A 60,948-nucleotide genomic window follows, 5' to 3' on the forward strand; every position below is an offset into this window, starting at 1 on the left:
AAAAGAAAACTTGCTGGAAATAGTGAGAGCTCACAGCTTGGCCTTTTGGAAAGGGTGGGTTCAAAATATGCCATAGCCCAGAGCACATGTAGCTCTCAGAGTTGGCATGACCAGAAGCACCGTTCCTTACCAGACAGTTAATCAGCGAGTAAATGGCAAATGGTGCTTGGAATAATGCATTTTTCTCAAGAGCCCCCAGGCTGCTTAGGGTTTACATGTTACTGCAGGAAAGGACAGTGCGAGTTCAACCTGCGCTATCTTAACGTTAACTTCAGTTACACGGTTGCTGTACTGCATATCTGCGGACCAAGTCTATAAGAGCATATTTTAATATATTTGCATTAAAGAGGTTTAAATGTAAGAAAAATACAAAACGTTCAGTGTGAATATCCCAAAGACCTGAATGCTACTTTTCAATTAACTTCTTCAGCATTATTTCACCACCACCACTCTGTGACGTCTGAAATTTAAAAACTGAAAGAAAACACAAACACGCATGAAAAGAATACTGACGATAAACTTTACATACGGTTCCAAATGCTGAGTCAGTGCATTTTACACTTATCTTTAAGTAAGTAGTTCTACAGACAATTGGAGAAGCCAAGCTAGCTCAAGAAACATGTCCAGATTAAATAAGTATGCGATTCTCAACCTTTCAAGGTTGCTGTCAAGCATTACCGACCTTCAGATTTATTTAATTATTATTATTTTTTTTTTTTTTTTTTTTTTTTTTTAAAGAAGACCGGCTAGAACTCGAGTGGGGGGCGCAGTGGGTTGGACGGGGTCCTGCTCTCCGGTGGGTCTGGGGTTCGAGTCCCGCTTGGGGTGCCTTGTGACGGACTGGCGTCCCGTCCTGGGTGTGTCCCCTCCCCCTCTGGCCTTACGCCGTGTTGCCGGGTAGGCTCCGGTTCCCCGTGACCCCGTATGGGACAAGCGGTTCAGAAAATGTGTGTGTGTCTAGAACTCCTTCATGACTTCTAATTCAGTGTCAGTGTTTCTGAACAACACTGAGTAAATCAATGCCTAAAAGTATTAATGCCTGGTGAACAATAAATTTGGGTACCAGCCACAATAAGAAAAGTGTTTCACTGACAAGTCTAAGACTACCAGCCTAACCAAAACTGAATGTTAGGCTACTGGTACATACTTTGTGTACAAGGATTCGAATGAAACAAGAAAGCAGTCAACTAAGCATTACACGTGAACGTGAATTTACATGTATAACTAAGCTCGGTGGCTACAAAATGCAGAACTCCATAACCACATATACTTGATCAAATGGATGTCTCAAACCCCACGCACACCACTCCTAATAACTCAGTGGATAAGAAAATGTGATGCTACTGTGGAAAGGTTGAGGATTACAAAGAAATCCTTGCCAAAACAGTATCTGACAAGCCCAAAAACTCTCATGGCATTATGATTTTGTTGCAGATAAAATAAAAATACCTGTAGGACAAAAAGTAGGAACATTCTAATGGGGCTTAAAGTAAGCCATTTCCTGATATTTCCTTTAAATAAAAAAAAAAAAAAAAAAAAAACACTGATGGGCAACTAAAAGTTTAAAATACTAATGCACAAAAAACCTGACACCCAGTTATTATACTGAAGCATGAGAATTGTCATTGAAAAGAGGACTGACCATGTGCGCACGCCGTTCATCTTCCACAAACTCCAGCATTCACAGTTATTGAGGACAGCTGCACTAGTGAAGAAAGGCATGTTGCCTAACAAAGGAGCCAACAATATAATGAAGAAGAAAGAAAAAAAAACATACTATTTGTTGTTGCAGTAACAGCCGTTTATAGCCAAAACATACCTCACTGGGTACATAAAAGTAACATAAATCTGCTTTAACTTGCCAAGAGAACACCACATTCTGATGGGCTTTACTAAAAGGGAGTTTATCATTTAACCACAGCTTTCTCGTCTATGTATGCGTGGGGGGAGGAAAAAAAAAAAATACTGCAGCAGCTTTGAGTTGCTTGATTTTACACCAAAAATAACAATACAACATATTTCAGTCAAGAACAAACACTGAAGCAGGAAAAGAGGAATACTATATATGTAACGGAGAAGACGGAATCGATCATCAATAAATCAACGCAAGGCTAAAGCTACGCAGAAAGACTAATATCTAGTTTTACAAGCACACTTTCTAAATTTTCTGTCAATGTAGCTCTCGATTCAAGCACAGCGATACAGAAGTAAATTTCACCTCCGTCAGCATCCAAGAACAAAGCTTCATTCACAGAACGTACCTCACTGCTGCGTGCCTTTCCCAGGATGTTCCTGGGCACATTTCGGCTGTGCTTTAAACGCAAAGTCTCTCCGGACACCTTGATACATTTATTCTGGGAACGTGGGAAGATATAAGTTTACTTGACTGGGGTCCATGCAGTGATCCAAGAAACCTTTTAACAAAAAAAACAAAAAAAAAAAAAAAAAAGCGATTTCTCCAACCATTCCTGTGTTAAATTACAGCCCAGACTCCTTTCTTGGCGATGTTATGGTACGCGGACTCTCCGCTCTTACATATTTTGTCACGTACATGACAAAAGTGTTCAAATCTCTCCTACCTGAAAAAGTGACATTTGATTTGTATAACGACTCCAATTCTGGGATATGTGGACACCCTTCCGGAAGGCATTAAAGCGGTGCACGATCATACCTGTGATATATTGTAACCATCTAACCCTGAGCCCTCACTCTATGTACGTGGATGTATTTGTGTTTTTGCAGCATGATGTTTGTCTGTATGCTGTTTTGACTCTGTGCATAAAACTAAAAAATAAAAAAAAACTAATGTAAATGTTACGAAAGATCATACCACTTTGTGCTCTTGCTACCCCAACACAAACCCAAGTTATTTTTCCTCAATACTAGTAAATATGTATGAATACATTTTCAAAATACAACACGTTTTGATAGCAAACTTAAGACAGACAACTTCATCACACAGCCATGAGTTACCACTTGTGCTATGATAAAACAATTAAGTTATTAATCAATCTTTAAAAGCATGTGAGACCAGCTCAGAAGCACACGCAACCTGATCTAAGGTACACGTTCACGCCACCTGCCGCTGCTCATATTACGAGCGCCATAAGAAACATTTTATTTTGCATTTCTCAAAATACACAAAGTATTAAAGTTAAAGGAACGAGCAAGGTGTGGTGGAAGCCATCGCAGAACAGGGAAGCCTCTGCAACAGGGGAACTGGGGCGCTGATTGTTACAGAGCGCGGGGGTGCAAGCACATCCCTACTGGCGTAACAGATTAGATCTGACACCAGGGTAACACCGCAAATGTACCACAACTGCAGTGCGCTGTCGGTGATAAAGGACTATTCAAATGTGAGTAAGCAGCGGGTGCCATCAGAAGCACTTTGAACTGGAGATGAATTCATTTACATGTAACAAAGCACATCAACAGCGTAGAAACAAAGTGGCAGTTCGATGTGAGCTTCATGCATATATATCATTTATCATTAATCCTCTTCACTCCATATATACAAATACATTATATATGTATGGGAAGCACGGTGGCACAGCGAGTAGCGCTGCTGTCTCACAGCACCAGGGTGGCATGAGAGGACATGGGTTGGATCCCTGCTCAGTCTGTGTGGAGTTTGCATGTTCTCCCTGCATCTGCGTGGGTTTCCTCCGGGTGCTCTGGTTTCCTCCCACAATCCAAAGACATGCTGTTCAGGTTCACCCATAGTGTGTGAGTGACAGAGGGAGTGTGTGTGTTCTACTGATGTCTGGATGAGTGACCCATGTAAGTAGTGTATCTAGCAGTGTAAGTCACTGCGGTGAATTAGGTGTGTGGGCTGGTAACACTATAGTATAGAGTTCACTGGAAGGTGCTTTGGAAAAAAAGAGTCTGCAAAATAAATAAATGTAATATATATACACACACACAAGCACTGAAAAAAGGGCCAAGAAGTGCTCTTCCATCATGAATATGACATGTTTCCTACCTGCGTCAGTCAGTGGCGTGGTGAAAAGGGACTTTGGTGACTAATGCTAATCCACCACCTGTTCCCTCGAACGGACGGGGGGCGAGTGAGTGACACGTCTACATGCACATAAACACCAGTACACGACATCTGGCCGCGCTTGTTCCGTTACCACTCACACGCACCATCGCCGGCGAGTGTGTGTGTGTGTGGGGCCTGTAGTGCCAAGAAGAGAAGAGCCCGCGCGCGAACCGGACACACAGACAACCTGCTGCTGCTCGCTCGCTGCGTGCGTGTCGCCGCCTCATCCGAACGCAGCCGCCGAAGAGAGGGAGAACCGAGACAGCGCCCGACCGCCCAGGGCTCTGTGTGTGTAACGTCTGAGGCACGTAACTGTTTAACTGCGTGCAGCCAACACACCGTGCTAAATGCGTGAGACTCACACTGGCGGCGCGAGATGCGTGTGTCGCGTGCACAGTGTGTTACAGCCATAACTGGCGCCCGGTGACGAGCCTCCATGAGTCCATCCTGCACTCCCAGTTTCTCCGTCCGTGCGTGGCCTGGCTTCTTCGTCGGCGGCCTCGCCGAAGCAACTTGCTCAAAAAAGAGACAGTCAGCGCGTGCGGACGCCGCAACGGCGGAACAGAGAGTGCACGAGCTGAGCGTGGCGCGCGCAGTACCGCCGTTTTTTTTTTTTTTACCCGAGTACGCCGGGGAAAGGAAAGGTGCGCCAGCCAGGAGGTCTCTTACCAGCGCAGGAGAGCTACGGCGAGGCACAGCGACACGACGCGCAGTCTCTTCTTCATTATCTTCCCGCGGGGACCAACATCCTCGCTCTCTTCTTGGGGTTTTCCCTCTGTGTTCTCTGCGACTGCCGGATTGAAGCCGTGTGTGTGTTTTCGCTCGCACGGTGTCTCGGCTCCTTGCGGAACTTTGGGTATTTAATGTCTGTATGGGCGAGCGCGCTGTTTAATAGCTGCCCTGCTGCCGCGGCTCTCCCCCTCAGCACTCCTCTATCCCTCTCCGCCCGCTCCTCATCGCCGTGTTGTTGCGCGAGCCGTATGGTGCGTGCCGCCGCCGCTGCGGCTCTCCTCCGCACCAATAGGAAGCCCGCGTTCATCGTGACGCGTCAGCACATGGGTCCGCCCACCGAGCGCGCGCCCCCGAGATGAGTTGGAACTTCTGACAGGCGACGCGTCACGTTAAGGTACAGATGCCGTGCGGACTGGCGAGCTGTTGCGCAAGAGCGCTTCCACGTTAGACTTCGCCAAAGTTCACAGGAACGGGCAGTCATGTGCTGGTAGTTGCCGTCTTTCCGAGTGACGGCACATTTTTCATGGCTGGGTGCAAACAAAATTGTCTGGAACAAACGGCTCTTTTCATGATCATTACATCCACCCGAGTACATTTTCCTCAAATTCTTCTTGTCATCATTGCAGTTATTCTTAGGTTTTTTTTTTTAGTGTATTATTACTGTTTATTCATTTAGCTTCTCCAAGGCGACTTACAATTTTACGTGTCCCTTATCTAAGCTAAATTATCGAAGCTGCTTACAATTATTTGTCCGTTTTATACAGCTGGCCGGGGTATGACTTGTGCAAGGGTGGTGATTTGAACCTGAGTCCTTCCCAAGGCAACAACTGCGCCGCCAGCTGCACAGTTTAATCTAAATACAAAATTTGGGTTCTTAAAGAAAATGACTTGCTGCTAGCCGGAAAAGCGCAACTTCAGCGGCAGGTGTCAGAGAAACGCAGCGTCCTCGCTGCCTTTTGCGCGGCTCCTGCGCGCTTCGCTTATGCGCCGGATGCCCTGTTCCGTCCGCTGCGTGAGACCTCCGCGACAGCAGGGGGCAGCAGAGCGCACTCGCGGCGCCGTTCTACACTTCGACTCTTTACCGTGTTCGCTCGCAAGTTTTGAGCAGCCCACGGCAGCGGTGCGTGTGCTCCCCTGACAGACTTTTCTTTCGGACGGTTTTAACGCCTTCACCTCTACTCTTCCCTCGTACCCGCGTTAGTTTAGCTGCCATGCCGACTTTTCTGGCGTATGTGAGCACGTGTATTATAATATTATGTGCGCTTCTATCGGCGCGGCGCAGTGACAGCAGCAGGGCTGCGGTGGCCGCCGCTTCTTTCTCCCAGTCTCTGGACAGCGACTTCACCTTCACGCTGCCCGCCGGTCGCAAGGAGTGTTTCTACCAAACCATGAGGAAAGACGCCTCTCTGGAGATCGAGTACCAGGCAGGTGACGCTCCACATGATCATGATGGTCATGCCGCGGGGCCGGTGGCGATTCTCTTTCTCTCTCTCTCTCTCTCTCTCTCTCTCTCTCTCTCTCTCTCCCTCTCCGAGCAGCAGCAAGTAGTTCCTTCAGACTCAGCAGGATCAGGATGCGCGTCGTTGGTGGTGCGGCGCTTCTCAAGTTCTCTTCCCAGAGATACATACAGCCGTGTGATCCCCAGTTTGAAAGTAAAAAGTAACTTTTACTGCGCTTTAGTCACGCTGAGTGAGTGTGGGGCTGCCCACCCAGGTAGCCGAGGGGGGGGCAAAGTTTCGCAGGGCTGAACTTAAGCGACGACGCCGGGGCACGAGCTTCACTGCGGGTCCGTGACACACGGCCGCGCACTTATTAATCTTAATAATAAATAATACGTGCAAATGGTCACTTAGTTTTATCCAAAACCACTTATTGGGTCCCTTACCTATGCTGTTTCTCCGAAGCCGGGGGAGGGGGGGTGAAATATGCCTTGTTCGTGTGTACTGCTGCAAGAGTGGATGGTGGGATTTGAACCAACAACCTTCAGGATAGGGTTCCTTTACATTTATTCATTTAGCTAAATGAATACATTTTCTCCAAAGCGACTTACAGTGTTAGGGTTACAGTTATTATAGTTACAAGCTTACAATTATTTATCTATTTATACAGCTGGATAATTTTTACAGGAGCAATTTAGGGTCAGTACCTTGGTCAAGGGTACTACAGCTGGCTGGGGGGGGGATCGAACTTGCAACCTTTGGATCCAAAGGTGGTAACTCTAACCATTGGGCTAGCAGCTGTCCTGACACTATGACGCTGTCTATGAGACTAAATTTACATTAAATTGTAGCCCTGGCTCCTGTTCCTGCTCTTGATGGTTTGTAAAGATCTACCATAGCGAGAGGCCAAATTCAGCTCGCTGCTTCTCATGAGAAGGGCAGCTCTTGTCAAGTCCACTTTCACTGCCCCAGATCTTGCACCGACTATCCCGGTTTAAGACTACCCAGCGATTAGTTTTTTTAATTAAAATTTTTATTTTTTAAGTATGAACTGAAGTTAAATGTTTCGATAAAGCAGATCAAAGATGAGGAAGTTGGGGTTAGAGCTGTGCGACACCTGAAATTCTATGTGTATGTGGACTGAGGGGAATGCCATTAACTAAGGTATTGACCAGCGGGACATAATAAAGAATAATACTCTAACTGTGTTTTAAAATTTTTAAAGATGGCACATTTGTCTTTCCTGCCGACATTGTGTAGCCTGGCTGTTTCCATGGCTCAAACGGCAGAAAAATAGTTTCCCGGCACAGACTTTACTTGTTCAGAGTTCACACGCACACTGTCTGAACCGCTTGTCCCATATGGGGTCGCGGGGAGCCGGAGCCTAACCCAGCAACACAGGGCGCAAGGCCAGAGGAGGAGGGGACACACCCAGGACGGGACACCAGTCCGTCGCACGGCACCCCAAGCGGGACTCGAACCCCAGACCCACCAGAGAGCAGGACCCGGTCCAACCCACCGCGCCCCCCCTTGTTCGGAGTTGAAAGCTGCTTTTTGTAGCCATGAAGACATACTCTTTATGTTAATGTATAGTTTCAGTCTGTCATCTTTTTATGGTCTGCTTGCTTAGGAACCTTCTTATGATTAGATTAGAATTTAGACGGCAAGGTAATATTTATTAGTACATGTCTGGAAATCACAGATCTTGGCTTTGCTCTGGATTCAGGGTATAGCGCAAGCTTGGAAAAACCAGATAGTTACTTGTTTGCTTCTTGTATAGCATTGCTTGTCCTGGCCAAAAGATTTTAATATTCCATCAGTCATGTAAACTCTGGGAATTACCAGGATATGTGGTACCCTTGCATTTTGTCAGCTAGTTTCACTTAATGTTCACGTTCATTCTGCTCTGAAGATTTTATTGAACTATGTAACAGTAGTAGGTGATGATAAAGAAACTGTCATTTGGAGCTGACCTTCTTGTTGGTTATAAGGAGTAATTGGTAGTCCTTTAGTGGTTTTCCTGACCTCTAACCTCTTTTCTTTATGCTGTGGCTGTTTAGGTGCTTGATGGAGCAGGGCTAGATGTGGATTTCTCCCTGTATTCACCCAGTGGAAACATGCTGATCGCTGACTACAGGAAGTCAGATGGTGTGCACACGTAGGTGATGCCTTCCCACAGATGGGTGCAGAACGCTAGCCCCACACACACCTCTCACAGTTAGTTTTGGTGTTGTGCTTTTTGTGCATTATACTTTGTAATATTAAGAGAACAATTTAGCATAATTTAAAGATGTTTTTCCAAATTGCTTTATCCCAGTGTTGTTGAGATCTTTCTTTACTACGTTTGTAATCAAAAATACGTAATCTGTTACTGCAGAGTGGAGACAGAGGATGGGGACTACATGTTCTGTTTCGACAATACCTTCAGTGCTGTTTCTGAGAAGATCATCTTCTTTGAGCTCATTCTGGACAACATGGAAGATCTAGAAGGTGGTGACCCAGACTGGAAGGAGTACGTCCATGGGACAGATATGCTGGACATGAAGCTGGAGGACATCATGGTAAAGCAGCTCACTGAGCCCTTTGCTTTGTCCACACACCTATCAGAAAGGACATCCCAACATGCTTTCGGTGAACTTTGATTTCAGAATGTGGAAAAATGATTATTTAGACTCATGAGTACATTATCGGCACACTGACCCATTGACCTTAGAGAGTTTTTGGTTAAGACCATGTTGTCCTGACACAGAAGAGCATGCTGCAGTGGCATGTTACCCCCGCTGGTGTCACAGTGACCAGATTGCCTCTCCAGATATAGTCTACAAAAATTTAACTATGAACAGTACTTATAGCCATAAATATTTGAAGAATTTATCATACACTTGTATTTTAACATTTACATTTATTTCATTAGCTGGCACTTTTCTCCAAAGCCACTTAGAAAGCTAAGCTACTTAACACTATTTGCTCACTTATTCAACTGGGTAAATTTTCCTGGAACAGTTAGTACCTTGCTCAAGGGTACTAAATCAGAGGTGGCTTCTAACCTGTGACCTCTTAAGTTGAAAGGCAGTAGTTCTAATCACTAAACCACCTGCTACCCCCAAAAATGGGACCAGAAGACTTTTTGTAATTCAAATCCAGCAATATAAAAGCTTAATAATTAATTCCTCAACCTGTTTGGTTAGAAATATCAGATAAAGCTAAAAATTAAAAACTTGCTTGAAAACGTGTGTTTTATTTTCTTTAATAGCTTGTACACTCTAGGGTCTCTCTTTGTCTCTATCCTGGAAGTTTTGAAATACAGAACGCCATGGAAGGAACTCTGGTTTTTTTTTATTATTTTCTTTTATAAACGTGAAACAACATCACTTAAGTAATTTTAAAGGAGACAAATCTCCACAGTCTCCCATTTAGTGTTTCGTCTTCTATTTTATACACGCGAAATGGTGCCGTATTTCTCCCTCATATCATAGGCAGCACAGGAGAATGAAAACAGTGGGGTAGAGAAGCCGTGTAACATGAAGTACAGGCATATTTCATTTGTTCACAATTTATCCAAGGGGCACAGCAGGTAACGGCGGTGCCTCGCAGCGAATGGATTGTGTGTTTAAGCATATGTCCAAATCCAGCTCAGAGTGTGCGGAGTTTGCGTAGGTTTCCTCCCACAGTCCAAAGACACAGGAGAAGGTAATGAGAAAGTGCTTCTGTACCCTCCTTTGCCGTGAAAACCGCGAGTGGTTGCCGCGAGTTGGACTCGATTTGATTGTGACTTCACCTACCCCCCTACATTTTATCCAGTTTGATTTAATTTTTCAGTAAACAGACTTTGCTGTTAGAGGAAGCATATTACTGAAAGTATTAGGCATTTTGCCATGAGTTCAGTTGAGGAATCCTGAAGCATCACACCTTTGTCCTTCTCCTGTTGCGGTTCGAGTGTCTCATTCCTGTTCCGGTTTCTGTTCCCCCCCCCCCCCCCCCCCAGGACACCATCAACAGCGTGAAGGCAAGGCTGGGAAAGAGCCTGCAGATCCAGACTGTGCTTCGAGCATTTGAGGCTCGAGACCGGAACTTGCAGGAGAGCAACTATGAGCGCGTCAACCTGTGGTCGTGCACGAATCTCATTGTCATGGTGGTGGTGTCGGGGGTGCAGGTGTACCTGCTACGCAGCCTCTTTGATGACAAGAGGAAAAGCCGCACATAGCACGCCCACAGAGGGACAGAGCCCCACGTTACATCCAGCTGGTGCTGGAGCCCCCTCCTCTGCTGGAGCACTGCCTGGCATAGGCAAAGCCCTCAGACACCAAGGCATACGTGCATACATATATACACACATACACACTCACTCACGCAGTGATTCGCTCGCATACACTGATTTTCGCAAACCATCCGCCCACTCTTTTTCCTCTCCATCCTATCATTAGATTTTTTTTTTTTTTTTTTGCTTTTTTGGGTTATGGGGACAGTGGGATGTCCTTACACTCCCCTGTAATGTATCTTTTCTGTGTTACGCTACTGATCTGATGGACAAATTGCTCATTACAGCACAATTTATTATTGAGAAGAATCTAATGTTGGATTACAGTGTGTGCCCCCCCCCCCCCCCCCCCATACAGTTTCAGAATAGAGAAATTTTAATCGCATCTCCATGCTGCTGACTCATTTAATGGAGATTTCGAATTTGAGCAACAAGGTTGGTGTTTCTAAATCATCGAACAACTAATGCGAAACTAAAATATTTATTTGTCATAAATATGACTTTCTGTTGTGTTTCTCTTTTTAAATAACTGAATGCAGCCCTAACTAGATGAAGAAGGGAACTTTACAAATTAGGTGGCAATTCAGTTTAGGCACTGAAATCTTCAGACACTCTGTCCAGATTTTAATAATCCCCAGCCCGTAATATAAACCCCATGTGCTTCCATTGTAACTTGCCTCCAGTCTCTTGCAGTATTCCCATTTCTTGCTGTCATGCTTTTTTTTTTTTTTTTTTTTTTTTTTGTAAAGTGCTGTAATGTCTGACCTCCTTTTAGCAGCAGGTAGCACTAATGAACACTTGACAAAACCATCAGGTCTCTTACTGGATGCTACTTGATTATAAATGGATACTCGCATAACTTGAGGTCTCAGTGTGTCCTGTTCAGTTGTTATTATGTCCGATTCATGGCTTTCAGGTGATGGTTGTTCTAGGATTAAACTGCCAGGTCAGGTTTCACTCTGTCTAGAGAACCTCCAAGCTGGGGTTGACATTCACTTTCCTTCTCATTGTTTGACTTCCTGTTTTGGAGGTAGGGTGAACAACATGGGGGCATGTGCTCATTTTGTTTTTAGACTAGTTAAGAGCGCTGCAGTAATTGTCTTGTTACATCGTATGAAAACAAAAGGACGTTATAAAAAGTGTTCCATTTTCCGTTAAAATTTTATTGCTCAGTGTCAATTCAGTTTTACATCTTGGATTTTTTGTGTGCACTGATAATTTGCATTTGCAGTCCATTGGCCTTGTCTGGCGTCAGCAGAATAGCACAGAGGTATTTTATGCAGTCACACCATGTACAGTAAACAGATTAGAACAGTGCATGGACATGATGTAAACCTTGGATGGATGTGAAATCCCAAGAACGTAGGAATCTTTCGTATCTCCAAAATCTCCGCTTTTAAACATGTTTAGCACAAGACTGTTTTCATTGTGTAACGAAATGAGTTTAACTCATAATTCCTGGCATATGAAAATTCATAGGCTTTAAAAAATGCAACAGCTACACTTTCTTTGGTGCCGGTGTTACTCTGGCATATAAAACAGGTATTCCTGGAGCTACTGAAATGAGCACAAAAGAACACTAATGAACTTGATGTTTTCTTAGTACATATTTAGACAGACATGAATAATGAGGTTGTGCTGCAGCAGTCCCAATGTCACAAGGTATCAATATATTTAGTCTTTAATAATGGAAAATAGCAATATGTCACATGCCTGTGTACAGCTTAACTAACAATCCAAGACAATGGTCTTTTTATGCAAATGATTAACACCAGCCAGTCATTTTTATTTCTGCTTTGGGAGGCGAACGGTAAGAGAGCTGCAGCCTGTGATCGAAATGTTCGGCTGATGTTATGCAGCCTTTTACTCCGCGGAAGGAGTGAATTATTGTGACAATTACTGTAATGAGATGTCATGAGGAAGATGCAGCTCTGAATGCATCCGCCGTGGTCTTCCATCGTGTCACCTGCCAATACCTCTTAGTGAAAGTGCCTCCATATTATAACTGTGTTGCCTGGTTTTCTTCCTATGCCAACTGGGTAAAAAAAAAACTCATTCAAATAAAATGTTTTATTCCTAAAACTGAATTAAGTGGATTTTTTTAAAGGTATCGGAACTATTGAGCAATTTTGTGGCTAGAGCGTTGTTTCTACTGGTCTGATTTGGAGAAGAGGCTAGTCGTTGGTACCAGGTCCAAACTGTGCTTTGAGCATTTATTTCGTTGGTTATAATAAGACTTGTAACATTTGAAAGTCAACAGCCAGTAGCTTGGGGGGCATGGTAGTACTGCCTTTTGAGTGTAGGTTCAGTTCTGTTTGTCTGTGTGGAGCTTACATGCTTCTCCCCATGTCTGCATGGTTTTTCTTCCACGCTGTAAAGACGTGTTTCAGGTTGATTGACTAAAAATGTGTCCGTAGTGTGCGAATGTGTGAGTGCCTACCCTGCGATGGAGTGGCGTCCCATCAGGGCCGGGCGCTATCTAGTCTTGTACCCTGCACTTGTGAAATAGGCTCCAGACGAGTCTTGCCGGTACAAACAGCAGGGTTAGGACTGGAGCTGCGGACACACAGCGCAGCCCCGTACAGTGATCCCTGTTGCCCTTATCGCAGAGTTATCGCAGTTCCACGTAATAGGGGTGGCGCAGCGAGTAGTGCTGCTGTCTCACAGCACCTGGGTGGCGTGAGAGGACATGGGTTTGATCCCTGCTCAGTCTGCATGGAGTTTGCATGTTCTTCCCGTGTCTGCGTGGGTTTCCTCCGGGTGCTCTGGTTTCCTCCCACAGTCCAAAGACATGCTGTTCAGGTTCCCCCATAGTGTGTGAGTGACAGAGAGAGAGAGAGTGTGCTCTACTGATTTATGGATGAGTGACCCAGTGTAAGTAGTGTATCTAGCAGTGTAAGTCACCACGGTGAATAAGGTGTGCGGGCTGATAATGCTACATAGAGTTCGTTGGAAGTCACTCTGGAGAAAAGGGTCTGCTAAATAACTAACTAATAGTCCTGCTTCGGCTTGTATGCCAATTCTTTGTGTTCATGGGGATCGAGTTTGGATTTTGTCTTTTTTTTTTCTTTTGCATTAATGGTTGAATTAATGCATAAATTGTTCATATATGTTTTGTCTGAGAGGTTAGGCCCTTAATGGGCTCAAATGAGTCCTGGGATATTTCACACTGAGACCCCCTCACTGTTTTCTTAGTTTTTTAATATATATATAAATATATATATATATATATATATATATAATGTGTGTGTGTGTGTGTGTGTGTGTGTGTGTGTGTGTATATGTAATTTTTGCCATTGTTAGAATGCCCTTCGGAATAATTTCATTTAGCTTCAGCTACTCTGGGTACTGGTTTGTACATTATACTATAATGCACCCTCGGCTGAGGTGAGTCCCGGGCCAAATAGCCCTGCTGCGAATATCAGAAAGGAATAAAGACGCATAAATAGAAACGAATAAGCAAATGCAGACATGATTGTGAAAGCGACCGATTAACGGGTTTCCGAAAGGAAAAACGTCACTAGAGGGCGCGCTAACTTTGGGTTAACTCGCAGAGATTGCAATCACGTCACTTCCGGGTCCTGAAATGAAGAAGTAGCCGGTCGCTCGCGATCCCTCCGGTACAGGTTCGTACGGCGCCCGCGGATAGAGGGCGGCACACGGTGTGTGTGTGTGTGTGTGTGAGAGAGAGAGAGAGAGAGAGACAGAAACAGAAACGCGGTCAATTTGAACTAGCTGACATACCTTTACTTCAGTTTAAAAATGATTTTCGTTTCTAGGGGAATGTAATAATGTTGGGGGAAAACGGCTGGCTTCGTCTCGTGGTGCTGGGTTTGTGTTGCGGTGTTCTTGAATGAACGGCCCGGGTTAGTTGCTAAATCAAATGGCGTTGAAGCGCTGCTGTGTGACGGAGATTTTGGTCCCCCGGCAGGATTCGGTGTGTCCTGCGAGTCCACGTCTGCGCGCCTTCTCCTGTGTGTACTGTAGCTCGTGACCGCGCGGCGCGCGCGCTCCCCCCCGTCCTTTACTTTACCGCCTTTTTTGTTCGCTGTCTTTCGCAACGCCTTTGGTCCTCGAGGTATAACGAACGGGTGACAAGTCACAAGTGTTGCTGTTAACGCCTCTGTGGGGCGTCCGGTAAACGGAGACTGTTTAACGCAGCCGGCGGGGCGCGGAATGTTCCTCATCATGGACACACAGTTGTAGAATGTAGTAATGTGCGCCATCATGTCATTGAAAATGAGTGAAAAATTGTCTATTGTTCCCGAACCTTCCTTCCCCGGTGGTGTCGTACAGCGATGTCCCCGGATACCAGTGTTATTCGCTCCATCTCTACACGAGTTCGGAGTTTCTGTAGCGCGATTTACAGTGATTAGCCTGTTAATACAGTGGGTGGCGCGAGAGGACGTGGGTTCGAACCCCGCTCAGTCTGTGTGGAGTTTGCGTTTCTCCCCGTGTCTGCGTGGGTTTCCTCCGGGTGCTCTGGTTTCCTCCCACAGTCCAAAGACATGCTGTTCAGGTTCCCCCATAGTGTGTGAGTGTCACAGAGTGTGTTCCACTGGCGTCTGGATGAGTGACCCAGTGTAAGTAGTGTATCTAGCAGTGTATGTTACCCTGGTGAATAAGGTGTGTGGGCTGATAACACTATACAGGGTTTGTTGGAAGTCACTCTGGAGAAAAGGGTCTGCTAAATGTAACAGGAATGTAAATGTAATACAGCTGGGCAATTTTCACTGGAGTTATTGGGGTAATTGCCCTGCTTAAGGGTACTGCAGCAGGAGGTGGGAGTTGAACCCGTGACCTCAAGTGCAGAGGTGGCAACTCTAACCACAGCACCACTCGCTGGCCCTATACGCATCTCAAGTCGGTATTTCAGCATGTTGTTGCCTTTTTCTGTAGGAAAAGGCAAACGTTTTTCAAGTTGCCATACGTATGGAGGGTAAAGTAGGAAATGACAACGCAACAAAAAAGTTCTTAGTTATGTCCTTTTTTTTTTTTTTTTTTTTGCCTTGATTATGATGAAAGGCTACAGCTTACAGAAATACCACCAGTTCTTCTGGAGTGTGTTTTAGCCACAGAATCTTGCCTCCAGTATTTTTATGACATTTTTCAAGAATTTGAGAATTTTTGCTCACACATATCAGGAACACAATTGAGAGATTTTAAAGACCATTTATTAACAAAAAAATTACGTGGATGTCCTGCATGTTCTGTACATATGTCAACAAAGATTACAAATCACCAATGTGCAGTTATTTTTTTTTCTATGCTTTTCATCGATGACAGGATGGGTCATTCCATATTAACCCCCCCCCCCCGCACATAGTTATCAATCATGTTACAGTCCCATTTCCTGTATATTTCATGCTTGGAACCCAGTGCCCAAATTTGCAAATTTCAAGAATGTGGAATATTTTTCTAAAAACTGACATACAGTACAAACTTATGCCAAATAATGCTTAATGTAACAAAACTGAATAGAAAACGCAAGAAAACTGACAATGCGACATGGCGGGAGAGTGGAGCGCCGCACTGGCTGAAATCAGACAAGGACAAAGGGCGCAGGCATGGGGGCGCAGGGAGACTGAGAACCTTGCCTACGGCGTCCGTCGGGGTGCGCTTTGTCACGTCGCTCAGTATCTCAACACGGGCACATTTGACTTGCACAACAGTTGTCACTTTCTGGCTCTTTCTCTCCTTACTTATGAGCCCTGCCCCCGTTTCAGTTTTTGTCTATGGCTTCTGTCCCTCAGGCGATGGGCGCTGACGGCGGCTCGGAGGCTGCGCCCGCCACGCCCTGGAGGAAGGTGCTGTATGAGCGTCAGCCCTTCCCGGACAACTACGTGGACAGCCGCTTCCTGGAGGAGCTGCGGCGCAATGTGGGCGTGCGGCGGTACCGCTACTGCGCCGTGGCGCGTGAGGCCGGCCTCGTGGCCCAGCAGGTATCCTGCGTGGCCGCGGTCCTCACGCTGTGGTCCTACATGGCCCAAGGGCGGCTGTCCCCGTTCATGCTGCTCGGGGCCTCCCTGCTGTGCGCGCTGCTCGGGTACGTCCTGTACGAGGCGCTCGGGGGGCCGAGGGGCAGCGAGCGCACGCGCTGGGCGGACCTACAGAGCGCGGCCATCTTCCTCGCCTTCACCTTCGGTTTCTCGCCGATCCTCAAGACGCTCACGGAGTCGGTGAGCACGGACACGGTGTACGCCATGTCAGCCGTGATGCTTCTCGCCCACCTGGTGTCCTTCCCTTACGCTCAGCCCAGCCCTCCAGGCAGCCTGTCCCTCAACGCAGCCCTTTTTGGTTCGGTGTGCCTGGCTTCACGGCTGCCGGGGGCCCTTCACGCCTTCGCCATGTTGACGTGCGCCTTGTTGGTCTTCGCGCTTTGGCCTTGTCTGCTGCATCGCCTGCGGAACAGGGCTCCGTGGACTTTCCCCTGGGCGGCAGTGCTGTTGTCCCTGGCTGCCGTCACCGGCCTGGCCACTTTGTCGCTCGGTGGGGCCCTGCTCTTGGTCCTGGCGCTGCTGGCCCTTACGCTGCTGTGCCCTCTGCTCCTGCTGCGCCTGCAGAGGCACAAGGACAACATCCACGGTCCCTGGGACGAGGCAGAGATCCACGAGGACCTGTCCCGCTTCTTGCACTGACGGGAGTGATGAAAATTGTCTTGTTCTCAAGGGCAATGAGGGAGAAGTGCAGGACCTGGGCCTGAACGCAGTACCAAGATCCAGTTCCACACTTTGCGTACTTGTTACTTTGGTTATTCCTCTTTCATCTCCTATACGTGTGGTAACTTGCTGTCGCAGTCGGTTTGTTCGTTGGTTGGCCAGTTGTCTTTAAAGTCTTGCTTTTTTAACTGTTCTCTAAATTGAAACTGCTGACCCCAGTAGGTAGCCAGTGCACATCCCACTCCTTCTGTTTGCTGTGGTACCCTTTGTGATAATACTTATCCCTGAACTGATACCGTAACAATTCCCTGCTCTATGAATGAGTAAAAATCCTTCACTTTGATTTACACGTTTGGGGAAAACATTTTTGGAAAAACACTGTAGAGCCACTTTTGCATTGCAAGTTTCTGTCATTATGCCGTTCCATCCTTGTTTACGATGTAAGGGGCCAACAGCATGTAGTACAGTGTCTACCTACAGATCACACTGGGTGGGAAGCCTGTTGTCGGTAGCAGTAAAGTCTACGTAATGCCGATAGCTTTAAGTTACATGGCCCGTTCTTACAAGTAGGATTACTGATATTTGCACATTTGAATTAGGCTGTATGTAACATGTTTATCAGGAAACCAATTAGTACAATTCATTAAAAAATATATATTAGGGCAAGCCAGCGATTTTTCAGCAGCACAATATCTTTAATCCACGACTTGTACCCTTTTCTCTAGGATAGGAAGGCACGCAAGGATCCAGTAGGTGTCAGTCTTACTTTGCTTGCCTCCTCAATCTGGTGCAGTGTATGGCTGCTTGTGGGAAATCTTCAGGTTTTCATTGTTTATCCATGATAAATTGTGACACTTCTCCATCTACCTTATACATAAACTGTCACAGGCATATTTTGAATAGAAAACCACTTAAAGTCTTACACTAAACTTACATTTGTTTACGCATTTAAAATATTGGCCGGAAATAGCCTGATATAGGGAACTTAAAACATGCAAGGGTTCCAAACGTTCAAAAGCTAATGCTAAGTACAAAATCTCATCTTCAATAAATCACTCTATTTTGTTGTATTAAAAAGGTTTCATAGTGAAATGTAGTGGAGTATCAAAAAAAAAAACATTCTATTGCTATATGATGTGTTAGAGCTATACAAAATTCTTTTTTTACAGTAATTTACAACCTGAAAAATAAAATGGAACTATCTTTTTTGGCCTTGCAAACAACTGTAACTGAGGGGTGTTATATACACTAAGATATATTACCATGTAGACAGACAACTACATATGTACATATACTATGGTAAATCAAAAATTATCTGCAATAATGTTTATAAAAAAAATTAACTTTTTGTGATTTACCCTCATATAAACATATATGTACAAAACAGTAATGAGGGGACACTCAACCCAACAGTCTTATTTAACATGGGCCTCACAAGCACAAAACGCTACATTGCTTGCAATGTACAAGGGTAAAAAATAAGGGAGAACAGAATAACAAATGAATAGTGAAATGTTTGATGGAGATGGTTGTTTGGGTATGTTCATCCAAAACAAATAGGTATTGTGCACTGCATGGTAGAGTCTGTGTTTACAACCAGGGTGGGGGGAGGGGGTGAGGCCAGTGCTGGAATCCTGCGGTTGACTGATAGGGAGGGCCTTGTGTTCAGGGGAGGAGTTCAGTGCGGTGGTCTCGTGGGGACAGCTGGCGGGTGTCTCCTGGACAGGAACACAGACACAATAGTCTATTAATACCACTGGATCCATCATCAAGGAGAACACACACAGTATGTGCCCAGAAAAAGGATTTTCTACAACAGCCAGGCCAGGCTATACTGACGACGACAGTATTAGGAACAAGTCTCACATTGAGTAAACATCTACAGATGAAATGATGCTGTAATGAGCTGTTTACATATGAAATACAAATGTTTACTGCTCAATTATTTTGTAAAATTGATAAATATTAAACATGCCTCTCCTGATTACATATTATATTAGAGTGCCCTATAATGAAGTGTGAAAAATGTGAATTCACCGATGAAATATGTATATTAAACTCAATGCTATGCAACACAAATGCATTTTACTTTTTACTAAAAACATTCCCTTGTTTTGAGAAATGTTAGTGGAATTAGGACATGTGAACTTTTTTGTGTGCTAATCCAGGAAAGATCATTAGATGAAGTCTTTTTTAAAAATAATGTTACTGGAAAAGGAAAAGTACTTCAGTGTAATAGGAGAGAGTGGCTTCCCTGTTTCCCTGGGATGCGTTGGGACGAGTTGTGGTTTCCAGAGAGCGCAAAGAACCCAGAAAAAAACACACACCAGATTTAGGAGGCTGGAAATACCAGAGGTTTATTAAAGAGGGCGAAAGAGAGAATGGAGGACAATTGCAGAGGCAGAAGCAGAAGGGGCAAAGACGACCAGAGAACTGCAGCACGCAGTAAGGTGCAACCTGTGGGCTGCTCTTTCTGTGACGACTGGAAAAAGGCAGAGTGAGAACAGCAGATGCCGTGAAAGACTGGCAGGATGGACACCAACATGCTAACAGTCAGGACCCTCAAACGCATAACACGGGGGGTGGGATGGGATGGGATGGGATGGGAGGATGGGGGAAGAGAAGAGGTGAGGAGGCCTAGCAACTTGCAAAGAAATGGCGCGTAAAGGGGCCGCTGGGATTTGGAGGAAACTTTGGGAATGGGACGGAAGGGAACCTCAGCAATGCTCTTACTCCTTCACAGAAAAAAAGGATGGCTCCTGCGCTACCCATGAACTCTTGGATATTAGTGCATCCACAAGCTTTTGTTGTTCTGCAAAAGGAGCCTTTAGTGTTACACTCATAATACAGTCACAGCTGGGTTTAGTGGTACAACTGAAATATATTCCTCAGTCAGCGGGAGACAGATACACTGAAGAAACGTCTCTGTACGCACCTCTGAATACACCCTTGCTTTTTACCACACATCTCACAGACACACATACAGAAAATGCTTTATTTCAGTGGAACTACAGTAACGTACGTATAAATCATAAAAATAGTGACAACAAGAAACAATGCCCACATGTACTCGAAGGAACACACAAAGTACACAGATCACACATACAAAGATAGTCTTGCTATCTCTAAAAGAAACTAGGAGAAACTAACATCAAGCCCTGGGCCCTAAAGCGTAAGTTATGTCAATGTTATGAGTATACTATGTAATTTATTTACCGTACAAAGACCATGACAGTTTCTTCCCAAGCATGCAGTTCTGGGACAATTTGTATCACTGTGGTTTGGGAATATTGTGGGGATACTGGGCTCACAGCCTAGTCTAGGACAGGAATAGCTTACAGGAGCAGTAGATTATTGTGTTAATAAGTGTATGACAGACAGATATATGACTACTGTATAGATGAGCAGATTACTGACAACTGCCAAGGTTTGTAACAATGGATGGGATCTGATCCAGAGCTTGGGATTTGCTTGACCCAGTGAACGTGAATTAGCACAGGCAACAGAGCACAGGTAGAGAGACAACACGAGCACTGTACAAAGTTACTATACTAGGTGGTACAAAGGTCCCGGGCTGGAGTGCGGAGACACTGCTCTACTGTGTATGGACTGGGAGCGGGACATGCAGGAGTTTAGTGGTGGGGCAGTCAAGTTGGTCTTTGTGGGGGTGCTCAGTCCAGGAGGGACGGGTCTCCTGGGCGAATCATGGTGGGTCTTGTGGGAGAAGGAGGAGGCCGTCGGCTGCGGACAGAAAAAGAGAGAGGAGAGGAGAAGCCGGGGAAAGGAGGCAGGCGTAGTGATGGGACAGTTACGGGTCGCAGGGACAGGGATGGACATACAGGAGGAAGGCGGAGATATAAGAAAGACATGACGTGCAGTAGAAGAGGAGGCCAAATTCAGGGGCAGGGGCAGCAAGGAAGGATGGAGGGAATTTGAGAAGGGGAAGGAAAAAAGGGGAAGACAACCAAAGTAGACGTTTGGGAGCACATTTGAAATGAGGCAGACACAAAATGAGCGTGGGGCCAAAAGCAGGAGAGGCCAGTGGGGGAAAAAAAAGGAAAGTGGGAGAGTGGAGGTCATTGAGGGGACATAATGAGAGTGGTAAAACAAGGCGAGGCATGGAGAGAAGCAAGGGTTAGGAAAGAGAAGGAATGGGAAAGGTTACAAGCTGTTAGTGAAAGTACCAGAAACATCAAGTGGGTTCTTTCAAATCCTCTTAAACGGTGCTGTAAAGGGTGTGAGTTTATGTACCTACTGCATGCAGCTACTCGTGTCATGAACATTGGTTCACATGGTGGAAAGAAACAAACCATCTTTACTTCAGAATCACGCTTCTGCATCTATGTGTCTCTTTCTCCTAATGTAATGCACACATTGTATTTTCTACGAGATGTACGTCGCTTTGGAGAAAAGCATCTGCCTAATGAATACATGTAAATGTAACCAACGTTACACGCCGATTTGTATGAAATCCGTAAGCTAAATGCTCAAAGCTGGCCAGCAGAAGCTGGAAGTACATACAGATGATCTTATTGCACATGACTGTGTGAGTCCTCCACACTGACTGAGCTGTGAAGAAGAGTAAGCGGATGCTGAGCAGGCGACTGGAACCTCATGATGCAGGTGAATACAGTAAAAATAAACCCACGAGGCTGAAGCATCCCAACCCTATCACTGTTGTATGAGAGCGCCACTCAGTGGTGAGTGCGAAGCCGCCTTCAACGTGAACCGTGAGCATTTCACGAGATTGTGCTCAAACAGTATGCATCTAAGCAACGTGCCACATTTCTTTCCAAAGCTATTTGGTCGACACACTCTTCCGTTATTCATTCTGTACATTTTGACTTTGGTTCCTTGAGGTTTCATTTAAACAGCCACTGGCTCCACTGCCCCCAACAGCAACTAGTAATTCAAGTCCCAACGTCCAGTCGAGTCCCCTCTCGGTCACATCTTTCCTTATCTCATCCCTAGCATCTGGATGCCTTCAAGCAAGTCTGCGTCCTCTTTTCTTCGAGAAACCACCACCTGGGATCACTGATCCCCATCTTCGCACAGAATCTCCCATGTGATGTTTACAAGCATCTGCGCCACACTGCTCTTCAGAATAACGAACAGAGAAAAATCTCAGGCTTTTCAGTCAACAGTTCTTGCAGTCCGTCCTGCTATGACCAACACACCCAACTCTGTAAGAGAAGACTGCCCTTTGCACACTGAGTTCTCAGGAGAACGACAACGACAATTATTCGTCTTGAGATAGGCTTCCAAGACACGAATGTCTTCATTTTTAAATGTGCTACAACTCTTTCAGGTCTCCTGACAAACTCTCTTAGTCCTATGTACCGAAGTCGTTCTTCAGGTATATCAAGATCTCAAAAAACTCCGCTGGTTGGTGTAGAAGGCTGGGATTTCACTGATGACGTGTTTTTGTGAAGGCGATCAAGCAAATCACTGAATATACTCTACTTTAAAATATACATCATACATTCATCTACACTATAATTCAGGGAGTACTGATGCATGTTGGGTGCCATAATATGCCCTAATGTCAGTGTAAAAAATGTTTTTGTAATAAAGTACACCTTCTTAATTTTGGTGTAGATTCTTTGCAGTGTGGTAAATGCTTTTTCCACATTACAACTATTTTCTTAGCCAGAGTGTGTCAACCTCCTGGCATGACATGGTTTTTTCTGTCCGTTAATCCGATACGGCACATGTAAGAGGCGGAAGTGGTGGAGACTGGCTCTTGCGTCACTTACCTGGGGACACTCGGAGGGGCACGGTTAGGGCGGCTGGGCACTTGAGGTGGGAAGGTATCGGTACTGTTGTTGAGGGGTCCAAGAGGGCCCGGGCGAGAGGGCACAGGAGGAGCAGAGGGGGCGGGGCCGCGTGCAGGTGCTCGGAGTCCTGAAGACATCCTCCTTGGAGCAGTGGGGCTGGGAGGAGGTGACCTAAAGGATGAACAAAGAGTCTTTTACATCCTGCTATGCATGACCTTCTGTCACCTTCTGAAGACCCATCTCTTCACAGGTCACCTTGAAACTATCTACCATTTACTCATGTCACTATGTTCCACAGCAATATTGTCTCGCTAATAGTCTGGTTTTACACTGATCCCAACAACTTTCTGTTAACTGGAGCACGGTATTTCGTCTTTGGTTATCATCACACGAGCCTGTACCCTGGTAAGCATTTATGTGTTGTACACAACATTTAAAGTTGCCTTGGACAGAGGCATTTAGGGAAGCGACTTGACATCTAGAACGCATAATTCCTTTCAGGTATACTGACAGTCCTCTGCATTGTGTCACATCATATTTATTGAAGGTTTTACTTTCTGGGCAGGTTTGATAAAATTGAACTTGTCCATCAAGGATCTAAAAGTATAAAGTTAAAAAAGGAATGGTATCTGGTGTTACCTGCGAGAGCCCCCCGACCCAGACTGGAGCCAGGAATTGTCAACGGGGGGTGGCAGAGGGGTTGAGATGGTGGATGTGGCAATGTCCCCTATGATGGACAGTGCCTCCTTAAGGGCATGGTGTGTGCGCAGGACCTCATCCCGCCTCTGCGCCTGTTCCGGCGACTCATCCATCAGTGCATTCTGGTCCCCTGTTGAATACAGCTGGGCCAGGAGCTCCGCATTGATGAACTCCTTCACCTGTAGCAGGAGACAAAAAGCCGGTAGCTGTTAAGAAAGAGCATATAGAGAACTGGAGAGATCCAGAAGCTTCCTGACGATGGCAGCCACTTCCTTACGTTGTTAATCATGAGGTGCATGATGGTCTTTGGCATGAGGTCCCGGATGCACTTGTTGACAATGGCCATGTAGGAGTCCACCAGGTTGCGAATTGTTTCCACTTGGCGCTCTAGCTGGGGGTCCATGGAGAAGGTGTCAGAGGGGCCCGAATTCTCTCCATCCACCTGCTGGGGGAAACGTGAGAGGGATGGAGGAAGAAAAGAGGGAGAAGCAAAAGAAGTGGCAAAGTCAGGCAATGACAGTGATGAAGATAAATTACATGAAATACATTAGAGAGAAGGCTTGAGGGAAGAGAGGAAGGAGAGCAGGGGATCGTGAGAGAGAAGAGCAGAGTAACACTGCGAATCCTGCCTGTGCATCTGCGGTTTGTGTGTCGCGAGTCTTGAAACACGTGAAGATGAGTCCTGGCGGCATTCTGACATCACGAAGCAGCTGCCATATAAGCAAGTCAGACTAAACCGCCTTCTAGCTGCTCATCTAAGAAAGCAAGCAAGACAGATTTGGAGACGCAAGAGGGTGGGCTGACTAAGGGGGTGATGATTAAAAACAGAGCTGAGAGCCCCTCCCTTCTTAATCTCTCACTTGGTGACACTATAGCACAGGAATGCTAAATCGAGCCCCGGTTCGCGAACCAGTGGAAGAATATGGCACCGTGGCGGGAACGAGGAGAAGGTCCTTTCAAGGAGGGGGTGTCGCGGACACTCACGGAGGCTTTTTCGGGGTACACGCCAGCACGCAGCAGAGAGGCCTTCCAGCTGTCCACTTCGTCCTGAGTGTTACAGGCCAGCTCCAAGAAGCGGTAGTCCTTGTAGACGTTCCTGGAAGACGGGACGAGGGTCGCCAGTCAAGGGACGCCGTCGCTCGCAACGGCACGCACGCGTCACGCGTACAGCCTCCCGTTTGCACAAATCTGAGCCACCGGATCAGCGCAGCTCCAAACGCCGCTGCCGGGACATCAGTCTAACTCATGGACAGGCAGAAATCCGAATCTCGCCGAGACCCATCTGTTAAGCATTCTCCGTAATTACTCTGTTGTTGTTTTTTTTCATCTCCTATTTCTTCTGTTTCAGTTTTATATCATATGTGTGCGTGTGTGTGTGTCATTTTTTTTCTTTCTGAAGAACAAACACACTTGAGTCTCGGGCTGCTGTAAGAAAACCTTCCTAAGGATGTCTGGCACCGATAGAAAAGAGAGCTCCCCTCCCACACGGAGCCACACGTACATAACACACATTTGCACACATCATCTGTTAAAGTTTAGACGCTTTGAGACCCCAAGGCCCTCTATAGCTCATCTGCAACTTCCAACAATTAAATTGCAGAAACTGTGTCAAAGCTGATGGGGGGGTGCGGTGGCACAGCGGGTTTCACTGGGTCCTCTGTGGTGGGTCTGGGGTTCGAGTCCCGCTTGGGGTGCCTTGCGGCGGACTGGCGTCCCGTCCTGGGTGTGTCCCCTCCCCCTCTGGCCTTGCGCCCTGTGTTGCCGGGTAGGCTCTGGTTCCCCGTGACCCCGTGAGGGACAAGCGGTTCTGAAAATGTGTGTGTGTGTGTGTGTGTGTGTCAAAGCTGATGGGGGGGTGCGGTGGCACAGCGGGTTTCACTGGGTCCTCTGTGGTGGGTCTGGGGTTCGAGTCCCGCTTGGGGTGCCTTGCGATGGACTGGCGTCCCGTCCTGGGTGTGTCCCCTCCCCCTCCGGCCTTGCGCCTTGTGTTGCGGGGTTAGCTCGGCTCTTGCATGGGATACAGCTAACTGACACTCTACGAATGTCACACTTCTGAACGGGAACAACACGCTCATCTTTTTTTCTCGGTCCATAACTGCCAAACTCCTGCTTGTTAGCGCGACAGGACCGGATCGCGGTGCGCTGTCACACAGCGTCCCGTTATAAAAGGCAGCTGGATCGCTGGATTCCAGCTCAGTTCAGACGAAGATATCTCTCGGTCGAGTCTCAAAGGTCCGGCAAGCGCAGGTGTGATCGCCGCAGCCCTCGGAGATAGTAGTCACCCCCAAACACACGTGCGCTGTCCTCGAAAACAGCCGTTAAAGCCGACCAGCAATTAAAATCCATATATTCCCCTTTCTTCGTCTCTTCTCTATCTGTGAGGGCCAGGAATTTTTGTTTTGTGGAATTTTTGCGCAAATCCCTGGCTGCTTTTGATTTGGGGAGTTTCCTGAGGTTTTTGATTGCTGTCAGCCTGGGACAGAGCGCTGGAATCGGCTCCGGCCAGCACACCAGCAAAAACAAGGCTGCGCACACAGACGCAGAGAGGGAACGGGGGTGGGGGGGCGCCGTAGGACACGCTCTGACACATTCCTGGCCAGCTCCTTACTCTCCTCTGCCCCCCACTTCCTTTCTGTCTTTGTGGCGAGCGCGGAAATTCTTTCCTAACAAGAGAAGCCTCGTTCCGCAGTCAAAGGCGGGCCTGGATTCGATTAGCTGCTTAATTGGCCTGCCGACGCCATTCTGCGGCTCCCTCTTTTGCAGAAACGCTGGACGGAGTTATAAACAAACTCGGCGCGCTCCTTGCGCTCCCCGAGCAGCCGCTGCGGCTCTCCCGCTGTGCCGCCGTTCCCCGTCCAGCGCACCTCCGAGTCGCCGCACGCACCGTTAGCACACGAAGTTTCTCGACCTGTGAGCGCTGTGAACCTTCGCTTGCCGAAATAATTCGAGCAACTTGTCGTTCTGATGTGCCCCAGCATATATGAAATTGTTTTGTTTCACTTACTCACGCAAACTGAACTTTCTGCAGCGCAGAGCAACCAAGCTGAGTTCACACCAAAGGACCCATTGAAATTTATTCACTTAGCAGACACTTTTCACCAAAGCGACTGACACTGGATATTATGTAGTGTTACTAGTCTGCACACCTTATTCACTATGGTGACTTACACTGCTAGATACACTACTTACAATGGATCACTCATCCATACATCACTGGAACACACTCTGTTTGTGACACTCACACACTATGGGGGAACCTGAACAGCATGTCTTTGGATTATGGGAGGAAACCAGAGCACCCAGAGTACACCCACACAGACACAGGGAGAACATGCAAACTCCACATAGACTGAACAGGGATCGAACCTATGACCCTCTCGCACCACCCAGGTGCTGTGAGACAGCAGCACAACTCGCTGTGCCACCGTGCTGCCCCAACATCTAAGGTCACCTAATAGGTCCTACTATTATGAGGTCTAAGAGGAAGATTTTTACTGCTTTAAGCCTTTTTAAATGCTGCCTGGGAACATGCAACTTCAGCACCCAACAAAGAGAAACACTCTAGTTTCATATTTCCAAAGGAGAAACGAAACAGTCACGTTTCTGTCATTGCATAAACAGCCTAACATTAAAATTGACGGTAGTACAAATAAAGCAGGCTGTTCCTGCTGTTCTTTCCAAAATAAAAACATGAACAAGAACACTTGATTAGAATATTGCTTCAAATTTAAAGGAGAATTTTGACATGCTAAAGAACTATGAACACAGCTAATTTTTTAAAAAATTAAATAATTATTTAAAACGTTTTGAATAACATATGTTGGTGCAGTTCATGTTATATGACTAACAGCATCTCCCCAAAATACTCCTGCCCAAATGCACTGTTAAGTAATTTAATTCAATACTATTATAAGCACTTGTCTTAAATTTTAACTGATTTTAAGGGTTGTAATATGAATGACAAAATAAAGATGAAGCACAGAAAGCCTCGATCATCTACCCGGGTGTCAAAATTAAGACATGCCGGTTAAACAAAAGAACCTGAACGTTGGGACAGATGGTAATGCTGAACGCTGCTGGTTTTATTTCAACCACTGTTTCTACTTTAATGATAAATTGTTCTGCTTTATGTAGGACTAATTGCCCCATTGTGATTATATATCAATAACATGATATTGTATGTAACACAATAAAATAAGAAATAATATTACACCACTTTGGATTTACACATTACAGTGTGAATAGAAACTCTAAATCAGTATTATCAAAAATAAAATGAGGAGGAGTAATAAAATACCTTTCAAATTAAATATTTTAGGAGAGTCTGTTAGGTGCAGAAGAACAAGAAATAGCTCTGAAGGGAGTGAATATAAAACGCAGGGAAGTTGCAGCCAGTCACACATCTCACAGCGGACAGTCTCTGTAAGATCGGTACACCGAAACTGGAACACGCTCTCTCAAGTTCAACCATTTCATGAAGAGTTGGACCGCGACACCACAACAGCAACACTAGCATGTCTGCAGTTATAGACATTAAGCAATGGCTCCTCAGTTTACAAACACAACTGGGAAAAGGAGTCTCTCACGGATTTCACGGATTGTAACTTCGACGGCACTTTTATCACAAAGTCGCAATCAATAAAAGCTAAATATAAATATGCTGGTCCATTTAATCGCAGGCTAGAGGGTATAAATCCTGGGGTAAGGCTATAATTAATAAACATACCCTGTAACACTTCTATCCATTTATCATCAAACTGCTTGGTCAATGCAGGGTTGGGGGCCAAGTAGCCTATCCCAGAAGCATTGGGCACCCTGGACAGGATGCCATGCCATTGCACAGTAACACTTATTTTTTTTATTTTATTTTATTTTATTTTTTAAATTTTTTTAAAAGGGGATGGCGCGGTGGCGCAGCAGGTTTGGCCGGGTCCTGCTCTCTGGTGGGTCTGGGGTTCGAGTCCTGCTTGGGGTGCCTTGCAATGGACTGGCGTCCTGTCCTGGGTGTGTCCCCTCCTCCTCCAGCCCTACGCCCTGTGTTGCTGGGTTAGGCTCCGGCTTGCCCCGACCACGCTTGGGACAAGCGGTTTCAGATAGTTTGTGTGTGTGTGTGTGTGTGTGTGTGTGTGTGTGTGTGTGTATTCTTAACTAATTTCACACTTCCTTAAATTTAAAACTGACTTACTGAAAATAAAAAATAAATCTCCTACCTAATGCCACTGGCTAGTCCATTTACCACATCAGCATGTTTCGTGTTCCTCAGCTTCTGGTCACTTTCAGTTTTCTTCATTATCAACACTAATGATAAAATTTCAGAATTACAGGTATTCGTTAATTTATTTACAGGCTGTGTTCTGTAAAAATATTTGACTTAAGCTATAATAAATAAAAATACTTTTAGGATTGTTCATAATAAGATGTCACAAATATTGTACTAGAACACAATTAAAATGAAATTTAAATTAGAGAAAATAAAAACACCTCTTCTCACAAAGTCTTGTTCAGTGCTGACTGTTGACCAATTAATATCATCATAATTGTTTTAAGCATGTACCATCCCGTTACTGATCACCAATGCTCACCAATGCCGGACCGGAGATGTAAACAGCATGTCAGCGATTGAATGAAAGCAGTCCCATTTCCGTGTTTTGTTTAGGTGCGTTTTAAAACCAGTTGGATGTGGAAATGCAAGTTGCTTTCGCTCCACGACAAACAGAAATGTCAGAAAACAGAAATACAGCTAAAAATAAATAAACTGAAAATGTCAGGATCTTTGAAAATTTGTGACTGAAATGTTCATTACACAAGCAGCCAGTGTGTATGGCCATGAATTAACACACAAGGATTGTATATAAAAGGCAATAAAATCCTATAATCACGAATAGTCCCACTGCTTTAAGTAGATATGTAGCCTAGATTGTTTTGGATCATATATCAAGTATAAATGGGTTCCATACAGATAACTGGCAGATATGTCACAAGAGAGGGGGGAGTCTAAGAAACCATTTAAATTCTTAATGAAGGTCCTGAAATTCTGGAACTGTAATACACTGCGTCTTTTCAACCATAGTTCAAACAGAAGATGACCATCGAAGGAATAAACGACGCAATAAATTCCGTTCGTAATGTATTCCCACTCCCATACCCATTCCATCAAATGCAGTGATTTTCTGACCTCTGCTCTGTGTTAAAGATGGCAAAAATGTGCTTGCTGGACATGAAGCTCTTTTCCACATCACGAACTTTCAGGTTGTCCAGTGGCAGCATATACTTCTTTTCCTTTTCCTAAGGGGACAGAGGAAAGATGCAAATTCCATAAAACAGAGCCTTCCGATAAGGTACTATGGAATTATGACTATGAAGCTGCATCTGAAAAATCCCCTGTACCGCATCTACTGAAAGCTAAATATCCTTTTTAGTGAGCACTGATAAAGACCATTTTGAATCGAGTAATACAAAAAGCAGCTGGTTAAACAGGCATGACAATGCTATCCCCAGGAAGAAATCAGGTTTCATAATTTTGCACTGGTTGGGAACCCTTCCACTGTCTCTCTCTCTTCAACACAGGGCTGTTGAGTATTACATCAGCCATAAAGGGCTGGAACGTGGGAACCCCTGGGCATCAGCGACAGCTGGGCTATGTCTGAGCAAGGCAGAGGATGGTGACAGAGGGAGGAGACACTAAGACCACGGCAAGAAGGAAGGAGAGCTGCTACACTATAGAGACACACTGGAACAGGTGGAGGACGTGGGAGACAAAGGCAGGAATATTATAAGAGATCAACAAATGACAGCATATCATCGTCAATCATTAATCTCTTATATGGTGTCACCCAGATTACGGGACACAGCAAATAGCAGAAAAACATAAACTGAGCTTAAATGAAGACGTTTTCATTTGACATGTTGGCACCATAACTCTCACGGAAGAATCAACGTGATCAAACATGTTTGGAAAAGTCTGTATAAGCGAACACATATCCATAAGGCTTAGATCTATGTATATTCAGTTTGAAAATGGATAAGACATATATATATACATCTATGAATATGCAAAAAAGGTACCTCAACACATGAAATAACCAGAATAATCAATGTATTTAGCTACAAATTTCAGACAGAGCAGGGATCTTTTTTTTAATTTTATTTTTAACTTTTAATATTTTAACCACTTTTTATGTACTACCAAGGGGTTGATGACAACTGACTAAACGGGAATGACTTTCTGCGTCACAAAGTGGCCAAAGAGCAAGTAAAAAGAGAGAATAATGCATCTTATGTGTTAATGCCAGCGAGCACCTGTGGGGACGAGGCGCCATAAGGTGGCTGGGGGGAAGGCTGTGCGAGAGCATACCGGGACACGGAGCGTGTGGAGGGAGAACGAGGAACGGGGCAGTGAGGTGCAGATGGAGGAAGGGCCCACATGTGGAAGTCATTACTCAGGCTGAGGCTCTGAAACACAGTTTTGCTCCAAAGAAACCCATTCCCCTGTCCTCCACCCAGCTCCTCCTGCTCCATCCAGAAGGGCTTTCAGTCCTAGGAAAGGGCTTCGGTTACAGCAAGAATCACATGGCAGCGAGTGACTTCTTGGGGTGGGGAAGAAACAGAAGGATGGAATGGCAAGGAGAAGAGAGACTCAATAAAGAGCAAGGGAGGTGGTGCTGTAAATTAGAAAAAGGCAAAGAGGAGACAAATGGGGTGTGTGATTCTTGAGGAAAAAGTGTCTGGCTGAGTGAGTCCAACTGAGCAAGTGCTTTGCAGTGTGAGCAAAGCGAGTGTGTTCGGCGCGAACGCTCATACATAGAGTTTGCGCTCCCACAACCGCAGTCACGCTGCAAACTCTGAGAGCCCTCATTTTCTCCCTCCGTTTTCTTTCTTAAACATTTTTTTTCTTTCCATTCCAGAGGGGCCCACTTCCTGCCTGAGTTTTCAGAGAAAGAAAAAAAATATGAAATGACTGCCTGGCGTTAAGTCTTCAACATCTGGTACCGTTTTAGTGCCCAGGGAGACAGAGAGAGGGAGAAAGAAAGATGGAGAGCGGGAAAGAGGAATGAAAAGGGGGGAAAAAGGTGGGGGAAGAGGGAAGATGGAGGAAAGACAGATTGCATACTGCTGTGGACGACCCGTCGGGGAGGTAGGGTCTGATCGAGACAACGAAGAAAAAGAGGGAAAGAGAAAGAGGAACGGCAGATCACTTCAAGCACTTTCCCCAAGGGTCGCATCAACCCATATATGGCTGCTCGGTCCCTCCCTCTCTCGCGCTTTTTTTAATATCCCTTCCCTAAATGCACTGCCAGATTCCCCAGTTGTCTAAGCGAATGTGCCACGTCAAGGCTGGATATTCCGCGCAGCCTGGAGAGGGTCAGCCGAAGAAGGGACCGGGGACAGGGGGGACAGAAAAGGAACAAAAAGACAAAAGGCAGCAAATCGGAGAGGACAATGAGATGGAGACAGGGATAGTAACATCCATAAGAGGTGCACTTCTCTTGATTCCTTATTGATGGGAGAGTGATGGTGGAGAGGCGAGAAATGAAGAAGCGCCATTCCGTTGGCTTTTACCTCCTCCACAGCACCCCGGGACGGCTACGAGAAGCAATGAGGAGGGCTCCTGCTCCGTCATCCCAGTGTTCAGACTACCTGTTCAGGATGATACTGGTGTACAGTAGTCTGCACATTGGTTAGACAGTGCAAGGAAGGGCATCCTCCTCAGATACGCAAACTGGGGACTAGGTTAGCGGAATGTGCGCTGCTGCTCTCTTCTCTCCTGTCTGTCTCTAATGGGCTCTCTCTTTCTCCCCGATTCGTCGGAGGGCCTCTTGTTTTTTTTTGGTCCACTTGTGTTCGTAGTGTGAAAAACTAAGGCATTCATTAAGGCCCGTTGCATCCCCTGTGCGGAGGAAAGAAGCAGCTGCTCACAGTAAGTGAAAGAGCAAAACGGTGCGGATACCGTGCCATCCCAAGGACCTGCTGTTTCGCACAGTGGCAATCCAACATCTTCTCTGGAGTTTAGCAACTCTAGACCAAAAATATGAGCGTGATGGGAATGAACTTGATCTGATCACTGGACTCGGTCACAGATCCTCTGTTTTAGCATCACTGTGCATTACGGACAGGCTGAAAAACTATTATGTTCGTGTTTTATTGGTATGGAAGGATTTATACACGATAATAAGTAAATCAACACACACATTTTGACTTTGAGTAACATGGAGGGTTTCTTCTGTGTCTGGCCACTAAGCCCGTGTATCACTTTCGAGATCAAGTTGAGACTCACAGACCTATGCAGCCTACTGTGTGCAGATAAACTGACTAATTTGTCTAAAACTATGGCTGTTACTTAAATGACATTATTTTCAGTGCTGTACTGTGTGAAGCTACTGGCATGGATGGTGCAAAGTCAATTTGGATGGATGTGTTTGTGTGCGTGCTTGTATTGCACCCAATACAGCCACTACGCGCTCTAGCTTGCTGACGTTTTTTACTTTTTCAAAGCACAATGAGCACTTGTGCACTACGGTAGGGTGGTTCGCAGATGGGCATAACAGTCTCAGTGAAGTACAGCTGTGTGTAAGACTAATAACTCTGTCTCGGGCTACATGCTGGAGAAAGAGGGAGAGGGAGCCACAGCCCGGCCTGGCTAGGTGAGCTACTGTGGGGTGAAAGGGGAGTGGGGTGGGGTAGGGGTTGGGGGTGAACTGGGGGAAGGGGGTGCGTTCAAGTGTGGAAATAGCAATGGCATGTGGGATTTCTCTACGCAAGTCTCTGGACACTGGTGTTTGGAGAAAGCCTACAGTATTCCAGTAAGGACTGGGGGTCCCTTGGAGACAGGGGAAAAGAAACAGGGGACAAGAGACGTTAGGGAAAGCGGGAAACGGTAAAAGCGGAGCACAAAGGGGGCGTATGCAAAAACCAGAGAGAGAGCGGGACAGAGCATGAGTGAAAGTTTTGTTTGGCAAATTTCTGAGACAGTAAAAAGTCTCTGCAGAACAAGGTGCTGACATGCCATGGAGCACAAACTGCTAGCAAGTCCCTGTGCTGCTCTGTAAGCGCTGGCAGTTGGTTACACCGTGCAGTTCAGCTGTAATAAATGAATGGCAACCAGTTAAGTCCATATAGAAAACATGCAAAATATTTATGAAACGAATGATTGCTGAACCTAGAAGAAGTTAATACCAGTGCTTTGTTGGAGCGAAACACAGAAAGCAAACAAAGCACTTTTTAAAAAATACAACATACTATTGATCATTTCAAATAAAACAGCAAATAACACGAAATACAAATCTTACAAAAGACCTATTTAATATAATCTATGTCTGTTTGCATCTGTTCAATCGGATCGCTATCAGATTATAAAAAGCATATGCTTTAATTGATTGTGCTTTTTTGTTTAATGTAATTTGTAGTACAAAATGCTACATGGTAAATTAATGAGCTACAGGACAGTGTTAATTTTCTACATGTATATGCCAAAGATCTCAAGATTGTATGAGTCACCATGTGTAAACTGGTAATAAGCAATAGCTCAGTGGAGTCAAGAGAGTGTGTGTGTGAGTGCTCGCACATGTGTATGTGTGTGTATGTGTGGGTGTGTGTGTGTGTGTGTGTGTGTGTGTGTGTGTGCGCTAGCTTGGCCTGGGCCAATTCCAGCTGTGTCAGAATGAACCCGTCCAAATGCCTGAACTCCCAAAGGGTGGGGGGGCAGGGGTACAGAGGGTGGAGAGAGGGAGAAAAAAAAGGAGAAAAGGGGGGAACAGGAAGAGGAGGTGATATATGAGACTTCTAGAAGGGGCAATAAGGGAGGGAAAGAGGTTTACCACTGTTTCTACAGCGGGGGTTTTGGTCCTCAAAATCAGAGCTAACTTGAACCTCACACCCCATGAAATAATCTCTAGACCTTAGGAGGGCTTCTTCGATGGCCTTCTGAAGAGCCTTGACTAAGATCCCACCTTGGAAGGGCGTTTAATTAAGAAACTAATCAATGATTTTATATCATAAACACAAAATCTGAGTCCTATTTAGTTCTGCATACCACCATAAGACTTTGGCCAAAAGTTTGAAAGGGAGTACAGTGCTGTGTTACAAGTCAGTATGTGCTACTTGGCATTAAAAGAGTCTTTCACGTCTCCTCGGAGCCAGTCGCAGGATCCAGCATAGTGAAGGAGGCGAGTGGCTGCAGCGGGCCAGTGACGGCAAGGAGAGTGACAGCAGTTACATGGTGTGTGGGAGGCAGAGGAAGGGGAATCTCAGACAAAGGGATCTTCGGTATAATCTCTGCTTCCCAAGCGTAATACACTGAGAAGGAAGGAGGCATTATCAGGGCCAAACATGCATGATGGTGAACATGAAGTAGTTACATGAAAAACACTTAAGACAATTAAGACAGTTTTAGTGAGAACAAGATTTTTTTTTTTTATTAGACCCTTTTGGATTGGAAAATAGGAATTGATGGCATACACCATTAAAAAAAAAAAAAATCGGACACTAAAGTACGATTACACACCTTTGGTATCCTCCACCTGAGCTGCCCACCTTGTGACGTGGCCCCTGTGGGCCGAGGGAGTTGTCGTGTGTCTGCCTGTCTACACTTGCTGTGCAGAACTTCCTGCACCTGTACAGCAGGCACAGACAGGCAGACAGACGGCAGCCCGTCAGGCAAAGTCAGCATTCACAGCCAGCCCTGAGAACTGACCAAGAGGCGCACCACCCCCACCCCACCCAAGTGGGATGTCTAACTGCAGAACGCAATCTACCGTTCACTAAGCAAAAACCCCTCCGACTTGTACTTTTCATGTTTTGTGCTTTTTAAAGGATCTTGTCATGTGTCCCGCACAACTGGTGTAAACATGACAGTATTTGAAGCCCATTACCAAATGGAAGACCCCTCCTCTGCATTAACCTTACTTACAAACCCATTCCAGGGCTAAGGCTTCATACTGAAGACAGTGAAGGTAATCTGACACTTATCCCTTACTGCTGAAGACACTTCTGTTTCTTTCTCATTTAAATAAAAATAAAATCCACTTTTGTACTGACGAGTGATGACCAACTTCTTTGCAATAACATTAACAAATGGACACGCTGACAAAACATTTTTTTATAAAGCTCTGCTAAATGAAATTCCTTGACCTGTAGGGAGGGTGGCTTAGATTTGGTCTTTTACAAAAGCTCAAACCAATTTTTTGGTTAAATCTGAAAACCTTCAAAAATAATGTTCAAGGATGTCACAGAGAGGAATACTGATTTTCAGTAAGGGTGTGAATATCACGAAAAATGTTTGGTAGTATATGTATTTGTAAAAGTATACGTATACCACGAAATGTAGAGAAATGATTAAAACAAAAAAAACATCTATGACATATGCTAATCAAAGCTCACCTCGTCATCTTTGAACCAGGACAGACTTTCTGCCGTCAACACAAACCAGTACTCCTTGGCCCCGCCCTTCATGATGCTGATGTTGTTTATGGTCAGCCAGCCCTTGCGGATCACCTGTACGGGGTCGAGATTTCAGGAGTGAGCAATGACTCCTGAATTAGCGGTTTGGGGAGAGGGCATAAGAGTCTGAACAGTGCTTAAGGTTTCGAGATGCTAGTCCAGCAGATGATCCAGCAGGTTCAGAGGTACTGCAAAGAGGCGCAGACTGAAAGGAATAGGTGCACAGGTATGGAGGTTAGTACTGCAGAGGCAAAAGAAAAATATTGGAGGTTATTTCTCTCCAGTTTCACTTTTGAGGATCTCTGTGAGAATAAGAGCAAATACAGTAATTTCAAGAGACATGAAATTCAAAACTTTCTTTTCCACTTTACATTATCCTTCACAACACTGGGAAAATGTGCATTTTATGCACCCAGTAAATATTCCAATACGTAAACAAATATACAAGGGCGGTCAACGAACAGCTAAAATATACTTGTGTAAAAATCTGTAGATTTTAGATCTCAGTCACTACTTGTTTTTGCCACTTTCCATCCACACAGACGGTATATATGGAGTCTTTCTCATCCTTCATGAGAGAAAAAGAAAGAAAAGGCAAGAGCGGAAATTCGCAGACAATTCGATCCCAGCGGCAAGAGAAAGCAAAGCTAAAACTATGTGGCAAGGGAGGGAAACAAAGGTGTGATGGGATTAAAAAAATATATGATGGCAGCAATGATGATGGAAGCAGAGAAGGAAAGTTATCCGAGAGAATAATATAGAAGGGCTGAGGGATGAGATGATACACAGATGATCGGGAAATGACACACACATCCTCCTTTATGCTAATGAACACAGCATTCACGCAAATGAGCAGAACGGCGGCAATTTAACCTATACTCAGAACTTTTAAAGAGAACCCTCAACCTTGAGGTGATAAAGTGGAACAGTGACACTGTATTGACACACGCACAAGTGATGCAACCGCTCAGAATTTAAGAGAAAAGTTGGGGAGTTAACAGAGGCAGCAGGCCCACAATACAACTACGCAGAGTTTTCAGTTCGCTTACGAGTGCTACGAAAACTCCAGAAGGCACTGTGTCACGAGTTTCCGTTTCACCGTGTTTGAGGGACATGCTTTTCTCTGCTCTCCTCAGGAGCCAGGACGTGTGTGCGATTAGTCGGTGAACACACAGGTGTGCTTGAACCTGTCCGAAGCCTGCAGAACAGTGCGCGTTTTTAATTTCGACAAATTACGTACAATTCACTAAGCAATTAGTCTAAACTGCATTTACATCATTTGGAATGATCTTCAAACAAAGTGCTATTCCAGCTATTCCAGCTTCAATCCGGTAAGAGCGAGCAAATCACTTAAAACACAGTTCTGCAAACTGGTACAAGCCATGTGTAAGGAGAGCTGTGGAGGGGTGTGGATTAAAGTGGGGTTAATAGGAGCTTGACTCTCTAGTGTGCTGATGAAGAGGCCCAGTGATATCAGAAGGGATGTCAAGAGTGTGAACCTGGATTCAAACCAATACAGCCACCCAAACGCAGCATCACCTTACTTCTAGTGTCATCAGCGAAAGCTCTTCCGATAAGAACGATTTTAAAACGGGCCACTCAACAAAACAGTCTATGTGGGAATAATGCGCAAATATTTTTTCATAATCTCATTTCCAATCGTAGACATTAATGAGCTTTCCCCCACATAATTTTAAGTACGTGTAAGCATCATATTTAAGAACCGCAGATGTGGTATGTGGATGACACATATTGCACTTAGGCGACAAGTACACGAGCTTGAATCCAAGCTGTGCCCATGGGGGCGTGTGGCCAAGAGGACAGCTCCACCCTGTACGGCGAGAGCGAAGGTGGCCATTGTGGCCCGCCAGCCCCAACACACACAGTTACAATGGAGAGCAGCAGTAAGGCTTACAGAAACTGGGCTCGTACAATTTGGCTGGGAGGTGGAGGAGCTGCAGCCTGAAACAGCGGCAGGGAGGGGAGAGAATAAAACATGACATAAGACACTGTGGATGGGCAAGGCGACTCTCTATTCTGCACCTCTTTGTCGGCAACGTCAAGAACAACTCCATGTGACGTCCCTTCAAACGATCTGAGGTACGCGACAAAAGTTAAGGTTAAAAAAAAGAAAAAACAAGTACATAAATTCTTCTTTTAATCCTTGTCAATCCAAATTACAGTGAGTGGTAAAACAGCACAAAAGAATATTGACTTGAAAGAATAAACAGCATCCAAATCTTCAATAAGAATGCAGCTAACAAAATAAGCATTAGTAGGAACGCTACATGTTTGTATTTCCTAAATCGAGATATTAATTTGTTAAGAAGCTACTAAAATGACTTTTCATCAAAAACTTTGTGATGTTCCATCAAAGATCATTAATACAGACAATAAGAATAATATCACACACTGGTTCTTTTATATTGCCGCTCACAGTAATCCAGTCACATTTCAGTACAGCAAGTCCTTGATTTACAGACTTTGGAATTACAAATGTTCACAGATACCAGCAGCCTGCTATAATCCCAAATTCAATCATGTCGCCACATTTTTTTGGGAACCCACCATTTGTGGGGTTCGAAGGCAATCTCAGCATTCAGCAGCACTCCCAGAATCCCCCAGCTAAACTGCTACCTTTACTGCTGTGGTAATTTGCCAAAAGTATTACAGCAGCAAGCTTCTTTTGTCTTGTTTTGGTTTTTTAACCCAATGTCTAAATAATGCTACTAGTGCTATTAAAAAAACGTAAGCAGTTTTTATAGAAAGGAAAGGAAAAATAATGATGAAACTTGAACAGATGAGAACATTGCAAAGGTCATCTTTTGACTTTCTGAATTAATAACCTCAATACTGCATTTTTTTATGTGCAGTTTGCAAACTCTGCAAATGTTACGAATAATTTTCAACTTACAGTCTGGTTGATTTATGATGAGATGGCCTTACAATCAGGTCTCCAATCTCTGTCAAGTTTATGAGTTAAGGACTGTAAGCTTATTGTTTGGTATTCAACCAAAAGAAAAAAGGAGACAAGGTGATGAGTGGCTTCAGCAAAATCTCTCCCTTATCTCTTGCTGGTCATGGTGAAGCCTGTACCTCTCCAGTCTGGAATTACTTACCAGGTCCCCCCAGCAGGTCAATCAGTGTGGTGGAGCTGCACAGACAGGACGCCAGGGACAAATAACGAGGAACATGCCAAGGGGGAGAGGGTGTGGACAAGATGCATGGATGTACATTCCAGACACAGGCATGGTTAAACAGAGGGGTCAGCAGAGCAAAAGGTGGATAAGGGATAAGGATAAAAAGCAGACAAAGAAATGGACAAAACAAAACAGGGCCGTTGTTAATTTTAACATTAAAAAAAATCAACAAACTGAAAGAACGCAGAAACGTCCGAGACAATAAAAGGACATCAGCCAAATAAACAAGCAGGCACACAATTAAATAAAGGAAAGCAGGCAGGCAATAGCAGCTTCTGACCACACTGTTGAACTGTTCGTCCCGCAGCTTTGCTCAGACTCCTCCTACAATCTGAACAAACACACACTCACACACACTTGCACACCTCACCACTCAGTAGTCAATGTTGTCCTCAGGTTTGACCCACCTGATTTCCTGCTGAGCTTTTCTTACTCATTTGGTTGCTTCTCTGCTGTGCGCTGGGGGGATTTCAAGACAGTTCCATTTCAACTTACTTTAACTACAGCTTGAATCTAACATTTTAAACGTAGTTAATTAACAATACACACACACATCATCTGAACCGCTTGTCCCTAATTAACAATAGTATTTTACATTTACAAACTTGTGACAATCATGCTTCATGTCCTCTTTAATTTTCATAAAAGAAGGGCAAAGTGGGCAAAGTTTTGTATGAAAATTCAACCAAGTGTCCAACCTTTTTTCCTTCCAAGCATGTATTGTACACTGAGCAACAGTCACCAGAAAGATATGTGTTTAGAGCAATAAATTTAGGATTTTGTTTGTAATAAACTCACTTTGCAAAGCCAATGAAGTCTTCATGATTTGTATTGATGTAAGCGAGCTGGACCTCAATAAGCAGTAAAACCTGCAAAATACAAACTGCATCAGGTAAACCTTCATGTATCACAGCAGGTCTGTATCTATCAGCATCAACCTGGGTGTGAGCTTCACATAAGCTTTTATGTTCCCATTTCGGTGAGTACGCTTGCGCATGTACTTGAGGTACATGCATGTGGGTCTATGACCTGGTCTTTGGCCCGGCTCTCTCGGTCCCGGATGTGCGTGGTCACGATTCTCTCCGTCTCTTCCCGTAGCCTTGGAAAGGTCCCTAGCTGGAATGACAAATCGAGGACACCTGCACATCAGGACAGCTAAACACATCACACATCAAAGCACAACAGGTTTAATGAAGAAATTGTAACCTTTGGCTGAAACATACAAAAGTAAGCTAAGTAAAAGTATCTGTTTGGTAAGGTAAACAGTACATGTTGATCTGCAACCTGTTGGGTGTAGCAAACATACAGGAAAGCTGTAATAAAAGATCAGTAGCAGTAAAGTAAAGCTTCAGTGATGCAAAGCACAGTGTGGATGGTGGTCCCCTGTGTGAATTGTCTCTGGAGTGGGTAGATTATCTCAAGGAGTCCCCAGTGTGTATTAGCTGTGGAGTGGGTGGTCCCTAGAGAGTCCCCAGTGTGAATGAGCTATGCTGATCAAGGTCTGCACCAGGTACCTTGGCAGTGCACTGGCGCACTGTGTTGATAAGTTCCTGGATGACCATGTCCACACACTTGACACAGGGCCCCTTCAACTTCACTACCTGTTTCTTCACAATGGCCTCAAATGCCATGTCTGGGGTGAACAGCCCTGTCCTGCATTGGGAGACAGCAAGCAAAGTGGGAGGGAGGCCCAGAATTGCCATAAAGAGTGAAAGGCAAAGTACTACAGGGAAGGAGAGAATAATATAAGAGAACTATTTGAATGCCACAGCGTTGAGAGGTCGCAAGTTGAAAATCAGTTTTGTGGGGCAGTAGACAGAGTAGTGTCTAAAAAGCTGCCATTATGAAAAGGCTGCAAAGAGCTCTGCAATTCTACCTATAAGCAAGCTATTTTAACTGATTTTATTTTTTTGAGTAAACATGCTGTTGTGCAAGTTTCTATGGATGAAAACATCTAGCAAGCATAACCAAAGTCATCAACTGTGATAAAGGCTTCACCTGATTCCATGGATGTTCTTGATAGCATAGCTAATTTCACGCCGCAATTCCTTCTCATCAAACTCCATCTGTGGGCACACAGGTGGCACATGAACAAACATTGGTCAAAATTTTCCACCAGCCTCATCAAGGCAACTTTCTCAGCCACTGAAATCGACTCCTATTGCTCAGCTCCTAGTCGTGGGCATTCTGTAGACTCTCCCCAAACCCACATGGAGCAACTTCAGAGAAGGAGAGAGGCCACCACACTGTAGGTACCAGACTCTAGAACTCTAGGTACTACAGAAATACTGTGTGTGGATGGAAGAGTTACTGGAATGTGTCCAGCTCCTACACTCCACAAACCCAGCATACTTATTGTTTTCACTGCAATAGTGTAAGTCATATAGATTTGCCCCATACATGTCCATATCTCAGCAGACATTGTAATCGATCCCCACACCTCACCTTGCCTGGTGAGCGCAAAGGACTGCTCCAAGAAGCGTTTTTGGACAGAGACAGCTGGGTTATACTGGTCAACTGCTGACAAACACTACACCCAAACCTTGGCTCTTGGGGCAGGTCCCAGTGACCCCAGTCTGGGCAAGGGACTCGTGTTACTATTTTGAGCTTTTATAGGAGATTATTATTCGTATTGCTTTTTGTCTGACTCCAAACCTTTGACCAATTTGCCAAGAGAGACCCCACCAAGAGCACAATACTCTAAACACCATAACTCTCAGGATCCTTGGAACAGTCAAACCCCTTCACCATGGCAAGGTTGCAATCCACAGAGGGGATTTTGCAATATATTCTGGGAAAAATGCCACAATATTAATAATTCAGGCAATTATCTGCTCATTGGAATGAACTGAAATGAAAAACAGAATGCACACAGGCTTTCAAGAACATGGTTTGACATCCCTGACTTAAATGCAGGATGCCATTTACTCTGCGTGTGCAAAAAAAGGTGATAATACTGTTAAGAGGACAGAATATAGAATGATGCACTCACCTTGACCAGTTCAAAAGGGAAACGCTCATGAAAGATGCGGTTGATCTTGGCTCCACCAGAGAGCTCCACTGTGTCCACCTGGTCACCGGAGCCTTCGATCCTCTTCTCAAAGTCCACCGAGAACTGCTGCACCATCCTACAGGGCAGTAAAGACGCGTTTTGAAACTGAATGTAAATGCATAAAACAATTATATTAAATTATACAGAAACAACTCAGTATTTCAAGTTGTGAACTTGCTTTCAAATCTTTTCCTTCATAAAGCCCACAGTGAGTTCTGCACAGTTTGTTTACTGATAGATCTGCCCTTTGTTTCCTTCATCTTGTCTCACAATCTCAACTAACAGCTTTAAATCATTTACTGCGTGCAAATACTTTGGCTCACTGCTATTCTTTTTTCTCAGTTCGAGTTCAACTTTGACAGAATTCACTGTAATGTATTAGCAGTTCCAATGTGAAGTGATCATAGTATTTCAGTACCTAACTCAAGGCATATGGTTTGCTTGTCCATATGCAGCAGGAACACTGCAGCATATACACACTATATCTACATGTAGCCTGCTGTAAATCTGCAAAACCTGGACCAATTCAAGATGTGTGGATACCGTGACATACAACCCCAAGGAGCACAGCCAGAATGTCAGTCAGGGTGACACTCACTGCAGCAGAGCTTTGGTCTTGCGGGATGGGTCATCAGGCCGGAAGTGGCGGTACTCTTCTGCCTCTTTGTCTAGAGCCAGCAGCTGGGTCTGCAGCTTGCTGCGGAATGCAGGCAGAGTGTCCCGGATGTGGTTTGTCAGTTGCTGGAATAAACACACTAGAGGTCACAAAGCAGAATGAACAAATCTTGCATCTCCGGCTACTATTATTCAAGGGTTGAGCACAGAAAAGGTAATTCCTTATTATGATCTTATTTTCCAGTTATGCTTCTTCCCATCTGTAGGCCTGTTTCTCCCTCTGGAGGCAAAAATTAAAGTAAAGTACACACACACACACACACACACTGTCTGAACTGCTTGTCCCACACAGGGTCGCGGAGAGCCAGAGCCTAACCCGGCAACTCAGGGCATAAGGCTGGAGGGGACACACCCAGGACGGCATGCCAGTCCGTTGCAAGGCACCCCAAATGGGACTCGAACCCCAGACCCACTGGAGAGCAGGACCTGGTCCAACCCACTGCGCCACCGCACCCCCTAAGTATGAAAGTATTTTCAGCTAAATAGCAGTTTTGTAGCAGCAATGTAATTGTAATTGACCTCTCCACCATTGGTCTAGAGGTGGAATCAAGAACCTTATGACCTTCCTTATAGAGTGGCCTCACCTGGTTTAACGCTTTCTGTAGGTACGGAGTGCCCATGCTGTCTGCCATATGTCTGTAGGCAGGGTGAGACAGGAAGAACTTCCTCTCAGCTGCCAGTGCAGCTTTAATATCCTTCTTGCCCTCAATGTCCTTCTGACTGCGGTTTACCACCCCAATATACCCTGGGAGGACAAGGCCAAAGAGTATTAGGAATTCATCTGAGACAACTTGACACAGCACAGAATCCAATGCAGGCTTTGCAATCTGCCATGTCAAACAGGCAGCTTACAGAACTCCACATGAACTCATGAGAGGTGCAAAACCTAATGTCCACAGTTTTTTGGTTCTGATGTAATGGCGTGAGGTCCCTCTCTCCCTCAGAACTGCTGTCTGTTCAGCATTCAAGAAGGATCTCAAAATGCACCTCTTTCAGGTGTGCTTCTCAACTGATCTCCTAATTGCATCACAAGTTGCATCACCTCATGTACCACAGTCACCTTCGTATTTTCTATCAGACTTAATTCAACATGCAGCTACTCATGTAATGTGCACCTGCAAAAACGGTCAAATCGGGAAACTGACTGTACTTCAGCAATCGCGTCTTTGTCTAAAGTTCTTCTCGTGCTGTGAAGTGCACTTTTTACACTGAGTTGTACATCACAAAAGTGCCTGCTAAATGTCTTTGCCAGCCTAACCTAAATACATAAAACATGCAATCACTTCTGTAATAGTTGTAAGAATTTATGGAAATCATCCTAAATACGTAAAATTCCTGGCCATTTATTAATCCAAAATATAATTAACCTTTATTGAAAATGTTGAAAATGCTGAAAATTTTCCTATTTTTCAGCACATACGCTTGTCCGTGGTATGGCGAAGACCAGCATTACTGTGGGTCTGTGAACTGGTTTTGAAGATCTAAAAAAAATGCCAAGAGGATTACAGAATTTTATCCAAACACAAAAAAACTTTAATTAATTGCAGCCTTGTTTTAAAATAAGCTTTTTTGATGCATGTCATAAAGGCTAATAGGAATAATCTTCTCTAGTGAGGTGTAAAACCATTTTGAGCAAGACCTTAAAATATCATTTTATTGGGTTATATACATAAACTGGACCATAAGGCATGAAATCTGCTGCACCAGGTGGTAATTTATCGAGAATAACCTGTAGCCTGAGGCTAGATCCATCTGGAACACGTCCAGCTCCTACACACCACAACCCCAGTGTATTCGCTGCGCAGAACTCCACACACAGTACCAAGGCAGAGTTATATCCAACCACACTTAAAGTATGTCCAATGCTGAGAGCCATCAAGAAAAATGTTCTGTAGTGTGTACCCTGGTACTGTCTATGATACATTATGGCAATGGATTAGCCAAGTGTGACTCTTCCTTATAAGTAGGATAGATTATTCTGATGTACTGCTCTAATGTGTTGTGCCGTGCAATAAAGTACCTCTACGAAGGGGCAATAGTTTGTTCTCCAGAACGTCCCGTGCGTCTGTTCCCTCATCCATCAGATCCAGCTTGGTGATAACCCCAATGGTGCGAAGCCCTACAGAGAAGAGGGCAAAATGACTACCGAGGGCTTTCTAAGGCTGACATCACAATGAAAAACTCCTACTGAGCCTGATAACAGAACACAAATTTCTGTTTCTGTCTCAGTCTCCTCATTCAGTCTCATTTCCTTGCCAGTAAAAATGCTTACAGAAATCGCAACGTTACATGTCACAGATATACTACAGCTGCAAACATTTAAAACTTCTTACACCTTTCTGTTGATTCAAAAGAGCTCATAAAATGATTTCCGCTCTCTCTCACCCTGGGGGTCCACATCCTTGGCCAGCTTTAAGGCATCCGAGTTGGCCAGGTCCGTGTTTGCAGGTGTGACAGCCAGAATGAGGCAGTTCTCCCGGCAGATGAACTGCATGATCATATCTCGGATCTGGTACTCGATGTCCGGTGGCTGGTCTCCCACTGGGACCTTGGTGATCCCAGGCAGGTCAATCAGGGTCAGATTAAGCACTGCATGTTGGAAAACACATGCACCGGAGGAACAGCAGCTAGTCAGACACTGTCAGAGTCCACACCGGGCCACTAACATGATGAACATGAAAGCAAATAAACACATTTCAAACAGCCCCAGAAAAAAAAAAACAACAAAATGGAAACACAAGCTATATTGTGACCAATGGTAGTAATAGACAGCTTACATATATGTGTTCATGCAGCAGATGCTTTTTTCCAAAGCAATTTACAACATTAAGCTACTTACAATTATTTACCTATACATACAGCAGGGTAATTTTCCACTGGAACAATTTAGGGTAAGCACCTTTATCAAGGGTACTACAGCTAGAGGTTAGACTCAAACCAGCAACCTTTCAGTCCAAAGGATGCAGCTCTAACCACTATACTACCAGCATAAGAATAAAAATAAGCAGTTTTACCCCTTTTGTACCCTACTATGTTCACAATTAAGACCAATGTCCAATGTTAAGACCAGTTTCAATAAGTACAGTTGTGAAGCTTTCATGAAACAGTGAGATATCTGTGTTGCCAGTAAATTCTTGAAGATGAATGCCAAGCAAGTGAGGAAAAGGTGCTTCATTGAGGAACACAGAGCAAAGCGGGCAAGAAGGTACCAGAGGTAAGGCACTACCATTTGGGGAGTAGACGCGCAGGTTGATGGGCACCGGTGAGATCCCCTTGTTAGCCCCCGTCACACGGTCCGTCTCTGCCTCAATCTCCTGCCGGACCTCATCAAAGTCTGTGAACTTCTTCCCCTTGCAGTGTAGGAACTCGGCGTATTCTGCATCGAAGGGAGCAGGAAGGACAAAGTCAAGAAACACCTACAGGAAAATGGTAGGATGGGGCTGGAGAGACAAACCTCGAGACGAGTTTCTTTGTTCCACGGGACAAACCCGGGAACTAAAAATCTAGTGCAATCTTTCACATTGTTCACACACTTAGCAAACTAGTATTGAAATCAAAACGGACAAGGAGTTTGCAAGGTCAATTATATTTGCACCTGGTGTCAGAATAAAGAAAACAGCAGCAGCATGTAAACCACCATTCTGCCCGATTCATCAGCCACAAAGAAAACAGAAGGCGACAGCTTGTGCCTGGTGAGGACACAGCACCCTGTCCCCATTTCGCCGAGATCCACATCTTTAAAAACATTTCAAATGTCAAGCTTCTGTACCAGTTTACTCAACTGCATGTTGCGCTACTGCGCCACACTGCAGGCTACAGCCATTGTCTATTTTTACGCGAAGCCCTTTTGTGGCCAGCTACACATCAGTTGCATAGGAGCAGATTCTTCCAGAGAAAACAGCATAATATTTTTACGAAGTTAAGTACATTTCCCTTTCCTTGGTGGAATGACTCAGTACGCAGACTGTCAGCTGAGTGAAATCTGTCCACAGAGGATATACTACCCTCTGCTGGAAGCTCTTTCCAAAGCTGTCCTAAAGGCCGTCATGTACAGTAAATAACTCACCTCACAACCTACCCCTGCATATTTGCAATGACACTCGTGCATAAAGAGATTTGTGCTGCACAGGTCGGCTTTTTTTTGCGCTGTGTGTCTCTTCTGACAGGGGGCGTGGTGGCGCAGTGGGTTGGACCGGGTCCTGCTCTCCGGTAGGTCTGGGGTTCGAGTCCCACTTGGGGTGCCTTACGACGGACTGGTGTCCCGTCCGGGGTGTGTCCCCTCCCCTTCTGGCCATACGCCCTGTGTTACCGGGTAGGCTCCGGTTCCCCGCGACCCCGTATAGGACAAGCGGTTCAGAAAGTGTGTGTGTGTGTGTGTGTGTGTGTGTGTGTGTGTCTTCTGCACAGAGGATGAGGTCTGTCACTTTGATGGAAGCTCTAATGCCGACTGTGGTGCGCCGTGTTCAGTTGTACACTCGTTACACTTTGGACACTGTGCAGATGTACCTGTGTTGGAGTTGATGAGTTGCAGGACTAAGGGTCTTCGGGTGACAATTCCCGATCCTCTGGGCAGGAAGTCCCTGGAAACAGAAGAAGGAGTGAGGGGAGGAGCTGCGTACAGCGGAGTCCTTCTCCATCACCTGTACAGACCACACTGATGGGTGAGGTCTGCTTTCCCTGGCGTGGACCGTAATGCCCTTGGAACACCCACGGAATGCCCTTCCCCTCCTACCATTCTGCTCCCTCTCAGGTTGGGGCACAGTGCCAGCCGACAGGGGTGACCAGCATACCGAAGCAGTCCCCCGAAACACCAGAACACCTTCTGGCCATTCTCCAGCTGTCAGGTTCGGTAATTTATGGCTGATGTCCATCTCAATGTTTGCGTAACGCAGAGTCTCGCTTACACTCTCTTGTAATGAGAAAGACCCCACTGGTCTTCCCAGCATGCCCTTGTTGTCAGAGCACATTTCATGATCGTTAATGAGTATCATAAACATTACTGTAATTAGACTTATTATGGGACATAAAGGCCAATTTCAGGGAGAAACTGGTGTGAAGCTTGGCAGCAGATGTGCGGAAATCTCATCAAAATGAATCCACACAACTGGGTGTCAGCACTGTGTTTGGATTATGGAACTGTGCTTGCACCCTGTGGTCCTCACGCTTGTGGCCCAAGGCTGCTGCTTGATTTAGAACGTTAGTCTCACCATCTCAGAGGGTGTTCTCTCGGAGCCTTGCTGCACCGTGACTGAAACACATAATATTCTCCTTTTTGGGAGTTTTGCAGAGAAAGCTGGAAATGGGTAAGGGGCATGTTAGAGCAGCTACCCTAAATACCTGAAAGACGGAAGGAATGTATTTCACATGAATCCTCTGGTTACAGATGTACACAATTAATAAATGGATGCTCTTTATTTCCTCATTCAACTTAAATGGTAACTGTCTTTCAGGGACAGAACTGGGACAGACATCCTATTTAGAGTGGCTTATCTTAGTGAAAATTATTCATGCCTTTAACTGTAATTACACTTGCAAAATCACTCCTGGTTCTGGCACTTTTTAGCAGCACAGTTGAACTATTATTTAAGGCTTTCTAGGTATACGTGGGAGCTCCGTAATGGCTAATGGGGAAAAAAAAAGAAGTGCTTGTTTTTCTGAGGTTCTTGTCCTTCTCCGTTCCCTGTGCAAATGCTGTGAGATTTTCTATCGGTGAAACAAGGAAGGCAGGACAAATGAAGGAATGGTAGCCAGTGGGCGACACCGCAAGGGAAGAGACCCAGTTAATGAGCGCAACAAGAGCTGGGGAGAAGACCCAGTAGGTAGGACCTGCCCTACATACCCCACTACGTCAAGGGCAGCGTTCATTAGCAAGATGACCCAGTCATAGAAAGTGCCATGAAGGAACATTCAACAGATCATTAGTAGAAATGTCACTGTCACAATGATGATGCCTAGCTGTGTATGTTGGAACTAATGCAATAGGAGATTAAAACATAAGAGATGTGTTTATAACCCAGAGGGACATATCAACAATCATATCTAATGGCAGAGATGCTTTAAACTGGTAGATATTTTATTTTAATGCAAACAAATCTAATTATGCTGTCATTATAGCCTGGACATTATTCTCCCTCGTGATAGAACAGTAAAAAAAAAAAAAAAATTTTTTGTTTATAACAATTTTACATTTATTGATGAGATGTGTGCCATCGATCAATGCAAAATGACACCGGATGGCTTGTCATCTTCCTGTAATGTGAGCGCCGTTATTTATTTGCCAGGTGGCAAGTTGCTTCTGTTTAAAATACACACACGCATCAAGCTGAGCAAATAGCTTAGTCGTTGTCCTTCAGACACGGCCGACCTCACTCGACGCCACCTGCATAACAGATGAGCCAAACTGTTTCAAAGGAAGCAGAAAGTCCTGCTACTAGGAGGTCTGCTGATGAATGAATGGACCTGCGCAGCTCAGCAGTGACAAATAAAGTCTTCTGCCATTATCATCTCAGCCTCCTGAGATTATCCCTCTTTATTTATTTCCCTTATCATACGCTTACTTTGTCATTGTGCCTTACGAGAGTTTACAGATTATTACTGCAAGAGAAGTACGCAGCACAAGGGTAAAACTGCAGTTCTTCACCTCAGACAAAACACAGAAGTTTTCTCATCAGTCACAAGTTCCTTAACTACTGTTTGTCGTTATCTTTCCTATCGTGTGTTCTGATGTACGATTTTTCATGTTAATATTCTGCATGTCAGAAACAAATCTAGGGGGTGTGGTGGTGCAGCAGGTTTGGCCGGGTGCTGCTCTCTGGCGGGTCTGGGGTTCGAGTCCTGCTTGCGGTGCCTTGCAATGGAGTGGCGTCCCGTCCTGGGTGTGTCCCCTCCCCCTCCAGCCTTATGCCCTGTGTTACCAGGTTAGGCTCCGGTTCGCCGCAACCCCACTTGGAACGAGCGGTTTCAGACTGTGTTTGCATGTGAAATGAATCTAGATTACAAACTAGGAAATGTGAACTCTAATACTGCAGTTTCCAAGGGGACAAGTCAATACAACTGAAAGTGTGGCTCAGCACACCAAGGGCACTAATGAATTGATCTGCAGTTTGATTAAATTGGATATTTGGCACCTCTTTTCATTTCTAGATTAAAAGGTGGATATAGCAGCTTTAAACTCACAACATGACTGCAAGGTACACTTGGCACTCTACAGCCCCTACTTTACTGGTACAAGGTTTATCGTTGTAACAAAGTTCTTATTACAGTGGCTGAGGACAAACCTCCGACTTTACCATTACCTCCTGCGTCCGTGAGCATTTGTATGTTGTGGTACAGCAACGCCGAAAGGCGGCTGGTACAACTTCAACGCACCGGCTCCTGGACTTAAACATATCATTGGGACCTGAAGGCTTGTCATAACTTAATTTGTTTTCACCATCAAAGTCACAATCAACGCCGTGACATGGTGGTGCAGCAGGTAATGCAGGTGCCACATAGCTTCAGAACAAAATAAACTGGGTTTCGATTTGAAATTGGCTCAGTGTGTGTGTGAAGGGTCTGCATTTTCCCCCTGGGTCTGCAACTCTAAGACACATGTCAAAGATGGCAAAGCTAATTTGCTTTCGTACCCCAATCCCTTACCAAGAAAACAACGCGAGCGGTCACTATGAGTTAAAATTGACTCAATGGTCCTGCCCCAAAATGAATAAAAGTAACAGATAATGCAGATGCCCTTGTATTAACTCCTGAGTTAGGTCGTGAACATTCCTCACAAGAAGATGTAATAAAAAACAATACAGTGCTATAACAAGTCCAGTCATTACACTGGTCTACAGCCAAAATGCTTCCGAAAGAAATGAAGTCAAACTTCACTAATTCTGGCTCACTGAGAATGAAAAGATGCTCAAAATTGTTGATCGGCTGTAGTTTTCAAAATATGGTACTGTCAGTACATGTACATGTGTACACGTATGGGAAGAGTATATGATAAGTGAGTTAAAAAGGGGCTTCGATCTCAGCTAAAATACATGCAGGCTGGATACACAAAGTACTGCTGTTTTCTCCGGAAAAGGGATAGTTGTACGAGAGATTCCCACTATGTCAAGAGAGACTGGCGAGTGCGTTCGTCATTGAAGCCTGAGAAGAAAAATATTCGGCATCAACCACTTGTTGAATTGAGCAAGATTTTGTTGCCACCCTTACACATAAAGCTGGGTCTGATGAAGAACTTTGTCAAGGCCCTGGACAAAATACATGCAGCTTTCAGGTACCTCACTAGAAAATTTCCTGGGTTAAGTGAAGGTAAGATAAGGGATGGTGTCTTTGTTGGTCCTCAGATTCGTGAACTTCTTGGAGATGATGGATTTGACCGTGCACTGCATGGCAAGGAGAAGAAGGTATGGAAAGCCTTCAAGTTAGTGGCAACAAGTCTCCTTGGAAATAACAAGGCAGAAAACTACAGGAAGTTGGTGGAAAACCTACTCAAGGCATACAAATGCCTGGGCTGCAACATGTCCCTCAAGATACATTTTTTGGACTCGCATCTGGAATTCTTTCCATCGAACGGCGGAGTATTAAGCGATGAGCACGGTGAGCAATTTCACCAAGATATTTCATCCATGGAGAAACAGTAGCAGGGCAAATGGAGTCCATCAATGCTTGCAACTACTGCTGGGCAATGACAAGAGATGATCCATTTAATGACAAGAGAGAAGCTAAGTGTTGGCCAGGTTGCCCAGGTGGACTCAGTCTGACCACTGGTTTTGTACCTAACGCCATTATTTAGGAAACTTGGAGGGTTTCTCTTGATATCACACAGACCCACCACCTGCTCGCAAGATCCGATCCCATCCTCACTTCTACAGACCATCTCCCCACAACTCTCCACCTGCATCGCTAAGATCATCAACTCCTCGCTCTCCTCTGGCTGCTTCCCATCTGCCTTCAAAACTGCTCTCATTTCACCTCTGGTAAAGAAATCCTCTCTGGATACTAACTCGGTCCAAAACTATAGGCCAGTCTCCCTCCTCTCTTTTCTGTCTAAAACTCAAGAACAAGCAGCCTGTGATCAACTTTTTGAATTCCTCACACGGAACCATCTCCTGCATTCAACACCGTCAATCATCAGACTCTACTCTCCTCCCTTAGTCAGCTTCGGCACCAAGATGGTTTGAGTCCTACCTATCTGAGAGATCCTATTAAGTAGTCTGGCAGGGCTCCTGTTCTTCTCCTCTGCCTCTCTCAACCGGCGTCTCGCAGGGCTCGGTACCGAGTCCTCTGTTTTTCTCGATCTACACCTCCTCCCTCGGCCCTGTCATCGCCTCCCATGGATTCAAATACCATTGCCATGCTGATGTTACCCAGCTCTTCCTCTCCTTTCCACCTGGAGCATCAGACATTTCCGCGCACAACACTGCCTGCCTGTCAGACATCTCTGCATGGATGTCTGATTACCACCAACCTCTCCAAAACAGAAATCCTACACCCACCAGATGGCCTGTCTTCCTGTAATTATCTCTTGATCAAACTGGACAACTCACTCATTTTGCCTACCTCCTAAGAGTCCAGGAGTGATGACTGACTGAAGTCCATCTTTTTCTCAGCACACTGAAGTGACAATCTGGACCTGCAGATACATCCTGCATAACATCCACAGGATCTGTCCTTACCTCACTACTGACTCTGCACAACTACTTGTCCAGGTCATCGTAACATCTCATCTGGACTACTGAAACTCTCTCCTGTGGCCTTCCTGCTACTGCCATCAGACCTCTACAGCTGATACACATGCTGCCACCCGAGTTGTGTTTGACTTGCCAAAGCATTCCCATGTATCTCCTCTACTCATTTCTCTGCACTGGGTTCCCATAGCTGCCCAGATAAAATTTAAGACCCTGGCATGCAAATGCATCAATGGAACTGCTCCCAGCTATCTACAGGAATTGATCATTCGCTACACGCTAGCCACACTGTTACTCTCTTCCACATCTGCCCGCTTGGTGGTCCCACACACGAAAGGTAAGGCACGGAGGTTCTCAGTTCTGGCTCCGTCGTGGTGGAATGACCTCCCCCCTCTCGCTCAGAATTGCTGAACCTTTGTCCACATTTAAAAAGTGTCTTAAAACTCATCTCTTCCAGACTCACTTTGCCCATGATCTCTTAAGTTCATTTAAGGTATAAATGTTCATGCCCGTAAGGTATGCATGTTCATGATCATGCTCAGATCAATCCTTTACAGAGCCACTCCTACAACGTAATGTAAAATGTTTCTATGTATCTCAAAAAAAAAAACAACAACAAAAAACTACTAGGAAGGTGAATAGGAATCAGCGATATTCTAGTAAAGTTTTATGCTACTTGTGTGATGAATGTCGGTACATATGGTGACGGAAACTAACTGTCCTTAATAGTTACACATCAGCACAAAGAGAAAACCTTGCACAAACTGTATTTTCTATGACGTGTACGTCACTTTGGAGAAAAGTGTCTGCTAAATGAATAAATATAAATGTAAATATAAATGTAAATGTTTCTGATTAATTTGATAAGAATTCAGTTATTTCCTAATTAACTACACAGAAAAAAATCTGTCACCTTTCAATGACTTTAGCCTACTTTTGTTTCTGCAAGAATGAAAGGATGAGTGAAAGTGAACAAATACATGTTCACCAACTAAATCAAACAGTAAGGCAGCTGCTGTGTGCTTAGAGTGAACCCTCTGGCACTTAAATTGAGTTGCATTGTTGCTTTAACATCATACATATTCTACTCATTGCAAAGATGTCAGGTCCACAGGGAACGGGACAGGAACTGTAACTCGTTGTGGCAGTTGCCTAGCAACAGCGGTAAATGATGTACTGTACGTATTTTGTCCTTGTTTCATGCCACAGTGCAGTGAAATTGGTACCTCACAGTGGACACATCTCAGCAATGTTCTTACTGTTGTTCAGTGCCGATGGACCTGTTTGATTCACCGATCTCACCGAACTAGCATTTCCACTGCTGAATGAGGCCAAAAGCACAGTTATTCCACCTAGCTGAAATACATATCATCTTCCTTCTCAAAGTCACTTTTTAATACTGTAGTCAGTAGCCAAGGATACTGCAGAGAGGTGGCAAAGTCACAGACTATTGAACACTAAATATTCATACAGATCCTTTTTATTACCTGCACTTCAACTTTCTAACAGTTACCTTTATTCATTTAGCAGACATGTTCCTCCAAAGTTACCCTACAATGGAACAGTGTCCTATTTAAGCTGTACCTTGACTTGGCCTAGCAACTTGTGTTTCCAGGATATGCTCCAGACCATCATAACCCTGACTTACACACACACACACACACACACACACACACACACACCTGTTAACTGAAGGTGCTTGTCCCAAGTGGGGTCATGGCAAACCAGAGCCTAACCCAGCAACACGAGGCATAAGGCTGGAGGGGGAGGGGGCACACCCAGGATGGGACACCAGTCCGTCCGACACCCTCCATCCAGCACCCCAAGCGGGACTTGAACCCCAGACCCACCAGACAGCAGGACCCAGTCAAACCCGCTGTGAGTTAGACAAGTGGTATTTAACAGACACCTTCATCCAAAGCAATAATCTTTTTTCTATTTATACAGCAGAGCAATGTAACAGACTCACTCACAGAGTCACTTATCACATGCTAAGGGCAATTTCAAAGTCACCGATTCACCTGAAATACATGCCATGGGACTGTGGGAAGAAACCCATGTGAACACAAGGAGGACATGTAAACTCTACCAAGACTGAGCCAAATTCAAACCCACATCTGAACCCACAACCAGCAGCTGTGAGACAGCAGCACTACCCACTGTGAAACCATGTCACCATAATAGTTTCTTTCTTTAGTCCATTGGGAAATAGTAAAAAAAAAAAAAAAAAAGCAGTAATTAAACAATATCCCTCTATATCTTAGCATCATCCCAAATATCACATAACATGAAATCAAAATACTGGTTTGTTTAAAAAATCTCTGAATTTGTTCTCATAGTCTGGAACACTTCTACACCACTCGCTACACTGGAAAGATTTTAGCATCCAGAACGAAATCTGCACACAATGGCACTCTTATTTTCATAGATCTGCTCTGTTTATTCAAAAGAAATCAGAGAATTCCAGTGCTCACCAGTCTTCATTTCACGGCACTTATTTGCAAAATTTCCCTTTTTTCCTGTGCTGTACCATGTCATTATGATGCCACTCTGAAGCATATTAATGAAAATTGTGCTGGTAAAAGGGCACTGTAATCAGTCACAGTTCAAACAGCAATAAGTCATGCAATCAAACGCGTTCCTATTGCCGAGCCCCACAATAATTTGCTAATGAAACCGAACGAGGCAGGTGGTGAATCTGTAACCTCCCAACCCCCAATCTCCAGGGCGAAAGGAAAGAATTAGTGGCCGAAATTCTCAAACTGGGTCACGCCATCTGCATGTCGCACTAATCATATCTTACTTTATGCTCCTGGAAAATGCATGCGCTCCTAATACCACTATAAGGAATCTGGCAGATTTCACCACAGTACGTATCTTTCATAACCTTTTTATTGTTAAAGGTTGCACATGTTCTCCAGCTCAACAAAGACATGCTGCTTAACCTGATGATTTCACAGCAGTTTCTATCTGTATTTTAGCTGCCATCCAGGATAAAAAAAAATGTTCAGTACATTAAGTACACACACACACACACATTTTCAGAACCGCTTGTCCCTTACGGGGTCACGGGGAACCGGAGCCTACCCGGCAACACAGGGCGTAAGGCCGGAGGGGGAGGGAACACACCCAGGACGGGACGCCAGTCCGTCGCAAGGCACCCCAAGTGGGACTCGAACCCCAAACCCACCGGACAGCAGGACTGCGGTCCAACCCACTGCGCCACCGCACCCCCTATTAAGTACATCAGATCACAAACTAATTTTTAATGCTAGGAGACGTCATTTTATGGCTACAAAAGCCAGATGTAATTTTCCAAGATGATGCATTTTAACCAAATACTCTACAGGCTCAGTCACCCTAAAACCACTAATGAGCATGATAATGAATGTGGGGTCATTTATAAATTTTGCCTGATAGCATTGTCATGTTACAGAGATTTTGTCAGTCTCTGTATGATTCTTTTCATGTAAATAATAAACACATTTGTGCATAAAAAGTGCAAAAAATAAAACTGCACTATGACGAAGATGATATCCTACTGAGATTTAATGAAGCTAGTATGCATGGTTTTACTGTGTAATTCTGTTAAGACACTTGAAAACGACCAAGTAATCAAATTTCTCCAGAGTGCAATTGATAAAAAGAGAACATAATTTGATGGTTTACAAATATTTGAAACAAGCACAATGGTATTAGTTAAAAAAAAGAAAAAAAGGTGAGTAAAAAACTAAATTTCACATTTCTAAAAAAAAATTCTAAGTAATTTTAATCCAGTAAATCAAACTTTGTTCAAACATTACACCTTTAGAAATGAACATGCACAACTCTTCACCCAAGAACATAATGGCAAATAATTTGCAGAACAGCAGCTTTCATAGCTGCTAAGGACACTGAAAAGGTTTTCAGTTCAAAGCCCCAATCCCTGCTACTGCTGAAGAGGCCTTGAAGTAGATAGAGAACCTAAACCGAAACAGTAAAAATACCCTGATGTGTAAATGACTAAAATATTAGAAATATTTTTGAATAAAAGTGACAGTTAAGCAATATAATAATGAACTGTAAAAGTGATGTACAAAAGGACCGCATTTTCGTTTTGAATTTGGCAGAGATCATGCAGAGAAAACAATCGAATATTTCTAGTTATCACAGAAAAGCCAGAACAATTCATCTTAAATTATGCAACACGAATGAGAACATGATGCATGCCCTTTTATTACCGACTCTAATTGTGGTCAAAGTTTGTGCACAACTTCAGTGATACAATGTTATGCAGCGTACTGAAGCAATACAGTATAAAGTGAAACAGTCACTGAAATCAAAATTATCCTAAATAGCGTCCATGCAAATCCAGTGGCTATGATGAATCTCCACAATGTTGACAAGCGCTGACAAATAAAATGAAAACAAGTTGATTCAAGGTGCCTGGTGAGTTGCCTCTCTCCTGTTGTCAAACTGATCCCTTTTACATTCACAGGACACAAAGGGTCACGTTCGTTCGGGATGAAACGCCAGCAGCTTCTATTCACATACAGTTCTGGCCTCTTCTGGGGGTTTTCGTCTGCTGTTTGCAGTGTCGGGAACTCGCTTGTGCATTTCAATTTTGACACAAACACCTCGTCACAAGGATTCTAAATACAGAGGTACTTCACTACAGCCTTTTATCCCAGCAGACACTAACATTACAGGAGATACATTTTATATATCGGCTTACCTTGACCTTTCACACGTGTACATTTAGAATGATACAAGCGATACCAACAGTTAGAATTAAAAATAAATTAACTGGTTATGCTTGAAGTTTGTGTTTCGTTTCGCGTAATTAATAAGTACCAGGACATTTTTAACAATAAATTTAGGACTATAGAGGCGGTGAGGACATTATCCTTTTCAGTATTGCTTCCAGTATTAAACCGAACATCAACAGCTAATAACCAATAATTTAATCTATAATATGAACTAATGCAGTAAAATGCCACATCCAGTATGTCAAGATACTCGTCCACTTGGTCCCTTTTTCATAATAATTGTACCACTATCCAGAGATGAAATTTTCATTTTTAAAGTTGATAAACCTCTTTGCCAGGAGTACATTACGGTAGCTGCTTTGCAATGACTGTCAAATAAAGGCATAGAAATTACAAAAATTATATTATACTACACATTAAAAACTCTGGACCAGGAAATAAGTTAATATAAGCAATTATTTGAACACTCTATAGGTTATGTCAGTTTCAAAAATATGTTAAAGAAGGAAAAAACATCAGAGACCAGGAACAATCGCAAATACCTCGGACCTAAAGCCATAATGTAATATTTGCTCATCAAAACTTCTACATTCAAAGTTAGTTTGTCTTTTGTCTATCTATGTAAGTTGTATGTCATTTGAGAATTATAAATACGTACACATACACAAGTGATTTAAAGCAACTTCAACAAGCCCTTCCCATCACATATCTAATCAGAAATTCGACTCGACATGACAGTTCCCATGTGTGGCTACGCCTCGACCTCCGTCTCAGTAGGTCATTGTACTCGCTGAGGCCGAAACCAAAGCCAGCCTCCATGAGATAAGACATCCCGCTCCGTCTTATGTCAGAGAACACAGAAGGCGTTGCCATGACAAGCTCAAACACACTGAATGAGAAAAACTCCAACAGCAACAGGCATTCTACCAGTTCAACACCAACACCACATGTGTGACAGATTAATAAAGCAGTAGTGCTGTATTCAACTTCAACCACACTTATCTATAAAAAAAAAACACCATGCCGATAACTACAGAAATAAGAAAGGTCACTCACAGATATGCTACTATTTTTGTACCATCTGGGAAACACAAGACAAAGATCATGCCAGCATTTTGTGTATGAGTTCAACCATCCATCCATCCCATCTATCCATCCATCCATTACCAATAAACACTTGTCCAATGCAGATCATGAGTCATGGTGATCTAAACCCTATCCTGGAAGTACAGGCCATGAGGCAGAGTACATCCTGTAGAGCAGGGTAAGCACACACTCATTTACTTCACGCATACATACAGTAAAAGCAATTCAGATTCAACAAGTTAGCTGAAACACAAGTCTTTGGACTGTGGGAGGAAACCTGAGCAGCTGGAAGAAACCCATGGAAACAAAGTGTAAACATGCAAACTCCACAAAAACTGAGTCAAACTGGAACCCATCTTGGAGAAACTGAGACACCAGCATTACTCACTACACATATGCGGTGCCCAGGTATTGAAGTGGGGACCACAGACCTCACATATTACCATCATCTTTCTACTTCAAAGGGCATTTCTGTTACTTTTAACAGCAGCAAAACATCTTCAGATTGAGGGGCAGTAGGCAGCATAGTGATCAGGGCTGTTGACTGAAAGGTCCTGGGTTTCAATCCCATTCCCGCTGTAGTACCACTGAGCAAGGTACTAACTCAGAATTGATAGAGGGAAGTCACTGTAAAGGAGATTATTTGACACAGCGAGTCACCTTGGACAAAGGTGTCAGGTCCTTGTTATGGAGAGAGCTCAGTAAACCCAGGATGGCATTCCCTCCATAGCGGTCTACTTACTAAACAAGTACATCTAGAAATGTTAGACATTTGACAAATTCTTCAAGCACAGACACCTTAATTTCGATTAAAAAAATACACTGAAGAGCACAAGAAGCTAGTTTGGTGAGCATCATTAATCTAACAATGTAATAATGACATTCAAGGATATTAACAGCAAGGCTTTCTTTTTTATGGAAATACCAGGAGCAATCGGACAGAATATTATGCAAATACCTTGAAGGAGAATATTATCAATAACCTGTGTTCTCTGAAACAGTTATTGGGGGGGGGGGGGGTGGTTGAGAAGGAAAAACAGTGGTAAAGCTAAAGGAGTACTGTGATTTTAAAAGAATATTATAAGGCTGCGGGTGCACACACACTTAACATGTACAACGTGATTTTTTTTTTCTCATTCACAACACTGATGGGTGTGTTGGGGAACAGCCAGCAGCGCCTCCTCCCACCTGCCCACGAAGTTCTCGAGCACGGAGCTCTTTCCCGCGCTCTGTCCTCCCACCACGGCGATCTGCGGCAGGTCCAGGTTGCAGCTCTGCCCGATGGTGCTGAAGGCATCCTGCAGCCGGTTCACCAGCGGGATCAGCTCCTCCATCCCGCGGTTTCCCATGGTGACGGATCGCGGGGGGGGGGGGGGTTTGAGGTGAGGTGAGGTGAAGTGAGACGAGGGAGGGGGCGCGAGGCAGGCAGGCAGGCAGGGGGTCACCGACACACACGGGGCGGCTGGGCTGCGGGCTGTCAAGATGAAGATGCGCTCACCCCGCCGCCGGACCGACCGTGCGAGCCGCGAGCTTCGACACAGCGGTGTCACAACTGCCTCGGTGTGACGGACTAGAGCGCGCGCGCCGCGCTGTCAGCACGCCGCGCTCGCTCGCTCGCTCGCGGGGTCCGCCGTGCGCGCGCTCACACACAGCCACACACAGTCGCCGCCGCCGTTGTTGTTGTCCCGCCAGTCGCCTTACTGAGGCACCACAGACACGCGCTCTCAACGACAAAAAAAAAAGGTTTATTTTCTCAGAGAGTCCGAAATATCCGCTTTATTCTCACCGGAAATGTGCTCCCAGAACTGTCCGGTTCTGGACACGGGGAAAAAAAAATAGCAGGAACTGGACCGGAGCCTGGCTCGGTACTGTTATTTGCTCCTTTGAGTTACCAGTGGCTCTGTAGCGTGTTACTGTAAGTCGTTTATTAAGATTTCCTTGTGTCTTGCTTGAATGGCCGGTCCGGTGGGGGCGTCTCGCGGGTGCTGTGCAAGTCCGTTTGGTTCGGCTCATCGACACGCTACAGCTCGAGCTCCGACAGCTCGTTTGACAGTTAGCTAACGGGCTCATCGGTGCGCAGACGCAAACACTGGAAGCGCTGGCTGGGCTCGCGAAGCCACGCCTCAGACGGACAGGGCAGTCCACGGCCAATGAAAAAGCCAGGTCTGGTAAATTGCATACGATGGCCACGCCCCTCTAGTCGAAGCCTATATAAGCGACGCCCACAGCACGCATGGCAGGCCTCGCCTGCTGTTTATGGACATCGCGTGCGTACAGAAATAACACGGCTGCGCTAGCGTACGGTATATCTCATGGGAACGAGCGCATATCTGAGATCTTGGTCTTCAGTTGAATATATTGAAAACAACTGGGAAAAATTACAGAAGAGGATGTAATGGTTTGGCTTGTCACCTTGCAATCAGATGGTCTCGGGTTCCACTGGTGCTGCGGTACCATGCATGAAGACCC

General features: G+C 44.8%; 3 protein-coding genes across 12 annotated transcripts; 2 read left to right on the plus strand and 1 right to left on the minus strand.

The window, feature by feature from the left end:
* The first annotated feature begins 5,478 nt into the window (after window positions 1-5,478).
* Window positions 5,479-10,798, plus strand: LOC108923460 (transmembrane emp24 domain-containing protein 5-like). Its single transcript, XM_018734221.2, has 4 exons — window positions 5,479-6,198; window positions 8,274-8,371; window positions 8,591-8,774; window positions 10,199-10,798. Exons 1-4 carry the CDS (start codon window positions 5,986-5,988, stop codon window positions 10,415-10,417), a joined length of 714 nt encoding a protein of 237 aa, XP_018589737.1. The 5' UTR covers window positions 5,479-5,985; the 3' UTR covers window positions 10,418-10,798.
* Window positions 10,799-14,047: 3,249 nt separating this feature from the next.
* On the plus strand, window positions 14,048-17,336 carry LOC114911242 (phosphatidylinositol N-acetylglucosaminyltransferase subunit C-like). 4 transcript variants are annotated; one of them, XM_029254591.1, is made up of 2 exons: window positions 14,048-14,097; window positions 16,225-17,336. In XM_029254591.1, the coding sequence occupies exon 2, from the start codon at window positions 16,228-16,230 to the stop codon at window positions 17,107-17,109; it is 882 nt and encodes a 293-aa protein (XP_029110424.1). In that variant the 5' UTR covers window positions 14,048-14,097; window positions 16,225-16,227; the 3' UTR covers window positions 17,110-17,336. The 4 variants fall into 4 exon arrangements, with proteins under 4 accessions (XP_029110424.1, XP_029110426.1, XP_029110425.1 ...); XM_029254593.1 differs by having other exon boundaries at window positions 14,052-14,091; XM_029254592.1 differs by having other exon boundaries at window positions 14,072-14,133.
* A 1,439-nt stretch (window positions 17,337-18,775) lies between these two features.
* Window positions 18,776-60,558, minus strand: LOC108923509 (dynamin-2-like). 7 transcript variants are annotated; one of them, XM_018734289.2, is made up of 21 exons: window positions 59,668-60,558; window positions 47,475-47,548; window positions 46,195-46,344; window positions 45,354-45,557; window positions 44,989-45,087; window positions 43,553-43,713; window positions 42,892-43,034; window positions 42,234-42,369; window positions 41,240-41,307; window positions 40,756-40,894; window positions 40,271-40,357; window positions 40,040-40,110; window positions 39,649-39,700; window positions 37,974-38,003; window positions 35,982-36,095; window positions 29,782-29,891; window positions 24,591-24,702; window positions 23,884-24,048; window positions 23,547-23,785; window positions 22,887-23,078; window positions 18,776-18,848 (listed from the first exon to the last, which is right to left on the minus strand). In XM_018734289.2, exons 1-21 carry the CDS (start codon window positions 59,826-59,828, stop codon window positions 18,809-18,811), a joined length of 2,547 nt encoding a protein of 848 aa, XP_018589805.1. In that variant the 5' UTR covers window positions 59,829-60,558; the 3' UTR covers window positions 18,776-18,808. The 7 variants fall into 7 exon arrangements, with proteins under 7 accessions (XP_018589805.1, XP_018589802.1, XP_018589800.1 ...); XM_018734286.2 differs by having other exon boundaries at window positions 23,884-24,051; XM_018734284.2 differs by lacking the exon at window positions 18,776-18,848 and adding an exon at window positions 20,134-20,871.
* Between the last annotated feature and the right edge of the window lie 390 nt (window positions 60,559-60,948).

This window comes from Scleropages formosus, chromosome 9 (genome assembly GCF_900964775.1).
Source record: "Scleropages formosus chromosome 9, fSclFor1.1, whole genome shotgun sequence".
Lineage (NCBI taxonomy): Eukaryota > Metazoa > Chordata > Actinopteri > Osteoglossiformes > Osteoglossidae > Scleropages > Scleropages formosus.

Bases quoted from the DNA above. Each gene is read 5' to 3' on its own strand.
- LOC114911242 (XM_029254590.1), top strand. From the start codon at position 15,927: ATGCTTAATGTAACAAAACTGAATAGAAAACGCAAGAAAACTGACAAT. The intron at 16,086-16,224 runs GTGCGCTTTGTC...TCTGTCCCTCAG, and splicing joins TGCCTACGGCGTCCGTCGGG to GCGATGGGCGCTGACGGCGG.
- LOC108923460 (XM_018734221.2), top strand. From the start codon at position 5,986: ATGCCGACTTTTCTGGCGTATGTGAGCACGTGTATTATAATATTATGT. The intron at 8,372-8,590 runs GTAGGTGATGCC...CTGTTACTGCAG, and splicing joins AAGTCAGATGGTGTGCACAC to AGTGGAGACAGAGGATGGGG. The intron at 8,775-10,198 runs GTAAAGCAGCTC...CCCCCCCCCCAG, and splicing joins TGAAGCTGGAGGACATCATG to GACACCATCAACAGCGTGAA.
- LOC108923509 (XM_018734290.2), bottom strand. From the start codon at position 59,828: ATGGGAAACCGCGGGATGGAGGAGCTGATCCCGCTGGTGAACCGGCTG. The intron at 43,035-43,552 runs GTGAGGCCACTC...TGTTTATTCCAG, and splicing joins TACAGAAAGCGTTAAACCAG to CAACTGACAAACCACATCCG. The intron at 36,096-37,973 runs GTACGAGCCCAG...GACCCCGTACAG, and splicing joins CTCCACCTCCCAGCCAAATT to GTGATCCGCAAGGGCTGGCT.